General features: G+C 45.6%; 5 protein-coding genes, 2 long non-coding RNA genes and 1 other non-coding gene across 11 annotated transcripts in view; 7 read left to right on the top strand and 1 right to left on the bottom strand.

The window, feature by feature from the left end:
- ptpn1 (protein tyrosine phosphatase non-receptor type 1) overlaps positions 1–4189 on the top strand; it is a 16668-nt gene extending 12479 nt beyond the window's left edge. The window contains exons 9-10 of one of the 2 annotated variants that reach the window (XM_049016856.1): positions 1171–1337; positions 2213–4189. In XM_049016856.1, the coding sequence (XP_048872813.1) occupies positions 1171–1337; positions 2213–2450 (405 nt within the window). In that variant the 3' untranslated portion in view covers positions 2451–4189. Of the gene's footprint in view, positions 1–1170; positions 1338–2209 lie in introns of both variants that reach the window. The other variant, XM_049016855.1, reaches the window with a different exon arrangement.
- A 6866-nt stretch (positions 4190–11055) lies between these two features.
- On the top strand, positions 11056–17465 carry LOC125744364 (uncharacterized). Its single transcript, XR_007398354.1, has 2 exons — positions 11056–11429; positions 17010–17465. It is a non-coding gene; the product is annotated as an uncharacterized LOC125744364 (long non-coding RNA).
- A 5303-nt stretch (positions 17466–22768) lies between these two features.
- On the bottom strand, positions 22769–24405 carry cebpb (CCAAT enhancer binding protein beta). Its single transcript, XM_049016075.1, has one exon. It carries the CDS (start codon positions 24143–24145, stop codon positions 23285–23287), a length of 861 nt encoding a protein of 286 aa, XP_048872032.1. The 5' UTR covers positions 24146–24405; the 3' UTR covers positions 22769–23284.
- A 2369-nt stretch (positions 24406–26774) lies between these two features.
- On the top strand, positions 26775–38053 carry peds1 (plasmanylethanolamine desaturase 1). Its single transcript, XM_049016076.1, has 6 exons — positions 26775–26956; positions 30584–30703; positions 31793–31884; positions 32966–33110; positions 33214–33426; positions 33991–38053. Exons 1-6 carry the CDS (start codon positions 26818–26820, stop codon positions 34110–34112), a joined length of 831 nt encoding a protein of 276 aa, XP_048872033.1. The 5' UTR covers positions 26775–26817; the 3' UTR covers positions 34113–38053.
- Positions 38054–42163: 4110 nt separating this feature from the next.
- Positions 42164–47945, top strand: LOC125744363 (ubiquitin-conjugating enzyme E2 variant 1-like). The gene is made up of 4 exons (XM_049016077.1): positions 42164–42291; positions 44120–44268; positions 45936–46061; positions 47454–47945. Exons 1-4 carry the CDS (start codon positions 42234–42236, stop codon positions 47598–47600), a joined length of 480 nt encoding a protein of 159 aa, XP_048872034.1. The 5' UTR covers positions 42164–42233; the 3' UTR covers positions 47601–47945.
- LOC125745573 (U6atac minor spliceosomal RNA) lies at positions 45076–45198 on the top strand. Its single transcript, XR_007398710.1, has one exon. It is a non-coding gene; the product is annotated as a U6atac minor spliceosomal RNA (small nuclear RNA).
- A 2033-nt stretch (positions 47946–49978) lies between the features above and the next one.
- Positions 49979–57030, top strand: slc52a3 (solute carrier family 52 member 3). 3 transcript variants are annotated; one of them, XM_049016073.1, is made up of 4 exons: positions 49979–50138; positions 53085–54160; positions 54624–54747; positions 55233–57030. In XM_049016073.1, the coding sequence occupies exons 2-4, from the start codon at positions 53163–53165 to the stop codon at positions 55443–55445; spliced, it is 1335 nt and encodes a 444-aa protein (XP_048872030.1). In that variant the 5' UTR covers positions 49979–50138; positions 53085–53162; the 3' UTR covers positions 55446–57030. The 3 variants fall into 3 exon arrangements, with proteins under 3 accessions (XP_048872030.1, XP_048872031.1, XP_048872029.1); XM_049016074.1 differs by having other exon boundaries at positions 49979–50474; XM_049016072.1 differs by having other exon boundaries at positions 49979–54160.
- An 11839-nt stretch (positions 57031–68869) lies between these two features.
- LOC125744326 (uncharacterized) overlaps positions 68870–70099 on the top strand; it is a 4591-nt gene continuing 3361 nt past the window's right edge. The window contains exon 1 of the long non-coding RNA XR_007398334.1: positions 68870–68935. This is a non-coding gene — a long non-coding RNA (uncharacterized LOC125744326). The remainder of the gene's footprint in view (positions 68936–70099) is intronic.

Below are 70099 nucleotides of genomic sequence, written 5' to 3'. Positions count from 1 at the left end.
GATACGTATTTTATCTTTATTTGTGTGACAAAAGGAAAGTAAGAAATTGTTGACCAGTGATATCAGTCGGTTAACTGCAGGAATAAAGAATGCAGAACGTGTTGTTTACAGTTTAACTGAACTTGTTCATTATTGATTGATGGGTTGGTCTGTAAATCCAGAAGAATCAAAAGTATTAATGGCCACAGTTTAATATAATCCTAGAGGCGTGTTATAAGACTTACATTTCCTTAAAAATTAACTAACAAGCATCAGCAACCAGAACAGCTGCAAACAGCTTAAAATGCCTCTTCTCAAAAACGACTGGCTAGTGCTGTAACCCAAATTAGGCTTTTTCTTCCTATTAAAAAAAACTGATCACGTGTATAAAATGACATTCTATTGGTTGTTCATTTTTTGACTTGCCCAAAAACTGCTGAAATGAAGCGCTCTTCGGGACGATGCAAATCTCTCAGATCTAGTACGCCGGGCCTTCATAGAAATGTTTGGATTTCCTCAGTGGGATATAAAAATATCGTCATATGTCACCCGCTTCAGACAATTAGTCTCTGCTCGTAGTGGGCAGGGGTGGGTTTGCTGTTTCTGGGGTTCCACTCGAAGTCACTTTGGGGCCCCTCACCTGCTCTGTGTTATGACTGTTGGCCAACAGGGGGCCACGCAGATGTGTGACTTGAGTGGCCCTTAAAGAGGGCTGCTTTTTCAGACATCGTATCCCTTTAATGACCTAAACTGAGCTGTAAAGTCCTGGAAGTCTTTTTAAAATGCAGTGCTCTGTGCCCCCTGATTACCCACCACTGCTTCATAATCAGATTGATTGGGTGCAACCTGGATGACGTTTGCATTTTTTAACTAATGATGTGTAATGAATGTGTTCTGCTTGTCTGTATCGCTAATCGCTGTGTGTAACTATTTGTTTGAACCCCCTTGTCTTTCGCGTTACCTAATGTTCGCCTCTTTGGGGTTTATTTGTTTGTTATTGTTATTAGTGAGGTGCTGACGTTTCCATCCTGTACCCGATAAAATTTCAACAATTCTATTCTCCTCTCCACAATAAGGGAACCTCTGTCCTGGTTTCCATTTTCATATTCCTCTGTGTTCCTTTATGAAATTGCACTTCCCTGGACTGCTGTCTGTGTCCCTAAACTGATGTCCCTGTCCGATGTCTTAAAGGAGTCGTGGAAGTCGCTGTCAAATGAGGACGCCCCCCCAGCGTGCACACCCGGCCTGCCCAGATCGCCCCCACATGTCCGGAACGGCACCAATTCCTCCTTCTTCCCAGTAGAACTCATACACGATGGCTGTGTGCAGCAGCACAATGACGACAACCGAACGCACAGGTGAGCTCACTTACCCGCATGCTGGATTTCATCTGTCTGCTCGGGCTGAAGGCTGCTAGTGCTGTATTAATGGATGAAGGGCAAAGCTGGTAGCCAGTTAAGGATTGGCTCTGATTCAACCCAATTATATTCACCGCGCTCACTGGCGTCCCTTACTAGAGGTCGTTGCATAAAGCAACCAATGTTATTTCCTATGCTGTCATATTATTCAGGTAGCATTCCAGCTGTGGGTGCCTTCGGAAGTATTCAAATCAGACTCGAATAAAAAAGTTTAATGCAGTACCCCAGAAGAGCATCTGGTTTCTGTGTGCTGTATAGTGCATAACCAAAGCAGATCCTATCCCAGGCAGCATAGGCTGGGGGGGGATTGGATCCTACCCCAGACAGCATAGGCTGTGGGGATTGTATTCTATCCAAGGCAGCATAGGGTGCAAGGCACAGGTAGACCCTGGGTGGGATGCCAGTCTGTCTCAGGGCACACACATGCGTGCTCTCGAACTGAGCAAAAAGTCTTGTTCATTTTTTATTTAATATTTTAAAATATAGAAGATGCATTTGGTTTTTCTCACTGTCAGTCTCCTGGCTCTCCTCTCGAGATCCAGCAATTCCTTTGTGTCCTCTGAAGAGGATGCTGTTTTTTGCTGATATATCTCATACAGCATGTTCTTCCTGAAGAGGCCGGTTAGGGTTTTAAGAGGACGTCGCTTGTTGTGATGTTTTTGCCGTCCCAACATTTATGTCCAAAAAAAAATTCTGATGAAAAGACTTGTTTCTCTGGATCTGCGGAGGATAGGCAATGTAACGTAGGAATGTGGCTGCTGTCAGTCGGGCCTTTGTGCTGGATAATGACTGGGCGTGTATCGTCTCCCCAGTAGCCCCCCCCCGGAGCCGTTCGTGCGGCGGAGGCGTGGATCTGATGACAGCGTGCCGCCCCCGGTGCCCCCCCGCCCCAACCTGCCCGACGAGCCGGCGCCCAGTACCCCAAGGAACACGACGGCACCAGAGAAGCCTGACCACTCCCAGGGCTCCTGGACACCCCTTGTGGCCAAAGTGTGCCTGTGCGCCGTGGTCGCCATGGGAGCCTATATCTGCTATCGAACCTGGCTACACTGATTTGATTAGTTAGCGTGTAGCCGCAGTCTGCCCACCCCAGCATGTGGAACTCAGTAAGGTGCTGACGGGGGGGGCACTTTGTTTCCTTTTTTATTTTTTGAAATGCAAAGTTTTGGAAAAGGGTGGGGGGGGGGATTTAAGGGGCACCCCCCTCCCCCCAGTAGACTGCCCCCGTAGACTCAATAATAAGCTCAGGGGCCTCTTGTCAGGTACTGCATCCCACCAAGGAACCAAAACATTTTTGCATCGTTTCTCGGAAAAGGCAGCTGTGTGAATTTTCATATTATATATAAAATTCTGTGTAGGATTATATACATGATATGATGGGTGTACGTATGTAATATGATGCAGTGACCATAACCACACAGTTTACCGGGACACGTTCTTACATTCGTGCTTCTGCTTTTCTGGGCTCCCCCTGCTTCTCCGTTTTCCTATGCAGCCCCCCCGCTGTGTACATGGTGACCGTGCATCTCCCACCCTTCTGCACCATAGAATAAAAGTATGGAATTACAATAAGCAACCAAAAAAATGTATCAAAAAAGCCAAAAGCTATCAGACTTGTTTCTCCCCTCGGCTCCCCAGGTTCTGGTTGTATTTTACCTGGGATTAAGCTGAGACCTGAGACTGGCAAAGGAGAGAGCGCCCCCTCTTGGCAGCTTGTGCAGGCTGGGCCTGCTGTACAGTAGCCCAGATTTTTTTAAAATTATTTTTATTACTTTTCCTTCTCTTTCTTTTCATGCATACCGTCTGGGTGCTTAATGTTCTCCATTGATTGATATCGCTTCCACAGGTCTCTGCATAGGTGGTCTTGGATTCCTGCTTGGTCATTTAAATTAATTTTATTAAAACACATGTTATGGTGCCCTGTCATGTCTGCTGCACCGGGCAGGTTCTCTGACAGTATTTGTCCCCTCATGCCTATGCCAAAGCCACTGCCTGCCCCAGCTTCTGATGTCGCACTTGCACTTGGACTGTTTAAGTGGCTCCATCTAGTGGATGGGCAAGGGATAGCACTTCCTTTCTCAGGGCAGCCGATTTATTTCATACGTCAATGCTGTGGGCGGCACTCAAGTCATGTCAAGGAGTCTTTCAATTACATGGCATCACTTCACTTGCTGTTCTTTCCCCCCCCCCCCCCCCCCCGTGCTTTAGACAGCAATAAGAGCGTGTTGCATCTTTTTCACCATGCAAAGTACACCCTCCAGTCCGGATGCCCTGGGGAGGCCGGGCCAACAAAACCAGTACCAGTCACCAGCATAGTGGGGGACAAATGGGAGGGCGGGGGTTGGTCATTAACAATTGCCTGGCTGAGTAGTCTTTGCTGGCGACAGTGGTAGTCTGCCATTAAACATAGAAGTTTTATCCCATTGGGGCTTGGTTTGGTATCCTTGGATGGGCACTGTTGGCTAACTGGCCACAGGAGAAGGACGGTAGGCGTGTCCCTCTGTTTTCCTCCAATCAGGTTTTGCCATGCTGGGTTTTGGGAAGGTGAATTCTGGCTTGGGACAGCCCCAGCGGTTCGTCGCCTGTATCTGTCAAATTTCCAGTCCTCTTTATATATGCTCACTGACTTAAAATAATATTTTACCAGTATTATCAATTATCTTTTTAAAAAAATAATTAAAATGAAAAAGAATAGTGTTTTGTCACCTTTTTTTTTTCAGATCGGATACATTTTTAAGATTTTATTTTCAGACTGAACGCTAAATGTCACATTAATAAATGTTGTCACAGAACATGTTTGCTGTGTGCCTCATTGGCCGGACCTCATCTCTTGTATCTCTGTAAACCTTTATTGGCATCCTGCCCTTCAAGCTGCCTCTGTGGTTCAGTTCTGTCGTAATAATTGCCTGTGTGTCGCTGCCACCACCTTTTAAAATTTAACTAAAGTTCTTATGTGCTGCACGTATTTTTAGACATTCTGTTCAGTAAGATGAAAGTGCCCACACTCTCGGTTAATGGTTTATTACAATCTTTCTCAACCCAGTCCTCGGAGACATTCAGACGGTCCACATTTTTGCTCCCTCTCTGCTCCCAGCCAATCAAGAACACAGAATACCTGGTGCAGGTGTGTTGGGAGTGAGGAGGGAGCAAAAATGTGTCTGGGGGGGTCCTCAAGGGCTGGGTTGAGAAACACTGGTTTATTGCATTAGCAGAATTAAATGTCTTCGTATAGAAAGAAACGAAAAGAGCCATATTTCTGTCAGTGCGGTCAATCTGAAGTGGTTAATCATCTGACCTCTCTGGAGATGATGATTTGGTTTGCATGTCCAGTGGTTATCGTCATGCTTTGTGTAGTCAGATCAATCGGCTTACATAAGTACAAACATTTCAGCTAAACTCGTCTGATGTTTGGTTTGTGCTATATCATGTTTTGTCACCAGGGGGAGCAGTGTTTCTAGTTATGGTAATTTTTTTCCTGATACTACTGGACTTTTTCCAAAATGTGTGACCACTGTGCTCTGTGACAAATCACATTGTATTTTTTTTTTTCTCTAATTCATATTAACACTTATGGCACTGTTCACTTTTTATGATTAGTTGGATAATGATATATTTATCATGCTGAAGACGCATTTAAATCCATGGTGGGCAGAGTGATTTTTATCATTCCTCCAAGGACTGACACACTCTGCTTTCTCAATTGTCCATTGCTTTGGATAAATCCCTCCATTTAATAAATGAAATGTGAAATGGATGGATGGATGTAGATTTCCATAAGTTAAAGCCTGATATCCTGAGATGGAGGAGAATCCGCTTTATACTGCCTCTATCAGGGCTTCGGACGTGTCATTTCCTGTTTGCCAGAACAGTGACGGAGAGCTTTTGTCAGCTATTACGGATGGAGCTCAGGAGCACCACTCGCGTGGCATTGAACACGCTTCTGCTTGCTGTCAGCTGTGCTGCCACAGCTACCCTCTAACGTTGGTTTGTGTAGATTATCGCAAGAGTGTTCGGGCTGCTGGCATGTGATGTTGTTCCAGGCCGTACTTGGGGTTGTTGACACAGGCTTCTGTCAGGTTTGTAGGTGATGACTGTGTGCCACAGCCCCAAACACTACTCCCGACAGGCTTCTACAGGTCTGCTGATCTGACGGAAAGTAGCTTTTGATAGCTGAACTCGGAGTCTAGCGAAAAATCAACTCCTAACTCCCCTTTATTTTGATTTCAAGAATGACATTAAGTGTGTAAGGGGCTTTTAACATGTGAATTGTTTTTGTACTTTCTTTTTTAATTACTTTTATGAAGGCAGTCACCATTTTTTTTGGTGATTTTCGCTGCGGAATCCTTCATCTTTGACTTTGAGACGTCTCCGCTCTGACATGGGAACCTCAAGGGTCCACGTTAAGACCCCCACCCACACCCCCCCCCCCCCCCCCGGTAGCAGATAACTCTGCAAAGTCAGAGACCTCAGGAATTTTTTACATGTTCTACCCTAATCTCAAACGCCTGACCAGTGACTAATTGTCGAATAAGGTCATATGGCAAGAATGACGAGCGGGAAAAAAGAGGAATAACAAAGAAACATCAATGTGATTTGCCGCCGTCGTATCCGGATCTCGGGTTTTCCCTTGCGCTGTCCCTTGTTGGCGCTTTTAGTGCCGCCTCAGTCGTCACGGTGGAGGACCGGGCGCTGGGTGATTGCGAAAAGATGCTTTGGGACGTGGTTGATGATCGGGGGGGGCCGCCAAATTCCACATGATCAGAATCTCAGTCACGTTACGGTGAAGTTACAGGGAGGAAGGTCCGCAGTTTGACTCTGGAGTGGTGGGGGGCTCTTTAGAGCCCCTCCCTCGGAGTCGGGCTCAAGGAGCGGGGGGGGGGAGGGAGCGCGGACGTGTGTGGCACACAGGAATGAGGGTGAGTCAGAGCACTCCCGGCCATGCTGCAGCTGACGTCAACACACAGGATGGAACAGGCTACGCGGAGCCACACTAGGAAAAGTACAGCTAAGGAGTGGCCAGGGACAGGAAGTGGCCTTAAAGGGAAAGTGCTGACTGCTGACCCCCCCCTCCAAAAAAAAAAAACTCAAGTTGTGCTTCTGAGTCTGTACACAATTCACAATTTTTGCTGAAGATTCTAGGGAAACGTCACTATGATGTTTTAGAGCAAAGTCTGCTTGATGTGTACTTTTACGTTTTAACAACCAAATGGTTGTTTTGAAACAGCACTTACATTTATTTATTGCCTTTATTGAAAAAGCTTGGTTAAATAGTCCCTGTAATAACTGGGGCTTAAGGGCCTGAAAGTGAAGTCACTCCACTTACACAGGGATTTGAACCAGCAACTTCCTGATCAGACACAGCCCCATAACCCACTGAACTACCCACTGCCTTGTGTCCTTAGGCTGTCCTGGTGACCTTTGACCTCATCAGGTGTAGCCTCCTCTGCTATAGATATAGTTTTTGAACTTTTCCAAAGTAATTTCTGATAACGTAACGTATGGGAGCCACAGGTGGAAAGTTCAGGTCCAGGAAATATAAATCCAGACCAAGGTTTTGTTTCACCCAACCAGTTAAGTTGACTATGACTCTGATCTAGTAGGTTTAAACAAAACCTTAGTCTGGATTTGTACTTTCTGGACCTGAACTTTACTTTCCACCTCTGATTGGAGCCTGTGGTAGCACAGCATGTGTTACAGAAATTAATTTTCTTAAAGTCCAGTAGTAATGTTTGATGCAACCTTAACTGGAATGCCTGTTCTCTGTACCCTGTAGAAAATACATTCACTTCAATTGACCAATTTCTGTGCTACACAAAATGTTTACGTTCATGTTTTCATATGTTCATAATTCATGGAACTCGGTTGATATCGATAGTAAAGTGCCACGTATTTCTGGTGGTTTTAACTCGTCCTGAAAATGACAATCACCCCCACTCATATTGAAAATATTACGCAGCTGTCAATGAGTGCTTGTGGCTGATTTATCTGCAGTACTGTAAAAAGGTGTGCATTTAATTATTGCACGTTTAAATGTGATTCCTTTCTTCCAGATGTCTAAACGTTCTAAGAATCGGGTCTTTCTTGCGAAGTCATTTTCCAAACAGGATTCCAGTAAATTTAGCTTGTGGAATGTGATGTGAATGTGCCTGAATTTCCTAATGTCCTAATGTGCTTACTTTCGGTTTAAGGGAAGAAACAAGCGAAAACTGCATTCAGACATCCATCAATGAGACGACTCTGCTCTTATTCATTATTATTTCTTTAATGTTCATTCATGTTATTCTGTGTTCCTACAACCAAGGGCTAGTCGGGTACAAATGGCCAGTAAACTCATCCCCTGCTCTTCATTCTGTGAGCAAATCTCATGAAGGTTTTGTCCACAGTTCTCCTCCTCTGCTTCTATTCCCAGGGTCTCAACCAGAAATGCCCTCTACAGATACAGCCATAGTTGCTGATTTTTGCGATGTGCAGATTGCGCAACAAGCAAAGGCACCGCCATCGTTTCACGTGTCCCGGCTTCTTCCGGGAAATAAGAACTATCAAAAAAAAAAAATTTTTTAATGACCCCCACAGTTTCATTTTAAATGACTGGCCGTCGTGTATACACACAGCCTCTGTGCTAGTTTTCAGCCGCGCTGCCGACGGCCAATTCAGTGAAAGACCTCGGCCAGAGAGAGAACCTCGCTGTACAAAAACCCTTCAAAACACGTACGAGGGTTATTCATTGACTTGGAACTTCCCAGCTGTTCGCCAAGGGGATAAAGGTGCTGTTATGGGTGGGGTTACGCCTCCACTCTAACTATTAGTCCTACTTTTTTTTTTTTTTTTGCTTTAGTTCCTGGAGGCCTGTGTTTCTGGAAACTCCAGAAACGAAAACCATGTGGCGGGAAAAGCTTCCAAGGGCTGGCCTGCCTCACAGACAGCTGTGTATGTCCATGCCCCCCCCCCGCCCGTGTCAGCTGGGTAGCTGGAAGGACGGTCAGCCTCTCGCTCACACTATGAAAGACCTGCGACTGACACCAGTTATTTTTAATGCATTGTCCGCTGTCCTTCCCTTGGCAGAATATAAATAGATCCCCCTTAGCTTCATTAGATTGGCATTTATGCCTTTTTAAGTTTAAGTTTTAAGTTCTTTTTAAGTTTTTTCTGTCACATTTTGGCCAAAATAAGTTTAAAACATGATGACAGGCCAATGAACTACATAATAACACATAATTAATAAGGCATAATTAATACATAATGTGCAACTATTGCCGATATTCTCCTTAGTTTTTCATGAATGGCGAAATAGACTTTTCCAGACTGAATAAGTTGTGGATCTGCACTCCTTGGCAGATATTCGTTGTATGAGCTGTTTTGTTAATTTGTCGTAAGTTTGCATGCCTGTTACCTTGACCAGGTCTCTCTTGTAAAAGAGATTTTTAATCTCATTGCCACGTCCTGGTAAAATAAAGGTAAATAAATAAGTACCTGAGGTACACTATGCGTATTTTTTCCCCTCAAATTAAGTTAGTGTAGTAGAAGAGGGTATTTTAATTTGCTTATGGTATGAGAGTCCAAATTAAGGTATATGTTCTTTTCATGGAATTGATGAATTCATGATTTTCAGTAAATGGTGTGTCTGCACTTTAAGGTGGGTGTAGAACAGAAATTTGAGGAGACTGGGCTTGTTCAAGGGGGGGGGGGGAGAAAGCTGTGTGTGTTTTTTTTTTTTTTTTTTTTGCAAACTCATTTTCTTGGAAGTGTTTTGCTGAGGGTTTTACACTCATTCACATTACCACGGCCCTGCATTTCCTTAAGAATCATCTTCCGGACTCCCAGGGACTGCGTGGTGTTTCTGTGAGGCACTCTGCTGTCATGTGCCGCTCAACAGGTTAAGAAGCTTTGTCTGTAATCAGAAGGTTGCTAGTTTAAATAACCTAGTTGCCTGAGTAATTTCTCCGTTGGACCCCTGATTGATGCCTTTAATCGCTCTGACCCTCCTGTAGCAAAAAATGTATGTTTTCTTTTGAAGAAAAGCATCTGCTAAAAAAATGTGTCTGTTGTTATTAAACACCAGTGATGATATGAGCAGTTTTAAATCTCCACTTGAATATAAACGTGCTTGATTGTGAAAGCATCTCTTATTTAACTAGTAATGTCTAGTAATGTGATGGTGGATAGCTTTGCCGGTTAGAAAGCTTATGCTGAGAAGGTCGCTGGTTCAAATCTCATTCCTAACAGAGTGCTTTCCACTCCTGGCTTCTCTTACGCCCATTCCTCCAGGGACTGTCTGTGCATTCTCTGTTGTGAGTCACTTTGGAGAAAAGCATCTGATTAGTTAATATTAGTGTTGAAGGATCGCTAATTAACACACGCAAAAGATTTTCTGTAAAGCGTATTTCTCAACCCAGTGCTTGGGGACTCCCAGACGGTCCACATTTTTGCTCCCTCCCAGACGGTCCACATTTTTGCTCCCTCCCAGCTCCCAACACACCTGTACCAGGTATTCTGTGTTCTTAATTGTTGGGTTCAGGCATGCTGGGAAGGAGCAAAAATGTGGACTGTCTAAGGTTATTTTCTTATGTCTTTTTGCAGTCCCAGTCGTGTGAATATAAATCAGTATGAAACAGTTTTCAGCTGTAACCAGAGATCTTCAATCAATTTAGGCAACGATGTTGTTAGGAGAGAGAAGCCTGTGTGTAATTATGTTCGGTTCTCTTAAATACAATTTCGGCCCAAAATGCTATCCGACTTGTAGTTTGCTGTTGAGCAGTGTTTCTTAACCTGTACCGATGGATGAAGATCACCGAATGCCTCGTAAAGGTGCGCAAGGAACTGGGAGAGAGCAGAAATGAGGATTGTCTGGGGGGCCCCCAGAACTGCGTTGAGAAACATTGTTCTGTTACACATCTTGCATTTATTTCCTTATGACCTGGCCCTGGTCAGTCCGCTTTAGTTAAAGGGGGATTTTTGCTTCTCGTAAGGATGCTTCTTGCTGACAGGACTGCACTTTGCTGATATCTTCGTTGACCTCTTGGGTCCTCACGCCATGGCGACTGTTGCCATGACGTAGATCGATTTGATTTTTTTTCCTTCTGTGTTTGTTTTCCGAAGCCATCGTAACTGGACTGCTGACAACCCTGGGAGACTCTCTGTCATATCAGCCCATTCTGTGAGCAGAGGAGAACCTTCGATGTGTGAGTGTGCCACTTCCAATGCCTGCAGGCTTGGGGGTGGGTGGGGTAGTTTCCCCTATAAGGGCTAGCACTTCCTTCCGTATTCAATCCTTTCCGGTTGTTCGATGTGCCAACCTAGTCGTGGGGTCCTTGTGTAAACATCGCCCTCTCACCCATTTCCCATGAGGGTGGCATCTGGTCTGTGGTCGAACCTAAACCCTCCCTGCTGGTTGTTCTTCAGATCCTTTCAAAGCTTATTGTCCCTTGCTTGATTCTGTATTATTTTTTGTTTTTATTGCTGGTTAACTCCTCCCACATTTCATTATGGTTATTTATTCATCCAACTGTGTCGATGCACATATGCGACTCGCCGCCGCGAAATGAGTCTTAAGTCGCACTGGTAGAACTTCACCCGTAAGACTCATTTCGTGGTGATGGGTCACATATTTTTTTGAGAAAGCAGGGTCAGCCTGTCCATAGAAGAATGGGGGGGGGGGGTGGTTAAGTGCCTTGCTCAAAGGCCCAACTGTAATTGCCAACCCTGGCAGTCGTGCTGGCAATATTGTAATGGTAAATATGGCATCCCAGCCCGCTCAGCCACAGATAAGTGGCGTGCAGCCTCGCCTCGGTGGCGCCCGAATTGGCTGCCGCTCTCACGATTGTCACACCCGTCAAATGTCATTAATCAGAGAGGAGGTTTTTAATGTGTGTTTCTGATTGTTGTGTTGTCTTTTCCTTTTGGGTCCCTCACGTTGGACCTGTGACTCACTGGCGAGGCGTGACCCACATCGGACCAGAAACAACAAGCCACCTCAGGGAAGTGCCTCAGGCAGACCAGACACCGTTCCGGATTCCTGAGCCTGTTCGACGTCAGGTACATCACACCCACACAGGGCGCCTCCTTCATTCCCCTGAATTCCTTTTATGGCTTTGACTTCCTTGGCCTGTCCAGGGTGGTGGGAGAAAAGTCCTCCATAGCTTCAACTTTTGCCAAGCGCATCATGTCGATGCCTCGCTCAAAGGAATGATCTCCACTCTTGTGTCCTTGTCTTTGCAGCTAAAGAAACAATTTGGCAGTATTAAGCTTGTAATTCCAGATCCCTGCAAATATTTAGACATGATTACCTTGATAAATGGAGTAAAAACACATTATTACTGTTTATATCTGAGGTGGACTCTTTTATGACTAAGTTGCTCTGGTTTCTGGTAAACACAATTTTTCCTGTTTCTTTCCTTTTTTTGTTAGGACGTTTACTCCGCTGAGCGGTCTGTGAGACTTAACTCTTGGTGTGTATTGTAGTGATCATCAACAGCCAGATACCCCTCATTCAGTGCATTCGAAAACGACTCAAAACATAACTACAGAGCTTAGCCAGTTTTGTTTTTAGTTTCCTTTCTTCAGTTTGAATGCTGAGTTCCTACACTTGAACCAGGATTAAGGACTGCTTTGCAACTCGCACGTCTCCACAACAGAAAAGCATATTTCACAATCATCAAAATGCAACAGTTCAGAAACACAGTAATAAATGACTTAGGGCTTTATAAAATTATTCACCGCTAAAGTTATATTATTTAGTAAATTATGTGCTTTAATGATTCAACTCGTTCCAGTGTTTTTCCATAACCTTTAAAGTTTATGAACGTTTATTCATCTCAAGATAATGGCTTCAGGATGGGGATAGCATTGCTTAAATATCATTATCAGTGGTCCATAGTCAAGACGTTTGGCTTTGTGGCAAGTTTTTTGGTGGGGGAGGGAGGTGTATTGTTGCCTTTACCTGGTACTTTGCTGTTGTGAAACTGAGAAGTTTCTGTGCTGATGAAACATTAAATCTAAGGATGTGTGTAGGATGTGGTGAATGCAAGACCACAGTTGATGGTCTGTGCCAGCCCTTCAGCTCAGGTTTACGCCTTAACCCCACCCCCTCTGAGAGGCCGGCTTTTTAATCCAGCAACAATCAGGCTGGCGATGGAAGGGCAGCCCCCACCTTTCAGCGGAGATCCCATTAACCCTTAGTGTGGACGTAGTGCAGCGGCATTAGGTGAAAGTCTCTCCTTTAGATATTGTAAAGTTCTGCTTATTTTTGAATTCTTTAGTGCAATGTTTCCCAATCTGGTCCACGAGGACCCACAGCCAGTGCATGTTTTTGCTCCCTCTGGACTCCCTGCCAGACAGTGCACATTTTTGCTCCCTCCCTGATCCCCACTGGGATCCTAGAGGGAGCAGAAACATTCAGTGTCTGTGGGGCTCCAAGGATCGGATTGGAAAACACTGGGATAGTGAATTAAAAGATATTAAGATGCATTTCACTGACATCCTGAGCAGGAAGTACTCCTGAAATATGTTGCGTGGGATAGGCTGAAACCCTGACCAAGAAAGCAGTTAGAGGATGGATGGATGGATGGATGGATGGATGGATGGATGGATGGATTTGAACAATGTTTCTTTCTGAGTCACAGTGCCAGAGAGCAAACCTTTCTTTCTTTTAACCGGTCTAGATAAGTAATGATTAAAGTATGTCTAATTGAGAATGAGCTTATGGGTAATGCTGATGGATGTGCCCTGGGCTGGTATGTGGCCTGGCAGGTTAAGAAGCTTTGTTTGTGATCCGAATGTTGCTGGTTTTGTATCCCATGGTCCTCAGAGTCATTTCACTGGTGGGCCTTTCAGCCAGGCTTTTAACCCCCGATTGCTCTGGGGACTGTCTGACCCCGCTTTTTCAAATGCATGTCATTTTTGATAAAAGAGTCTGTTTAAATACTGTAACCATGTGTTAGTTTAACAGGCTGTCAGGCACATGTTGACCTGTCAAGACAAAAAATACCTTTGTTCTAAAAAGCAGTGTAGTTTCCTTTATGGGCAGCTGGGAGAAGGCAACCAAGACGCTGCTAGGCAAGATTGCTTCAGCTGAGTAGGGGCTCGTTTCATATCTCTTGTTATTTTCGCTTTTGGTTTCTCCCAAGTGACATGGGCTGAATGAGTTTCAGTGCCATTGGATCTTGGCACTTTTAAGCTGCTTTCTTGGTAGAGTAGATTTCAGTGGAAGTGAAGGTCATTTTGTCGGTAAACCGAGACCAAATTGATTGATGCAGCCAGAAGTATCTGAACCCACTCTACTTTCTGCAATATTAGGTTTGGTCCATCCCATTTTCATTTGTTTTATTAAATACAATTCTATAATACAATAATAAGTCATAAATAAAAAGCAAAATATCTGTTCTGTGAAGTATGGGATAACCAATGGTGGGTGCCATTTACTTTTGTCAGTTATGACTTATTTCACAGAAAATTGCTATTCCTTTTTTAAAAAGTGGAAGGGTGCCGATATATTTGGCCATGTCTGTATGTGCTGAGAGAGTCTGTGGGATCTGTAGATGTTGAATGATACTCGGTGTTAATTTGGGGGGGGGGATGGGCTCGGCATGCTAAGTGTTGATAAGATAATGCTGGTTGACACCATCTCTTCACGTTTAATCATCTGGTACGTGTGTCTCTTAGCGTGTGTCTGTACCATCGGTGTGACACGTATCCCCACCATTGTGAGCCAGACCCAGGATTTCCATTAGGGGGGGGGGCACTGGAGAGGAGCTAATAGGCTAATCTTTTTTTTTTAGCATCTTTGGATGACGTTTTTGTGTGGGGGGGCACAGGTGGACATTTGGGGGTAGGGGGGCTAGCCGCCCCCTCCCGCCATGGACTTTCATTCGGCAGCAGAGCAAAAGTCCAGAGGACCTTTCGATTTCACAAGACCGTTGCCACCATCGTCCCCACGCCGCCCAAAACCGCCCCGCTCCAAACCCGCTCCGCCTGGCTGGCCAGCACAGCACGGCACGTCAGCAGGCCCCGGCAGACCCGATGTGCTATTCGTCAGGGGGAGGCCAAAAAGCAGAAGTGGCTGGGTGTCGAAATCGTGTTCGGCCTCATGCCAGGTCAGTGCCGATCACTTACGGGACCTTGTCCGCTACAGCTTCCCGATAGGCCGGAGGCCCGTGCTTCCGCAAGCCGTGCCCTGCACACCATTGAGCACGAGCTCGCACGGACTGCCGTGCAGGAACGTCGGCCTTCCCCACCCTCCCGAACCATAAACGCCAGGCTCCGGGCTCGGCCTTTAGCCGTGAGGAGGCACTGAGGTACCAGTTTGCTTCTTGTCAGTCCCCAGCTTTATACGAATGACATGCTGTTGCATGACTTCCCTAAATGGGTGAATTTACACCTTTGTTATCAACACCATGGCCCTTTAATTTGGTCGTTAGCTAGTCTGTAAGTCGCACGACTTCCCGCGCCAGTGAATTTGCACCTTCTCACTATCGTTCTTCTGTCCAGTGCTTCCTGCCGACTGTGAGATGCTATCAAATAACAGCAAATTTCCAGCACCAGACACACCAAAACTCTACACACCTTTTGCCAGGCTGGAATGAACGAATCAAATAAATGCATCATTTTTATTTGTTATGTACGCAGACATGGTGCACATGTATGCAATGAAATGCTTTTTCCTGGAATTCTGCTCAAAAATGAAAGATCAAATACAAAGAAAGATAAAAACAATAAAATAAGCAAACAAAAATATAAAATATATGAGCATTCAACAAGCAATATATAAAAGTAATTGTATAAATGTCTTTTTTTTAAATAAGGCGGTTTAAGTCAAAAAGACGTAAAGTGAGGAAGTCTCAAACAGTGCACTGATGGTGTAAAGTGCGTATAGTATAAAGTGCGTATAGTATAAAGTGCTACGATATATATCAACTGATATGAAATGTGTTCACTTTCAGATTCACCGCAATGTAGGCCTAACCAAAAGAGATGCTAGGTTTGACTCACAGATCTCCTCTTCAGCCTTGGGTCCCTTTGTACGCTGAAACCATTACTAGATGCGCTAATATACTAGGAAGACATGGGAACAGATAAAAAGTGGCAAAGTAAATGACAGGGACACTCAGTTTCGATTCTGCAAAATATTTATTGGGTGTTTTCAAGAAAAGCTTTATGCAAATATCCACCACAAAAAAAAGAAGACCGATCAACAGTAAGTAAAATTTGCTATTTCACAAGATCACATCTTACGTAAAGTAACGGGGGTACTAGTGCTGGATTAGTGGAAGTCTTCAAATAGAATTAAAAGACTTTTAGATCCTCCTGTGCTCGTGGGCTAAACGAATGGCTTTTAGAGGTTAATTCGGTTGCGGGGAGTGATGACGCAACACGAGGTTTACTGACAAACTCTCCTTCACTAACAGTAAGTTTGTAAGGGAAAAGGGGGCTGGGTCTTTTGTCCCAGAACCTGCCAAGCTCTCCAGGGAGTGCGGGAAATCCCCAGTGCTGCACAAATGCGTGTCAATGAGTCGAGCAGCGTGAAATCCTAAACATTTTGACCCTTTGCGTCCCCGATGGGCTAATCGTTATGGAGACTTCAGCTGTTTTATTCACAGCGCGATGAAAACAAGCGCCGATCAACTACATGCATACCGACAGCGACTGTCATCGGTGACATTCATCATCGGCTGTGACTTATAAGTGTTCCGTGATTTGTGTTGTCTGCCTCCAGCGTAAAGGTTGATTAAACACGAGAAAATGCGTAGCCGCGCAGAGCCGCCGGAGTGACAACAGTGTCGTGTTACTTAAATACTTAAAAATATGACCATCTGTTAATAGAGGCGAAAACTTACAGGCGAATATCCACACATGTGCACCGTAAAAAAAATATCTGCGTGGCTATAAAGTTGTGAAAATAAGGTTTATTACTTTTTTGGTGTCGGGGGGGGAGGGGGGGTTGGGTGGGTGCTGAGGCTCTAAGTAACAGTTTGAAATTGCAGATCGCACAGGAAATGAGTACTATTGTGTAACTCGTGGCAGCTTTGATACCCACCATGGGAAGTGTTTTGAAATGTCTGTTTTCAAATCAGCAGCCTCTGCTTTTTATCCTTATTTGAAGTCCATCGTTTCACGAAACGTGGAACCTTTAAACAACAGATTTTGCTCGCAGCAAAAAAACAAAAAAAAAAACCCTGGGGTTATAAATGAAAACGTCACCTGTGAGAAATATGTCCAAATATGTGTTTTCTAATCATGTTCAGCTATGACATCTAAAACTGTTATGAAACTGATCTTTTGCCATTTGCAGAAGTACTGGTACCTTGGAATGCTTGTTTTCTCATATCCCATCTTGCTGTCCTTTGAGACACACACACACACACACAACTGAGAGTGAAGCTTGGGGTCTGAACGCAGTGTCAGGCCATTTAACTGACACTCCTGGAGCATTTTGGGGGTTAAGGGCCTTGCTCAAGGACCCAACGGACATGTAAATATGCTGTTGGGGAACTGAACTGATGACCTTCTGATGGCAGCCGCAGAGGCCTAACTGATTGTGCCACATGCCACTACTCATGATAAATGTTAGAATTTCTTGCCTAAAATCTTTTTTTTCTTTTTTCTTATTAATGGACTCAGTCTCTGAAGCCAACGGAAGGCTGTGTCCTCTTCAATCAGAGGCTTTGCCGACGCCAGGACATTAGATATGGTGATATGTGGCTGGCAGCTAACACCACAGGCCCAGACCGGACCCCAGGGAAGTCCGTTTGGTCACGTGATTGGCTTGCAGGATCATCAGTTAGCTACTTAGATTACATGAACACCCTTTGGGAAAATGAAATGGCAAATTCCTGAACTGATATTCTAAACTTATCGACTCTTTGCAATATTTGCATTATGTTTGCAGTGTATGACGTGTATATTATGCTATGTTTGCACATTTACTGTCATAATTGTAAAAATATTTATTGTCTTACTATAAGCCCCTTAACTTGTATTTGCGTTTTATGTATGTTTACTGGTCCCCAGAAGGACATGCAGGGTAAGATTTTCACAACATGGTGTAAACTGACAATAAACTCTGGTGTAATCGCTTGGCTGGCCCCTGTTGGCATCTTCAACAGTTACCCTCTTAGACGATACACACAGCTGCATTTCTTATTAAAAATAATTTTACACAAAAGGTACAAAAGCACGGGTTGTCCCACACTTTGTCTTTGGGTCTAATTAATTAATCTGACCAGCTTCTGAACAAGTAGCAGGAGGACATTACGCGGGAATAAGGTCTGTATGGGTTTCCAGAAGATGTTATTGACTTGCCAACACTTTCATTATTATTACTGTTGTTGTTATTGCTGTTGTTACTAGTAATAATAAAAATAATAATATAAATCGACTACATAAAAAAAAAAAGTAAAGTAAATCTCATAGGGCAAATACTACATGCGATTTCTGGAGTATATTCATTGCAGAATGTATATGTACTTCTTGGCGCTGTTTTACCCTGAAGAGTCCCGACAGATCAGTTTTGATTCTTGTTTCTGTCTGACTGTTTTGACTCCCTTTGCCTTGATGCGACTTCTTTTGATGAAGCCACAACGCGGATCCTTTGAACACGCAGCTCAGAATTTCCTAAACTGGGGGGCGATTCATGGAAAGGTGTAATTTTCCGCATTTGTTGCTTTGTCGTGCGTTTAGTGTTTTCGGTTCCTCCTGTTTATCTGTCACACGTTCACTTCAGGGCACGCTCGGAGGGGCTCAGTGTGATAAGTTACCGCGTTTATAATGGGCTTAACACGTTTTTCAATATAGACAGGAATGCGCGAGAGCCTTCGCTCATTTTGTTTCACAAATCCCTTAATTTAAGAATTTAATTTTAATCTCTGTTAACCACTCTTCTAAATAGAACTAAACGTCCAAGCTCTATCTCATAAATAAAATTTTAGTTGTTTTAAAAGCTAATGAATGCATTGCCCGGTTCTGTGTTACCTTATGAACACTAAGATCCACATTTTTACTGTGTTAACGAAGTCCAAATGCACACCTCCAAACTCACTGCCCTAAAATATTCACCATCTACGTGCTTAAATTTTAAGGTGGTCTTAATGCGTAATTCGACCTTAAGTAGCAGACGAACCCGCATTCATTATAACACAGTTTCACTGCTCGGCGTGCGAGCGAGAGCCCGGAGCTCTTTGCCCGATTTTACACAGTAACCCAGTGCTGAACCGTGCCCTAAAGTGACGTGGGAGGGTCCAAGCGGGTGTTGCAAGAAATTCTTCCCATGTTGTTACTCAGCAATTATTTTAAGGAATCAAAAGTATCTAGAAAGCGGCACTTCTTCAAAATTACGATATTGATATCGAATAAGTTATTCGGCATTTTTGTGTGTAATAGATGACGGAGAACAAGACTGTTTACAAATCTTTAATTCACGTAGCATTATGTAGACTTGTTACGAATGTACTTTTCATTGCAGGGTTAACTCCATTGCGACAAAAAAAAGAACATAATCTTTTTGATATGTTTGTTGTATAAAACTCGATCTGGGGGAGTTTGCTCATCTTTTATTCAGTTAGTCCTGCGAATTTGGGTAAGAACAATGGGAAATAATTGTGTAATCTAAGGAGACCAGATTCCCCCTTCCAATTATTATGACAAATACTGAGCTAATCCAGTCAGATCGTAGAAAACAAGTAGTATTGATCAAGTGGAATGTGAATGAGGTGGTCTTTGGGTCTCGTGGCCCCTGTGTGTCCGTGATCGGAAGCTCGGCAGTTTAAATCCAGTGGCCGTTGATGTCACCGCTGGGCCCTTGAGCAATGATCTTAACCCCAAATTGCTCCAGGGACTGTCTGACTCAGCTCTCTCACTCCTGTGTTGCTTTGGGTAGATGCATCTGCCAAATAAATAATTGTAAATTAATATTTAAAAGCCATCTTAATTTTAATTGATATCACTTATTTATTACAAAACAGCCACAACAAAAAAAGAAAACGTAAAATACTTGTATACATTCTTATTCAGTTTTACTTTAATATCATTTACAAATAAAAAAACAAAACGATATATAGGTGACCGCAACAACCAAGAATGTCCAGCCTTGTGACCTAGTACCTCATGATAAGCAGTTAGAGGATAGATGGATGGAAAGTTTTTATTGTGTTGCTGTGAAAGTAACTTAAGAACTATACAATTATTTTTAAAAATATCCATGTAAAAACTACTAAAAATAATTATTATTCTTCCAAGCTTTTTTTTTTTAAAAAAAAGCACAATCTGCTTGTTTATCATAATTTATCTTCTCAGTACTTAAGAACTTGGGTGTCTTTGTTCTTTGACTTGTGCGGCATTTCGGCATCTCTGGCTCAGTCTGTCTGGATATTTTTTTAGGAAGATGGACCATCCTCCTCTCTTTTTTCATACTTACACAGTTGTCATGCAGATATAACCTGTTTATTCCCTGATTCCTAATGCACGCACGCACTCTAAGCAGACTCAACAGGTGTGTCAAAAACACTGTTCTCTAAGCCAGTCTATCAATGCATACCTGACACACACCTTTCATAAGAAGCGGCACAGTACCTGCCCCTTTTGGGAGCGGGATTGTATCATGTCCCATTGTAAGCACACCCTTCCCTGCCAAAAGAGTCTCATGGCTACTTTATTTAATCACAAGACAAAGTGAAAAGAGGAAGAGGTGAGAATCAACCACCATCTCTTGGAAACCCAAAATACAGCTGCATGTGTTTTCCGGACACTTCCGGCAGCAAGGGTGCACCGTGTAGCACATCTAGGAACATTTATACGTGCTATCTTATGAAAGTAAAGTGAAAGGTGTTTTTGATGAGGTGTGACAGGGGTCTGTGTATCGCAGAATAAACATGTAACTTTGCCAGATCTGCCCTCCCATGACATAATGGTCCTCTGACATTTTATAGCTTTCCCACCAAAAACCATGGGTAAGCTTGTAGGTCTTTGATAGTCCAGACTATAATAGTATGATAGTTGACTATAACTGAGCATTTTTACTGCTCTTGCAGATACATTTGCTTAGGCCTTGACATATTGGCCTTTTTTTTTTGCATCTTCACAAGGCAGGTGATTTTTGGCTAGTTGCTTACCACACAACTTTTTGCTTTTGGTTTTAGCTGTAAATCCATATACAGTCATTTGAGAGAGAGAGAGAGAGAGAGAGAGAGCGAACACATTTGAATATCATCAATTAGTATATCACATTTAAGTTATATTCACAAAGTGCATGACAATATGTTGGTTACCCAGAGTGTAAATGCAAGACAGCTGCTTTACAGATACGTAAATGTACACCTTTTCCCTGAGTGAAATAATATCTCGCTTTAATGATTTTTTTATTATTTGCTTTAATATTGTCTTTCTATTTTTTTATATTAATTATTAACCGAGCTTGTTAATATTTGGATTTTGATTATATTGGTGTCAGTCTTTAACATTGCTACACTTTTTTCAAAAATATTATTATTTTGTATGTGTTATTATGCCAGACCTGAATACTATGTATACTATAATGTATAACAGCTGCAGGTGTGATTATATTTGTTTCTGCATTCATTTTCTTTATCAAAGTGATTAAAACACAGCTCGGTGCAGGAGCCAGAATCCCAGCATGTCATCTGTCGGACTTAATATGACTTAAGTGTGAATGTTGATTCATAACATCCAGGAAACTCAGACGAGAAGTTACTTCATTGGAAATAAACAACCACTTGTACAGAATACAGAATGAAATTCCACATCTAACAACTGAACCTAATCCACTTAGACATATCAGTTACAGGACTTGGGGCAGTAAAGTCTTCAAACATTTTTGAATTATTTTTTTTATGTTCTGGCTGTAATTGTACCTCTTTGCCTTATGCATGTTATAGCTTTAAGCATTTTTGAATTATTATACTCTGTGCTGGCTGTAATTGTACTTCTTTGCCTCATGCGTGTTACAGCTGACTTAGGTTAGGCTGATCTGACACCGACCCATCAGAACCCTTTTGCATTTTCTGGTGTTTGTAATCATTCTGCATTTGGCACATGCAGACAAGCATGACTGTGTTAAAGATAAGCAACTGCTACAGTAATAATGTGAATAGTCAATAATAATTTGTGTCATTCATGCAGGAATTATGGGCATTTATTGTAATGTTACCCGTGGTACCTACATCTGCACTGCCTGCTAATACTTACTTAATACCTGTATCCGTAAATAGATAAATTGCCGTTTTTGTATTTTCCAAGGTCAAAAGTTTGCTTACACATCTGATTGTTTTATTGATTTATTTTTTAACACATAAACTCCATCCATCCTTGTTCCCTGACTGCATGTTGAATGCAGGGTTGTGGTACACACCGTCTCAGACATCGTGCAAAACTGTTTGCTGATATTAAAATTAAAAGCAAACTTGATCATTACTATGGTCTTGCTAATCTAATGACCAGTCATTAAATTGGCTCGCCCGTTGGTTCGCATATATGTTTGCAAAACTGACATTCAGGATTGCGTTGGACCTAGTTCACGTGTAGGCCTGTCATGTCAGAAAAAAAAAATGCGGGAAAAACTGAGACAACAAGAATGCATGGAAGTCTATGGAATGCATATACCAAAATGAGGGATAATTAAAGCTATTTTTGTTTATTTATTTGTGTACATTTAAAATTAAACCTCTAGTATAATAAACTTGAATTGTCAGTATATAGTGTAAAAGAATCGGTCCTCTATATGTATTACGCAAAATTATACCACAAAAATAATTCTAATAACATATACCAATTTTCTCCGTGCAATTCTCTTGTAAATCCATATTTTGTGCGTGTAGTTGTGCCTTTGATGCTAGCGCAATCCTGCAATTAATATGCATGCCGTTGAAAATGAATCAAATATATTTATAAGCAGGTAGGGTACTGTTAGAGAGGAAAGAAAATGGATTTACACCGCCGTGTAACCTGGGGTAGTCAGTGCGGTGATTCCCTCTGAGTCTACACACAAGGAATGAGAATGTCAAATACGCGTTATCGAGTAGGTTGATTGATAGTAAGCAAAAATGCGATACAGGTTTTTTTTTTACTCCCAGTAAAAGCCCTTATTTTTTCTGTCAACAATCAAATCATGTTTATTATGTTATATTCACGTTATAGTGATCTCTATTTCAAATGGTCGCGCTGAGTACATCGACGCTACAAGGGTTAGCCTATGGGTTCTGATCATTCGAGTATCTTTGATGTTTAAGGAAGTATATTTATGTCGTATTACCAGTTAACGAAAGTTGGCACGACCACACCAGCCTCATTTCACATGTTTACAAATTAATAAAAAATGTATACCGAATGTCGACCGTTTAGAGTTTCCGTGAACAATGTAAAGACACGTGTTCTTCTTCATCAAAGTAAAAATATTTTTTATTCCGATAAAATATTTTATAACATTTTTAAAAATCGTACGCTTTACATCTTTAACAGATTACTTCATAGTATTGGCAATGCATTGAAAGTAGTTACATAGAGTTGCATCATACTCATGCAGTCCAATTCTTCCCATGACAACCATTTTAATGCAGGAGGGCGACAGTGGTATTTAAATAACATAATACTTGACATTGAGTCCGAAGGCGAACCGCGTACAAAAATAAAAAATACAGACATAAATAAAAATCACAGTGGCACGTCATCATTAAATGCACACACTGTTTTTTTTTTTTTTTTCTCTCGCAACTTCTTTTCAGTTGTAAACAGTAAATGCGTTGTTTTTTCCCCCACCTTTTAACCAACTTTTTACAGTAAATATCCCAGAGTTTAGCCATTGACTTTGAACCAGTTCACAGTTCCAGCCTGATCTGCAGGTTCTCAGTGTCCCCTCGCCAAAGCGGATCCGGGGGCGTGGGACGCCGCTAGCACTGTCCGGTGGCGGAGAGCAGGTTGCGCAGAGTGGCCAGCTCTCCGGACAGCTGCTCCACACGTTTCTGCAAACGGTGGTTCTCCGCCGTCAACTCCAGCACCTTGTTCTGCGTCTCGATGTTGCGCAGCTTGGCTTTGTCCCTGCTCTTCCTCACCGCCAGGTTATTCCTCTCCCGTCTTTGCCTGTACTCATCGCTGTCCTTATCCAGCCGCTTCTTCCCCTTGGTGGCCGAAGGCATTTTGCCGTTCTGCTGCGGGTTTCTTCCCTTCTCCTGCGGGGTAGGTGTCCCCGGCGGACTGGAGCAGGTGGAGGAGTCGGTAGAGATGTTGCCGAGGCTGCCGCTTGGATTGGACTGGTACTGCAGATACTGTCTCACCTCGTAGCCTGGGGACCCGTTGTCCATCCTGGAGTCTTCTTTATCCGGTCTGAAGCCGGCCTTTAGATAACCCAGAAGGTGCGGACTGAACACAGTGTCCACTCGGGTCTCCAGCAGTTCGGGGTAGCCCAGGATGCTCTGCTCTCTCGGGTTGGGGCAGCTTTCCTGCTCGTAGTTTCTGCAAACCTGCAAGGATGCCACCCGTTTGGCTTTGTTCTCTTCTGCGAGGAAATCGGCTAGAATATCCTCCCCACGCTGGTGGTGCAGGGCGTCGCTGTGTGATGCCTGCTGCTGATAGTGCAGGGTGGGATCCAGGTAGATGCTGAAGTCTATGGCTTTTTCGTGCTCCGCGATGCCCAGCTCCGTCATGGAGCCGTTGATCGGCTGCTTCCAGGCGCCGCTACTAACGTGACTGTTACTGCTCTTGCTACTGTGGAGAGCAAGACAATCCCCCTCGTAAAAACCGGCCACTTCCATGGATCTTAACACCCGCCGGATTGGGGGATCATCGGTTTCAGGGAGATAAAACTCCCCGTCGACCAACTTTTTTCTTTCTTTGATTTAAAATTAATCTTAAGGCAAATCCGTCCTGCTGCGCTTTGGTGCTGGCTGCCCACAATAAGTGAAAACGCTAGTAATAATTTAACTTAAATAGAGATCTCCGCTACAGATGCAGCCTTTAAGTTCAGCGCACTACGCGTTAAATGCTCAGGAATTCAGTTTTGACAGCCGACTTGGACTTTATATACAACAAATGCGGGCGTAGGGGGCGGTGCTCCGCCGTGGGTTGGGTTGCAGCAAGGCGCGTCTAACCAGTTAAGCTGCAAAAACGTGAAATACGTTCTTTGAAACGCTTAAAGTGATAATGACAGAAATCAGAGTCACTCTCATTGCAAGCAGCTAAATGTTCTCGTGTTTACTATATATGCCTTTCTATATCTTCAGACACGTGTATATACGATAAGTGTATTATAAACACGTGGTATAATTAGTGATACATTGTACACCGGGGTGAATACATTCTCTTAGAAACCGCCAACAAGTTTAAGCAGAAAACCATGACTTTTGATGCTTAGTTGGCTTTGAACTTTATAACAGGCCTACTATCCTATAATACCAGTAAATAAGCTTTTTATAAAGTACACTTATAAGTTACATTTCCTCCCAAATCTTTTAATAACTTAAATAATTATTTAAAGTAATTAGAATAAATCGAAGTAAAAAGGTAGTAGTGCATACAAATACATTAAAACACGTGAAATGTATGTATGAAGAACATTTAAACAGTGTTGTATGCTTTATTTTTCTGGTTATATTATATAGCCTATGGGGTTGTTTCGTGTTTTTAAGAATTATCTCGAAATGAACCATAAAATATGTAATGACACAATGCCTCCTCAATCAGGATTGTACACCATGTATAAAGCGTACAACCATTTTTCGAAGCAAAGACCTGAAATAGCCCCTATCTCATTCATCAGAAAATAACACTGACATCTAGTGGCACTTATTTTTACTGACTTGGTGTATGCATTTATGATTATTATTATTATTATTGTTATTATTATTATTATTAATAATAATGATATTAATATTATTATTATTATCATTGTCGTTGTTGCTGCTCGTGATGTAGTAGTTCCATTTAGTCTGAATTTATGTTTCCGACTTGTCTTTGCTACAAATGCTAAACGGCATTTCGCGACATTAATAAATCAGATAGGTTACAAATGAATAGAGCACTTTTTCTGGGCGATACAAGGTTAACTGTCATTCGTTTTAATAGCGGATATAATTTGTCTTGGGTGGTTAATGTTTATCCAGCATTTTTGCCTTTTATCACTTTTTACCAAACTTGCGACTGGAAATTACTTTAGTAAATTCCACATTTTCATCACGGAAGGAAAGAAGTCTACCTCTTCCTTCCCAAATGCCCAAAAATGACACCGAACATATATTAAAGTTTTAGTGCTGTTTCCGAGTAACAAGTTGCATACTAATTTTCTTCCTACAAAATAAAACAAATAGCCGATACTAAAAGAAGCTTACGAGTTAACATAATTTTACATTTTAAATACCCCCGCCCACTCAGGGCTAAGAACCAGGGGTAAATACTGGGTGTCACCTCACACCATGAAGGGTTTCGGTACAAATCTATAGACTTCGGTTTGCACCCCGTTGTGGTTTCCTTTTGCTTTTCTGGTTTCCTTGAACCACAGTCCGACGACCTACACGTTCCTATAAGTTCATCAAATTATTTTTTATGTTGGACCCCCCGCATTCGTTTCACGAACCTAAATTATCCTATAATCGATACTTTTTCCTTCATCATTTTCCTTGTTCATTTTAATTCTACAGGCGTCATATTGTCTAAGAATCCAATTTGTTATAGAACGCACAACAAAAACAACAGTAATAATAATAATAATAATAATAATAATAATGTAGTGTGATCACGCGGACGAACGCATGTTACGGGGGTGGGTGAACCTGCCAGTAAGCGCGATAGAGGCTGGGGCGTCACCCAGTCCAGGGAATATAAATTTGTTTAGAAAGTTGAATTCCAGAGTAAGTTTCTGTTTGGTTGGAATGTCAGTTATGGTCGTTTGTCAAGTAAGGTTAACTTTATGTACAAGGAATTAGCTACAGCTTTTAATTAATATTCCGTCGCATTATAACTTCTTTACTATATAAACACCCACACGTAGAAAGATTGACTGTACAGACATGCAACACGCCCCCGTCCAAGCTGAGGGAGGGGACACAAACTATTACATAGGAAATGCATTTTAAAAGCAGGAACGAAGATGTCTGACAAGATACTCCATGCTGTCATAGAGCGGTATGTGAAAGAAACGCCGCGAAGCCACAACTGGGAGTCGCACATCTCGTGAGTGATGTATTATCTTGAGGTCTGCCTCACTGTGATTGGTCGGGAAAGGGTGTGGACCAGAATTGCGGCCTGCCTCGACGCGATCCGATTGGATATATGGGCGTAAACCCACTTATCGCACGTCGCCAATTGGCCGATGCAGATAGCGAGGTTAACGCGACCGGGTCTCGGCCAATGGGGAGTGAGTGCTCTGAGGCGGGCGTAGTAGTAGGGCTGAAATTTTTGCGATCCTAGTGGGTCTAGAGTGCTGGGAAACATGGCGAGTGCGGAGAATGGAGAAGGGTGTATGCAAGGCACCGAACAGGAGCCCGAACCGAGCGGACCGGGCAGGGGCGATCACCGCTGGGGTCCGCAGCATGCCGGGGCTCGGGAGTTAGCGAACTTATATTCCCCAGGTGAGAGACAAGGAAGAGGTTACCTTTAACGTTTATTTTTGTGAACCTGGCATCCGTGCACGTCATCAAAGGTATTGGTATTGAGACGAGAGCAATCACCCGATAATGGGTGTAGAATAAAGCACCACGCCTTCCTGTGAAAATTAATTTCTAGTTTTATTTCATGGTTGTTGTGTCAGGCTTTATACCGTTATCCGATTTGTGTAAGATAGTGTGTGTGCCATATTGGATGATTTTGCCTTGTGGTAGACGCCTGTCCCCTCGGTCGCCGATCTGACGCTGTTCGGTCGGGTTTTGACGGCTTTTCGGATCTCATTATAGTGTCCAGGTGACGCCGGTTATGCGGCTTCATTTCGGCTGATGCGTAGCTGTCAGTTTAGGCCGAGCCTCCGCAAATAAGGATCCTTTCTGTGCTGTGAATGACAGGGGCAAGATCTACATTTTTAATCCCTATATGTTTGGCTACCTTTAACTTTTGCGTGAATGTTTCTTGCTTTTTCCCCGCGTTGAAGGCATATTTTCTAGTAAAATGAATTGAGAGGTGTCTATTGTATTTCAGCAGAAAACAAGTGCCTCGCTTAAGATCACAAACCAGTTTCTTTGAAAATGCATTTTTTTTTCTTTTTCAATCTCAGGCTTAAATGCTTTTCTGCCCTCGGTATCTGGAGCACGACAATTATGTATTCTAGGGTGTCTATGGCATTACTTTCAGACGTTTAATAGAGATTGTTTTTCTGCCAAGTCATAAACTCCGTTGAGGTGTTGTAAATTGATGGCATTTTTTGTTTCCTGTCCTACTGGGTCTCAGGTAGAACTTCAGATGAACACCTGAGCCTGAGTCTATATCCTTGTGCTTTTGCGTTCATTTCTATTGCTTGGTCATCCTGGACAGTTTTGGCCCTGAATGCGGTCAGCTGGATCGCTTTTTGGCTCATTTCACGTTCGATTCCAAGCTGAGCTGTCATGAGATCAGGGACAGAAAGTGCCAAGAACTTGGAGCTGGATCCATTTATAGGTTTCAGATTTTTAATGAGGCGATGAATAAATCCAGCCTGTTTCGACCATATATGACCATGACCCTGCTTGGCCTTTGAAGCACTGCCCAACATGCAGACCTGTACTGCAAACCTACCTCCCTCTGTACTTCCCTTTCCTAAGGTGATTTTGTGTTATATGTAATTACAGTAGCATGTTCCCTCATGCCTCAGTGGATGAAGCAGGATGCAGCGGTTGGTTGGTTTCTCTGTTGCCCTTAACCTTAAAAATGCTTTAAAAAAAAAACCTTCCACTTTTAAGCTGAAGGGCATTGCCTTTGGTCTGACCAGAGTTCTGCTGTTTCCGTACCCATCTGATACGCCGTATTAAATTGCCAAAAAAAGCAAAACAAATGCACAGTGCAAAAAAAGACACTGTACAATATATTTATGTAATCAATTTTTTACATTGAAGACTCCGGTGTTTTTCTTTTTTTTAAAAAAAAGATATTTATATTTGTGACTTGTGGCTTTTTTGCGCTGTCTGCACTGCGCTGTCTGCACTGCGCTGTCTGCACTGCGCTGTCTGCACTGCGCTGTCTGCACTGCGCTGCCATCCCACCATGCACCTGTCCCCTGTCTTTTAACTGTGGCATAAGAATTTCACCGTGTTCCTCTGAACACATGACAGTAAAACATGGAACTCGATTTAAAAACCATTCTACAAAGTACTAAAAAAGTCTGTGCTGTGATGATATTTATTTGAACCTGAAGTGAGGGTTCTAAGCTTTTTCTGAGGTATAAGGGCTTCGTCGAGTGATTCTTTAGCTGCCATGGAATCCTCTTGATTCATTACATGACAGTTAAAACTGCTGGCGCCCACACTTTCTGGGTGCTTGGCATCCCAAGGACGCAAGGAGAAGCTGCTCTCCTTAACGGGGGTAGTGTGTGGCCCTGTGGATTAGGACTCGGCGTCTGTGATTGGACGGTCACCAGTTCCAGTCCGGTGATCAGTAGAGTGATTTCATCATCGGGCCCTTGAGCGAGGCCCAATTGTATGATGCTTTGGATAAAGTCACCTGATAAATAAATAAATAAATAAATGTAATGTGAGTTGCATAGTTAAGTGTAGACAGCATGTTGCTTTGCTTGAAATCTGTACTGGTAACATGATCTTAATCATTAGTGGTGTCGGTAATCCGTGGGTGAAGAGGGTGGCCTTGGCGGAATTTGCCTTGGGCAGCTGTAACGTATCACACCTACTCTTCCTGGATTTACATGTACTTTACTGCCCTCTGTTTCAGTGCGCATATGGAGGTATACTGTCATTATGGTGGCACAACAGTGCCCCCCCCCCCCCCCCCTACCATTTTATGGTAGGGGCCAAAGGGCTGGAGGGATGTGGAGAGGTAGAACTGGTGGTAGTTGGCTTGAGCTGGGGGGGCAGCTAAGGCTACGGAGGCTTGTAGGGCCAGGTGTGAGGGTTTGCTAACAGCGTGTGTAAACAGGCTTGAGCGGTAGGGCATTTCCTCTTGTTCCTTGGACCGTGTAACTTGAAGGGCTCTGCCTGCCCACGCTAGCAGCCGGATATTTAATTGTCACATACATGAGGGTGGGTGCCGGCAGCTCAAAGTCAGAATGTTCCCATCAATAACTAAACTGAAAATAGTTTCAGCTCTGTTGGCTCGGCATTTAAGGAAGCGGACCCGTGGCCAAACACGTAGCGAAGGAATTTTCAGGAACTGCGTAAAGCCGTGTAAGTGGATAAGATGTAGGCTTGTGAAACCGACGGTAGCTGTGCTTGCAGTTGCTGTCACTCGAGGGCCGTGTCGGGTAAGTAGTGTTTGACGGCGTGCCCTAAATCTGCCCAACAGGAGTTTGGAAGCCTCGTCACGATCTGGTCTTATTAAGGCTGCCGTTAAAATTAACAAGCAGAAGTCATTTGTTGCCATCACCTATTTTTTTTTCGTTAAATGAAACTAAACGGATATGCTGTGTAAGATTTACCTGAAGCATCCATGTAAAAACTGTCCATCCCATATGAAGATTAGGCAACAACGACAGACAAGACTCCAGGGATTGCATGGCTCTCCTAATCCATGAGGCATTGTTCTTCGCCACGCGTTGAAAGCGCCATTGTGCTGATCGCTCGAGAACTGTTCAGGGCCCCGCCCACCATTTTATGCGAACAGAGCAGTCTTTGTCATCCATAGGGATTGCAAACAGGTGAAAACTGCACTTTCTAGCCTTCGGAAGAACTCGAATGATTTATTGCTGGCCTGGCTAGTGTTCACTGATTGTTGAATGTGAGGAAGCCCACAAACAGGCAAGATGGGGCGAAGAAGGCAACAAGGTTACCCGACATTTAGTTAATTAGTTTTTGTTGGTGACCTCGTGCACTCAGGCTTGTAAGTAGAGAGCAAATCAACTTTCCCTCTGTTTTTCACCATGGAGTATTGTTGTGAGATTTGATATTTCCATTTTAACTTTTTTTTTTGGGAAGTGTTTTCTCTTTGGGATCTGGGACTTCATTACTGGAACCTGGCACATTATTTTCATGTTTTTGTGAATGATTTCTGCCACTTTCAGTTCTGAGTGAATGTGCTGATGCAGATACAGAAGACTGAGCAGAAACTTCTTTCCCCGACTCTAGGAAAAAGGTGCCAGGAATGGATCAGTGTCGTTCTCTGCTTTTCTCTCATGGCCTTTAACTTCTGCTACCTTATTGCCAACTTCCACCTGGGTCACGCCTGGTACATTCTGTTTGGCATCGGTGAGTACTAGGACTGTGTGTTTGTGTGTGTGGGAGGAGAGAGAACCATACATACATACACACACACACACACACACACACACACACACACACATACACACACAATCAGATTGTAGAGGAGTTGGGTCCAAGCAACTAGAGGTGATCGGACTAGCGAATCAGATGTCTTGGACTCACCTCTTCTGCAATCTGATTGGTTCAGAGAGAGAACCAATCATTTTCTTTCTGCCCTCAGGGCATTTTTGTGTAAGTAAAACTCCCACAAGAGTCTGTCTTTTCATCCAAAATTTACAGCCACTCCCTCTCCACACTTGTAAATGGAGCACAAAGAAACTCAAGAACATGCAAACCCCACACATGGAGCCATGGTGGAGGTTCAAAATCCTTGTCCCAGAGGTGTGAGCCAACAGTGCTAACCACTTCGCTACCAAGTCTTTTGTCTTTAATATAAATCTGGTAACAGACTGGAGACGACATGCTGCTGCTGTGTTTGAAACTCCGTGTACATATTTGAAGTCGTCAATGCACATGTTGTATGTCGTCCACAAAATTGGCAGCCTTTCATTTGATCGATCAAAAATACCAATTGAGTAACTGAGACTGTAAATTGTCCAATTTACATCTGCTGCTGATACATCAGAGTATATCTCTGAGAAATGTGTTTGGCTGGTTCTGTGTGTGTTTGAGAGTTCTGCAGGTTCTGTTTATTTCCACTGCTTATGAACGTTTGACCTTTGTCCCTGCGTGTGATGCATGTCTATATATGGTGTGTGTGTGTATGTATGTATATATCATTTATATTGCAATATAATCGATTTATAAAATAATATAATCGTCTGGTTGGATGGTTGTTTCATGTTCTAAATGGACTTGGTCAGCATTGGCAGAAGGCAGGTTTATTATTTTTAATTCTCCCCTTCATGCAGACCCTTAAGTGTCCAGTTCCTCTTTAACATTTCCCAGAGCTCCATGGTGGTGTTCAGGTGCTTCTCTGTGGTCGTTGTGGTCTCGTCTGCAGTCTTTTATCTTTCCCCTGGAGACCTTTGATGTAGATGCCTCTTGTTCTCGTTCTCCTTCGCCCCTCTTCAGTGGCCGGGATCCTGACGGCCGACTTCGCCTCAGGGCTGGTGCATTGGGGAGCCGACACTTGGGGCTCAGTGGACCTGCCCGTTTTTGGAAAGGTGACACCTCCGTCCTGCCCCCTCCAACTCCCTCTGTTAGTATTTGTACTTCCTTGACGAACAGTCCGTCCATCTCCCTGACAATGTCGTATGCATAACAGAGCAGCTCTCTGCACAGTAATCACATTACACTCAGATAAACTGATGCCACTGAAGGTCACCTTGACTGGTTGAAGGCTTTCTTGAGTAACTTAGAATCTGAAACAACCTTGCAAAATGAGATCAGGGCTTTAAGGAGGTTATGACTTTGAATAGGATATAGAGTCAGCACCACCGATGGGGGGGGGGCACACCATTGCTACCTTCCCTCCCCTCCTTCAGTCGTCAACCAACAAAGACCACTGACAGAATTTGATCTATGGATGACATCCTAGTAACACCAGTGGTGCCCCCCCCCAGGTAAACCTTGGGCCCAGCAGGGGGGGATAAATGACATTTTACTTTTACTCAAGAATATGGGGCCACTTGCCACCAGCCTAAAGAATGAAGTTATTTCCGTTACTGTGCGTTTGTAGGTCTAGGGCGCTGCACGGTAGACAAACGTCACATGATTTATTTTTATTTAGCCTAGTCTTTGCGGTTGACACAATGATGTAGGTTTAGTTTACGTGCGTAGCATAGCAATTACAGAATATCACAAAGCTATTCCTGAGTTATCCGGAAGCATTGTACACGAACATGTGTACCCATGCCATAAAAATGAATTTTACTTACTTTTACTTGTTCTTACCTGCCACAATAAACCCCACCACAACCAACAATTACTCTATAAATTGTAGCCATGGCCGCTTTCCTACTGCAGGCATCATTTCTCTTTTGATCTGAGGATAATTCATTCATTCAATCATGTGAAATAGCCAGAGAAAAACAAAGATGTAAAGGGACTAAACGACGTAGGGAATCCTGTGATCAGAGACATAATCCGTCGTTCCCACTTCTCACCCTCGGAGGGATGCTTTCGCAGTAGCCGGTTTCACGATCCGTTTGTTCGCCCGGTTTGTCGTCTTCCCGATTTTGTGCCGCTCTCTCACTCGCCACTTCCTGCATTAGCTTGATCTCGGTATGTGTTCCCCCTCACCAGGCTTTCATCAGGCCGTTCAGGGAGCACCACATCGACCCCACTGCTATCACCCGGCACGACTTCATCGAAACCAATGGAGACAATTGCATGTTGACTATTGTCCCGTTGGCCAACATGGCCTACAATTTCCTCACAATGTCCCCTGGTGAGTTGCCTTTGTCGAGGCTGCGACTGTGAGGTTTAGGGGCGTCTTTGTCCTCGTAACGTGATAAACTCATCAAACGCGTCAACCCCATTGTCCTCCACAGTTGATCTCTACCACAGTTACCCTTTGAATTGCTACGTCTTCGCCCTGGCCATCTTCGTCACACTGACCAACCAGATCCACAAGTGGTCACACACGTATATGGGCCTGCCGTTCTGGGTCACCTTCCTGCAAGAGTGCCACATTATCTTGCCGCGCAAGCACCATCGCATCCACCACGTATCGCCGCACGAGACCTACTTCTGCATCACTACAGGTTGGTGCCCCTTTGAGTTCTGGTGTTAACTGGTGGTCCTGCCTGAATTTCCAGAACACTGGGGATATGGTGTCTTTATTGAGTTTAAACTTTCACAACGTAATTTTCCTTCTATAATTATTCCATTTTAACCGGTTGTCAAAACAGTAATGATAAGGGTAATACCTCATTGATTCCTTGGGGAAATTCTCCTTTCCTCTACCCCGTCTTGCACTCCATGACACACAGACACGTACGTAGGTGAGAGCAAGCTTGGCAGCAAACGGCAGCCACCCTCAGCATTGCCTATAGACCTGGGGGCTAAGGGCCTCACTCAAGGGCCCACAGACGTGACTGCGCCGTCAAGGCCGGGCCGATCCGGTGGCCTTCCGATCACAGACACAGAGGCTCCGCCCACTGAGCCAGACACTGAAAGAAGAAACAATCTCGCTGATGAGCTGCCGTCTGTCAGCTAAATTCCTTCAGCACGTTCTCCCACTGTACGAAGCTTAAGGTGCGAGTCTTGTAGGATGAAAGCATCGCTTAATCGAATAAATGCTGTCGTCTTCTGCTTTTTCTCCCCAGGCTGGCTGAACTATCCCCTGGAGAAGCTGGGATTCTGGCGTACCCTGGAAGACCTGATCCAGAGTGTGACGGGAGAGAAGCCCAGGTCAGATGACATGAAGTGGGCTCAGAAAGTGAAGTAATCTAGGCATCTCCTGTGCGATCCTACCTCGGAATCACCTGCCTCCACCTCCCCTCACCGCCACCTTGCCACCCCCTCTGCTGCTTGCCCCTCTGCCCGCCACCCTCTCCAGACTTGGGCTTCACCAGCTGTGATCCAAGTAGCGGCGGTGCATTGAAAGTCCCGGCGTGAAGAATTCTGTCTGTTCCCTTGGCTCTCCCAGAGCCTCCCATCATGACGGGACGTGTTCCGAAGCGGGAAGCGAGACGGGAGGAGGGGGTCCGCTTTGCTTGGACGAGGCGTCACATTCGCCGAAAAGAACTTACCCCTTAATCTGTTTTGCTTTGGATATCGGTCTCCTCTCTCCTTCCCTGTCCAATTTCCTGAGCTGGTACTAGTGTCCAATGAGAAGAAAAGTAGCCATGACCCGGGAGTGGTAGCCAAACATGGATCGTCTTCTGCCTACTGTACGACTGCAAGGTCAACTTAACATCTATACTTTATAGAAAAAAATACACACAAAAACGATACTTGAAGAACAAATACACGCCTTTCAAAGTAATCCCAGAGCTGCTTTATTTTTATTTTTTAAATCATCATACTGTTATTGTTTTTTTTTTTGTTTTTTTTTTGAAGAGAATACGAAAATTAACATCCAAAAGACTGGCTGTGACCTCAGCTGCCTCACTCCTCTCTCATCAGTGTCACTTGCGATGTTTCTCCGATCTGAGTCCCCCCCCCCTCCCCCCCCCCCCCATCCGACACACCTCGGGAGTTCCTGGACAGGGAGCCAGGCACCGTCTCGACGCTTGAGGCTCTTTGGAAGGAGCCTTGCGCTTCGCAGATGATGTGTTCTGTCCCCTGTGTCTTCGCATAGAAGGAATGCCTTTCCTTACCAACACCAGGCTCCCTGGGATTCCTGCCCAGTTCACTTTGGGACCAGGGGGCGCTGGCCTTATTTCTGCTGCCCCATTTTTTTTTGCTCCCCCAATATAATCCTTATTAAAGTGTTTTGGCCACATGGCTCTGTCTACTTCTAGTCCTGTCTGTCTGCCCTTAAGGCTCACGGTGGATCTCCAGCTGTTCCTCTGAATTTGGTGGTGCTCTAAAACCCAGCAAGGGGGTGCTGTCCTGGCCCAAGTCATGTGCTCTGTGCCGGATTTATGGGGTGGCCTCGGACTGGCTAGCTGTCTGTCTTTGGGGTCTGTGGAATGTCTGTGGAATGTCTAAACTTATGTAATGAGTAAATGAACATCTGTTAGGATAGGTAGCTAGGTTTTAAATTGTGATAGAAAGGAATATTGTGTTTTATTGTTAAAATGCGGCATAATTTGAAACACAGCAACCTTAAGACATGCATAAACATACAGAAGTTAAGGAAAATTACATGTAATATACATGGAAACATGCAAACCCCAACCCGACTTGGCTAAACACCCAGGCTGATGCTCGCCATCACAAACCTTCCCATTAGGAAAAAATCCCTGTTTGGGACCCAAACGTTACAAATAAATGAAGGAAGTGATTAATTTTTTTTTTTTGAGTGTGTCTGTGTGTGCATTTGTTAGTATGTTTGTAATGTCATTTGTTTTTCCCAAAACTCAATAATGGGATAAAGATATTAGGTAATAAAGAAAGTTAAACTTTGTTCTCGACCCAATGCTAAAGACTGTAAATTAAGCTGCATGGGTCCTTATTATTATTATTACATGAAAAATGTAACTAATATGTTTTTTTTATTAATAAGATGTACATAGCTTAGCTATTGTACCGTTAGCCATATTTAGGAGGTAGAGCCCTCATTAGTTGAATGAGTAATGGCTGTTTGACTGATGGATGCTTTTGTGTGACCAAAGCTCCAGAATGACCTGAATTGGACTCACGCTCCCCAATACTGCCAACACACTTGGTCAGCAGTTGAGACCAATGTAGAGGTGCCAGTTTATTAGCCAATAGATGTTTCTCCTGCTAGTTTGTTGGCCAAAATAAGGTGTTTGATACAATGTGTTGGGCATTCCTGATTGGCTTCAGATGCGTTCGGCGTAAGCTTTCTGGGAAAAGTCAAATCAGGGTCCCGTTTTTATTGAAAATGTCGAAAAGCGTGTAGATTCTTGGGTTTGTGTAGGAGTCGGCACTGAGACGAAGGATGCTTTCTGACAAATAAATTGAGCAGTGCAAGTATTACCAGCCAAGCCCCACTGCTGTACAGAGATGGAGCATTAGTGTTTCTCCTCAAAGGGCAAGTAAAAGCTGAAACGTCGTACCATGCTTCTCGCAGGCGTGCTGTCGGGTAATCGCTTGCATTAGCTAGGAAGTAGGTCCGGCTTTGTGGATAAAATTCAAATCTTTGCACTTACCAAAGAAACCAGTGGCTACAATCTTGTTAGGTTTTATATGCTTCCCTCACCATTAATGCATTCAGGTCAAATGGGATATTAATAGTTTCCCCGGATACTGGAATGTAAATAATTGCTCTGTAGTTTTGTGTTTTCTTTTGAATTGCCCATATTTTAGAAAACTTAAATCCAACTGATGTTTAAAATAATGTGTCTTGAATTGGGAAGCACATAACTTTTTCCATATTAGTGGGAATTTGCCTAAATGTTTTAATTTAGTCTAGGATAGCTCTCCCACTGAGTGTTAAGCCAACACCACAAATCGAGGGTGCTAAGATGTGCCATGGGAAGGACTTTGAACAACACATTTTCTGAATCAAGATTGGATTTGTTTTATCACTCCAGGCTTCTGCCATTTATATTTTTAACTGTTACATACTTCTCAAAGCCAAGACTGTATCTGACAGCACAAAATGCGGACATAGATCGTGATGTTTAACCAGAGCAAACTTATTGTAACAGTAACCATCTGTAGGTTGGTCATCTCTTTGATTGTTATGAGTGTACGGTTGTGGTGGGACAGTTGGTCTAACTTATATGTGTTGCTCTAATAAGACTGAAGCAGTGAAAGTCCCTTACCGTTGTCCCGCCTTACTGATTGGTCCCTGGACAGCTCTCCGCTAACATTCTAAGCAAGTCCTGACTGCTTAGGTGTATCCTCTGCTGAGCTGAAGCTGCGGGCATTGATAGATCATACCGATCACAGCGATCTCCATACCGCAATGTTTGCTGCTGACGAATAGCAGACGCATGCTTCCTTAGCTGGTGCCATCTGTGCTGGTTGATCTGCCGACACGAGGGAACTGTACAGTTACTCGCCACGGCTCGCTCGATTTTAATATTATAGGCTCATCGTGGCAGAAATTTGTCTAAATGTGGATGTTTGATCACTCCAAATACATGGAAAGAGTCAACTTAGGCTACAGAGCTGGTACTTGATGTGGGGGAGGAAGGAAGAGTGATGACTGACCGTGGAAGTATGTTTGTTTTTGAAGGTCTTTGAAGGTAAATCTTATGGAATGAGATTATGTTTTCAGTATTTACTGCAAACATATATATATATATATATAATATATATAATATAGTGTAATCAATATAACTCCCTGATCACTGATCTTTTGATGGTAAGACCTTTATTTGGTCGTATATGATTGGGTGTGATTGCAGTGGTTTTCACTATGAATGTATATTTCAGAGTGAATTAATAAAAATAACAGAATCACAAGGAAGAAATGTACCTCACAACCTAATCTTTGAAATATAACATTAACCTTTTGGGTAATTTTTTTTGTTTTTAAAATATTATTCTCATAATTAATTTGAAAACGTTACAGGCTGAAATTTTACCTTGGGATTATTTGAAATGCGTGGACTCTTCCACTGGATATAAAGCATTTCTGCAGGAGTGTTTGTGGGGTTTTTGGTGACGTGTGCAGCGATGGCTAAATATTGTAAATATCAGAAATAATACCTTGATGCCTTTTCGTTTTCTTACAGTTGGGAGACTGTAATGTTACAATGTACATAATATATTTATAAGGAAACTAAATAAACAACTTGCATACTACTAGTCTGTTTTTTTTCTTCTCATTTTAGTCAGTGTCAGCTAGCCTAGTTGACAAAAATGGCTGGTATGTATAAGCCAAATGTGTGTAGATATATAAACAAGAAGGTGAATTTTTACAGATGTATAGCGTGAAATAGGAGCAGTGTTTCACTCAGTGGATCAGGATGATGTGCCTGCGATTGGAAGGTTGCCGGTTTAAACCCCAATGTCGGCAGAGTGATGTCACCGTTGGGCCCCTGAGCGAGGCCCTTAACCCCCAATTGCTCGAGGGACTGCCTGACCCTGCTTTCTCTGAAATGCACATCCCTATGGATTAAAATGTCTGCTAAATATGTAAAATATAGCTGGGAATATGGTTTTCACCTCATTGTTGAGCCAGCTCGTCTTACGCAGGGAAATTAAAATTTTTCCTGGGAGAAATGCTTTGCATGAAAGTGACTCCTGCCAGTTCTCACGACAGCGAGCTTAATGACAGCCGTGTTTGAGAGGCACTGGAGCGACACGAGGCATAAGTGTCATGTTAATAGTTCACGGTTTCAGGCGTGATGCCAGCCGCTCGCGCAGCACTAGTGATCGTCCTGATCCTGGCCTGCGTGTAGAGAGGAAGCCATGCATCACATTCGATGTCCCAAGCTACAAGTAGTAATAATAATACACTTGGTTGCCATTCGGTGCCATGGTAACAGCATCACCTAAACAAAGCAATTCTGGCATGCTGAAAAGCATTAAGGAGGAAAGGGTTATTAAAAAAACTGACATCATATTCTACAGCTTCAGGAATTAAACCTGATCTTTAAGAGGTAAGATAATGCTTCATTGATAATCAGATTTATCCAAATTAGATTTCCTTTTATACGCTATTCATCATTAAAGATTAGCATGAATGCATCATGAAATTAAATGTTAAAATTCTGAAATTTAAAAAGCTTAAACATGGTTACTGTTCCATGTTAGTTTGAGAACTCATTAAATATGAAACCTCTGTTCCTCTTCAGCATCAACAATCAAATCGCCTGCATAATGGTTAAAGATGCTGCCTCTTCTGTGTGTGGAGTTTGTACGGCGGTTGGGTTTCACTCCCTCGGGTCAGAGACATGCGGTTAAGGTGACAGGCACCTCCAGCTTGCCCACAGTGTGCATGTATGAGCTGTACACCGGAACAGCAATGCCTAAGGCTCCATGCTATGGAGCCCAACCATGGAAATATGAGGCAACACTGCTTTACACAGTCACACTGCCCATTATGCTGTAACGTGGATAAAGATATATCATTACTGAGGTCATCTGTGTTATCAGAGTTGGGTAATTCACATCCAGAGAGTCAAAGTCCAGACTGGGATTTCGTTTCAACCAACCAGTTCAGCTTGAAGAGTCACAGTCACAGAGTATTCTTAACTGGTTGGTTGAAACAAAATCCCGGTCTGGACTTTTACTCTCTGGACCTGAGTGACCCAACTCTGGTCATTATATGCCACTTAACTGTTGCAATTCAATGCAGCACTTTTCCATTTTTTTTTTATCATAATGAATTTGCTAAGAAGTATTAATAATAAAACTTACATATTGCATTATTATTGTTATTATAGAGCAACTACTACTACTAATAATGATGATGACGACAACAACAAGAACAATAACTAATATTATTAATAATTAATACTAATAATAATCCATCCATCCATTTTCCAAACCGCTTATCCTACTGGGTCGCGGGGGGTCCGGAGCCTATCCCGGAAGCAATGGGCACGAGGCAGGGAACAACCCAGAATGGGGGGCCAGCCCATTGCAGGGCACACTCACACACCATTCACTCACACATGCACACCTATGGGCAATTTAGCAACTCCAATTAGCCTCAGCATGTTTTTGGACTGTGGGGGGAAACCGGAGTACCTGGAGGAAACCCCACGACGACATGGGGAGAACATGCAAACTGCACACACATGTGACCCAGGCGGAGACTCGAACCTGGGCCACAGAGGTGTGAGGCGACAGTGCTAACCACTGCACCACCATGCCGCCCCTTTCAATGCAGCACTTTTCCATTTTTTTTTTATCATAATGAATTTGCTAAGAAGTATTAATAATAAAACTTACATATTGCATTATTATTGTTATTATAGAGCAACTACTACTACTAATAATGATGATGACGACAACAACAAGAACAATAACTAATATTATTAATAATTAATACTAATAATAATCCATCCATCCATTTTCCAAACCGCTTATCCTACTGGGTCGCGGGGGGTCCGGAGCCTATCCCGGAAGCAATGGGCACGAGGCAGGGAACAACCCAGAATGGGGGGCCAGCCCATTGCAGGGCACACTCACACACCATTCACTCACACATGCACACCTATGGGCAATTTAGCAACTCCAATTAGCCTCAGCATGTTTTTGGACTGTGGGGGGAAACCGGAGTACCTGGAGGAAACCCCACGACGACATGGGGAGACTCGAACTCGGGTCCCAGAGGTGTGAGGCAACAGTGCTAATCACTGCACCACCATGCCTCCCCGACAATAACAATAATAATAATAATCATAACCATAATCATAATCATTTATTAGTATTATTATTATTAGTATTATTATTATTATTGACTGTCAGGTGAAACCAATCACACACACTAGGCAACAGAGATTTACGATGTCACTGAGGACTGGGTTGGGAGACTCTGGACTAGTTAAGGACACTTTTAGTCAGGTGAACACAATATTTATCACTCAGGAAATGGACAATAAAGAAAAAATGGCATGGCTTTCATAGACAGGAAGGACTTTGGAACAAATGTAACTGGATACAATGCCGTGAATGAATAGTTGATACCAGTTCGATTTCATGGATACCCCATCAAAATGACATTTATATGGGCTTATGCACAAACAACAATAAAGAAACTAATGCTTTATGAGCTGGTCCAGGTGGACATGAACAATATGTTGCGGGAGACTGGAGGCTAGAATGTGAAAGTCAGAAACGAGGATGTGGGAAATTCAGCCTGGAAAGTGGAGCTTTGTATGAGCAATTAATCACTTTCTATAAACACGCCGGCCTCTTCAGTGCCAATACATTCTTCAAGAACCCAGATCAATACACCTGAGCATCACACAAATCAAATACACTGCATTATCAGTGGCAAATGACAAAAGAGCTGCATTCCAACAGCGGTGAGGAGGAGGCAGGTGCACTGATTACAGAGCTTTACCCACCTCAGGGGAGAGAACCCGAGAGCAGCCGTGCGCCGCGTGACACCTCAGCATCTCACTAGTCCGAACGGAACGGTGTGGGTTTTTACCAGTGGCTGGAGTGCCAGCACACAAACAGAGATAACATGACCCAATTTGTGGTATAGAACGTGAACTACTTATGAAACCTGGAGAACTGTCTTCAGAGAAAATATCAGAAACCATTTTGAGATGCTGGTCCTACTTGACATAGAATCAGTGGAATGGTGGATAGAATTCAAAGTAAGATTCTGAAAAAAAATGAGAGGCAAAGAGATCAAATTGGATGACAAAGAGCAGAAATGGGCAAGATTAACAGAAAAGTCAAAATCAGAGAAGATGAAGACCTCTTAAAAGTATTATGAAGAAAATTCCAGAAAGCTGCATCGAAAGACTAAATGTTGTATTACAATAGCGTGTGAAATGTCACTGAATAAGGAAATAACCTCAGTATTTCCTGTAAGTCTTTATGAATGTGAAAGCTAGACAAAGGAGAAGTGGGATCAGCCGACACCTTTGAACTCTGCTGCTTCGTATAAATACCATCAAACCGCAAGAAAAGCAAACAAGAGCATTTCTGGTAAAAATCAAAACAGAATTTTCACTCAAAGCACATGTCATCTTGCTTTGGACATATTAGGCCTACTGTGCAGAAAACCATGCTTAAAAGTTGAGGGTAAAAGAGAAAGAGACCAACCAACAACAGGATGGATGGTCAGTCATCATAACAATGAATATGCCTTTGCAAAGCCTGAAAAACCAGACAGAAGACAGGACAATCTGGAGGAATGCTGTTTATCTGGTCATCAGGAATGTATAAGAACACTGTTATTGTTAATTCCCCCGCTAGCACTACTGCTGCTGTAGTGACTGTAACTGTGAATACTAGGAGCACGCAGCAGGGTTAACAGGCTCGGTTAGTGCACGCCGCGGGGCCGTGCCCGGGCATGGGAGCGTGCGCGTTCCCGCTACAGAGCGACAAGATGGCGGTCGCCGCCGGATCAGGTAAACCTAAGTCCCACTAACAAAAGATAATTACACATCACGGCGCGGTGAGACTAGAGCATCTTTTGGCTCCCTTTCGTGTAGGATCCGAGACGGCAACTTCCCTTTTCGACCCCCGGTGCGGCTACGGCGAAGGCGGGGGGCGTTTGCCGTGTTTTTTTCCGGCGCATATCTTGACAGCGTCCAGGGTTCGGACGCTGTTTGATAGCCCTGGGCTTTGTGCCGCGGCGTAGTTGAACGGTCGGCGATGCGGGAAATCGCGTCTGTGCATCCTTTCAGATGCTTTTCCAGTTAGCCTGACTCGTTATCTCGGCGTATCGATGGCCCGCGCCGCGTCATCCGTGTGCAGTATTATGGACGCCGTGCCAGCCTGCAGAACCGGCTCCCCCTAACCCTACGGTTTGGTGATCTGAGACTGGGACTAAGTGCCCGGGTATAACCGGATCCCCGAAATTAGAAATCGCCCAGTCTGCAATCAAAGGCTCCACTCGGATGATCCCTGATCGCAGCCTCCAGGTCTGGCCTGCCGGGATCCCGGATCCCTGTTTTCGTCCCCCTGGGTCTGGCTGATCAGGGCTGCGTTAACAGAGCAATCATCAGTGAGGCTGATTTTAGGTATATGCGCGGATCGTTATAAATATCGGCGATCAGCTACGATAAAGCAGCCCGTGTCTAATATGCGGCCGCCTGTCCGCTTGCATGTTATGCGCTGCGTGCAGGGCCGGTCTATAGGCGGCCGCCTAGGGCGCAAAACTTCTGAGGGGGCGCCGACTTGCTAGCTAATTTCACTTTGCCTCGGACTGTGGGGCGCCATCGTCGATTTTGGCCTAGGGCGCCACATTGGCTTTGACCGGCAGTGGCTGCGTGTTTTTGTTATATTTACAGCCGCATACATTACAACACTTCCTTTATTCATTTACACTTTCTAATAAGTTCAGTTGCAGGGTTTTCAGATCCGTCACCTGTATCATAAGGTGCCCAATATTTTAAGTGTGCCAATATTTTAAGTAGCCAGAATGGAGTGTAAACTACAATGTATAAACCCCCTTCAGCTGGTGTTTTTGTCATTTCACAATGTGTGTATATGGTCAGTGAATAATCAAATGCAATAAGCAATAATATTTTAAGTGCTTTGTGTCAGTACCTACCTCAGAAAATGTTGTCTCTTTGCTATTTGTACTAGTTTATCCTTTATGGGAAGTATATAAAAGCATTTTCTTTACAGTTTATATGTTTTGTGCCAGTATTTCTCAAAACAGTCCTCGCGGTACCCCAGATGGTCCACATTTTTGCTTCCTCCCAGCTCTCAGGGAATTGGGAGGGAACAGAAATGCGAGCCGTCTGGGGTCTCCAAGGATTGATTTGAGAAATACTGCTGTATAATATCTCTTTTGCAGAGGATGAATAAGTTACTCCCTTGTCTTCTGTGTTTGAGATACATTAATATTTCTAACATGATAGTGCTACCGCTGTCAGGAAAATAAGTTGTATGTTTTTGTGCAAAACCATGTGGATGTTGTTAAGGTACTGCTGTATTTAGTAAATATTATTCTGTGCAGTAATTAGTGTACCTGCCAGAAGGCACTGAGATTAACGCTCTTTGAACCAAACTCACTGAACCCTGAACAGCAATACTCTCCTGCTCTGTGGCGACTCTCGCTCCCACTCATCCATGAACATTTGTGATCCCTTTAGATGTGGGCCCTGTAGCCCCCCTCCTTAGAAGCAGATGTCTCTTGTCCTTGGTGCTTTGGGGGGGGGGGTCAGGGTGGCACAGATAGGGACGCCGCCCAAAACACCCTCTACATGTTTTCTCGTGTGTCTGCAGGCGTGAAGGTTCCTCGTAACTTTCGGCTGCTGGAGGAGTTGGAGGAGGGTCAGAAGGGGGTGGGAGATGGAACGGTGAGCTGGGGGCTCGAGGATGACGAGGACATGACCCTCACACGCTGGAGAGGGATGATCATAGGGCCCCCCAGGGTGAGTCTCTTACTGTGTTTTATTACCGTAACAGAGGTGATGTCCACATGCCGCCAGGCGCTTCCCCCCCTGGGTGCCCTGCTGCTGCGATAGATGGATGTACAGATCAAGTCAAGTGAGCTTTACTGTCATACCATGTATACACAGGTATACATTAGCGCTTCCTGGACCACAGCACAGCATACAATAGCACTGGGGGGGGGATCACAATACTAAACGTTCAAAAACACAGGGCAGTTAGAAGAAGGGGGCTAGACACATGGGTTCATATACATGCTGCGATGTGTGTTAGCAATAAGCGGTATAGCGGCAGCCTATCACAATGGAATAAACAGATAATAATAATTGATATATTTACATATAGTAATATTCTTTATTTATAATAACAGCAGCTTAACTGAATGGGATAAACCGATGAACGATAATTTATATATACTATTAATTATATACAACCAGGGATTGACATAACTGGTACGCATTCACCTTTAAAAGTGATCGATTGTTGTAACAGCGCGAATGCGTACCTGTTTTATGTACATTTGCACCGACATGAGAAGAAATTGTCTGGCCACGTATCTCTTTTAAAGGTGAATGCGTACTTGCGTACCAGTTATGTCAATCCCTGTATATAATAATTATTATTATATAACAGAAGCCTAAAAGAGAGGGATAATCAGATGGATGGTGTTCCGTTTAGCTAGAGTAATATGCCTAATTGCTACACTGGTATGGTCACAGATCTGGAAAGGCCTCATTGAGCTTACCTCCATGTTAGTACTCTGCCTCTGTATAAATGTATGTATAAGTTTGTTGTATGACAGGAGAGGAGGTTAGCGCCTTCCTCGACAGGGACGCCAGGGGTCCTGCTGGCCTTCCGCCCACATGTGGTTAAGTCGTTGCTGCCTACTTGGGATCTCACATCAGTATTTTGGGTAGTGAGTGACTCTCTAGGTTTGGGGCCTGTGCAAGTGTCCAGAAGATCACTGAGATCCTGTGGCCGTCTGCGTTATGTCACCATGAGGTCCGCGAGTGCGACCCCTGACTCCTACTGGGGCCGACCCAGTGCTCAGACCCCAGGCTTTGCCCTTTCCTGTGTGTCTCATAGAAGGGTAGGGTGGGATATGTGAAAATCAAAACCAAATTCCTATATTCTTGTACATATGCTTGTACAAATGGCAAATAACATGCATGTTATCCATTACTGTCTTCTCACTTAAATATTCAATTTTAGATTTTTTATTAAGGACAAATATTGTTTCTGTATTTCTCCATGCTTTGTGTTTTTGCATTCTGCTCAGTTTTCTGGTTGTAGAGAAGTTTCTAGGGTACGTTCGCCTCGCTTTCTGTCTGGGATCTCTGTGCGTTTCCTTCCCAGAAGACGGCGGGGATCATGCATTTCACGGGTCGGAGCGTGCGGAGACGAGGTGACAGGCTCTCTGAGAGCTGAGCGAGGCGTTTGCCGCTCTGCTCTTCAGTCATTCTGTTCTGCAGGGCAGGAGCGATTGTTCACCACGCTCTGCTGTCTTCTTTATGCTGTGGGCACGTCTCCACTGAGATGGCCCCCCCCTGCCCTTGCCTTCTCGCCGGTTCCCGTCGCCTGTGACTCGGTCGGCGATAGGCCTGTGTTCCCTGGGTGACACAGTTTGTCTGTGCTCTTCTACTCCCAGACCATCTATGAGAACAGGATGTACAGCCTACAGGTGGAGTGTGGCCCCAGGTACCCAGAGACTCCTCCCTTCGTCAGATTTGTGACGAAGATCAACTTGAACGGCGTGCATACCTCGAACGGCGTGGTGAGTGTCCTCCGAGCAGCGCTGAGGTCATCGCCTGCTATCCCCCTGCAATGGGGCTCCCCCCCCCATAATCTCCGTAATGCGGAGTTTTTGCAGAGTGCTCATTCACAATCTGCTGGCTTTTTGGCTGCTCTCGGAAGGATGCGTGTACTTAATCCTTTTCCCCACCAAATTCTTATTTCAGACACTGTTCATTACCCCATGGAACTAATCCAGTATTTTATAAAATATATATTAGTGCTCCTGTCCTGTGCGTCTCTATCCGTCTGGCCATCCCTCTGTCCGTCTTCCTAACTGTGCTGTCCTGTCTCTCTGTCCGTCTGTCATCCGTCTGCCTACCTGTGCTGCACTGTCCTGTCCTGTGCTGTCTTGCCAGTTTTGTGTATACGGTAGCGTTACTTTTTCTGGTTAATTGTAATAGCAAAATACAGTGTACGGAATTTCCTTAGTGACAGGAAATGTTTCAGATTCCATACAGCCATACAGTTTTTTACTCAAAAACTTAAAGGGACAGTTCACCCCAAAACTGCAAAAAGATATTTTACATGCAGCGACTGTTTTTTTTTCTACCAAACTCTATACACCAATGATATTATCGCATTCTGTTCTGTAGAAGAAAACAGTTCCTAAATTAAACTTAACTCACTACAAATTCTGTCAACTATCTTCAGTAACTGGGTCATGATTTCTAGTAAGAGACATTGCTGTTGGACTTTTTAAATGTATTCTGGCACTTTAATCACCACAGAAAGGATGCCATTCACTCCCATTATATTCGAAAGAAGCCCGACATTTCTACGGCTCCGCAACTAGGCAACTCCCAGTACAACAACCGAGATGGATAGATAACACTAACACAGATATTTTTTTTCGGTTTTAGGGTGAACCCCTAGGGTAACCCTGTACAATATTAAAACATAAAACATAGCAAGGCAGTGCATGTAAATGTTTGCCTTTGAAAACTGTGTGAAAGCATCCTTAGATTATGGTATTTTGTGAATTTTGTTTTCCTAATTTACAGCACGGTTTAATTTTAAATGCCTGTTGGTGCAGGGCAGATGTTGTGTGGTTTATTTATCTTGGTCACGACTCACCCTGTCTGCAGTCAAACGGCCCTCCCCCACATCAGGCCTGTTTGTGCTGTACAGTGTCTGTGGGGATGGATGTGCAGAGCTGATGTGCATGAGGGGTACTGAGGATGCTGGGACAGGTCATGTGATTGTGCAGTTGTCCCGGCTCGCACTAGGGGCAGTGAGGATTGGGGCGTTTTGTCATTTAATGGTCTGTCGATGGGCGGGTCAGTGATGGAGGTGTGGTAGCTCGGCTTGTGGCTTTGGCACGGGGGGTTTCCTGCATGGGGGGGTCGCTGATGGTGCTCTGGCCTGCCCCCAGGTGGACACGCGGGCGGTGTCGGCCCTGGCCAAATGGCAGAACTCGTACAGCATCCGCGTCGTGCTGCAGGAGCTGCGACGACTCATGATGTGCAAGGAGAACATGAAGCTGCCGCAGCCCCCAGAGGGACAGATCTACAGCAACTAGACCCCCCCCCCCCCCTTCACCGCTCCGCTGCTTTTCTCTCTGTCCCTCCCCATCCATCTCTCCAGCATTCACTCCATCCAGCCCCGCGACCTCAGCGGCACACACCGGCAGCAATGCCCCCCCGCACAGCTGCAGGCCTCTTACCTCGGAGACTGTAGGAGCCCCCTCCCCCCTCCACCCCCCCCCATCTCTGGAGCTCCCTCTGGACCTCAGAGACCATGAAGACGACGGCTACGGCCCAGACCTGACCATTCGAATACTGTACATCTTACTAATCTTTTTTTATTATTATTATTTGTTATAAATGCAGATTGTACAATAACATAAATAATCTTATTGAGTGCACTGCTGAGTGTGAAGTATTATTCTTTCTAGCCCGGGGGGAGAGTGTTCACTGATGGAATTACTTTTAGATTAAGAATTAAGGAGCAGACTAGAGTTTCCCAGTCTGGTCCTTGGGGACCCAGAGATAGTCCACATTTTTGCTCCCTACCAGATGCTGGGAGGAATTAAAAATGTGCAGGGAGCTCAGAGGGAGCAAAAACATGCAACAACTTTGGGTCCCTGAGGACCGCATTGGGAAACTCTGGTCTACTCCTTAGTCCTTGGTCCAGACTGGGTGATGAGTGCCGGAGGTTGGCTAGGATGAAAATGAACAGCAAATCAAAACGAGTGCCAGTCTGCTGATGCTTCACCTGTCCTGGTTAGAGCATCTCTTAGGTTAAACAGCGGTAACGGGGTTGTTCGATGTCTTCAGGCGACTGATTGTGCCTCTTGCTTTCTTTAGTGTTGATCAAATGTTGGCATTTTGTACCTTGAAGCTATTTTGTATCTGATAATATTTGAGACATACTGCTTTGGAAAAAAATTTATTTTGGGACGGCGTATTTAACAATTGCTATTTTTGCTTGCATTGTGTGTACCCAGTTATACCTTGGGGTCATTTTATTTATGAGTGTTCCGCTACTGGGTGGTGGAACCCCGTCCGGTCCTGTAGGCCGGTGGAGTGTTCCGCTACTGGGTGGTGGAACCCGAACCCCGTCCGGTTCTGAAGGGTGGTGGAGTGTTCCGCTATGGTTGGTGGAACCCCGTCCGGTTCTGAAGGGCGGTGGGCAGTTCTGGTGCTGTGAGGTGGCACTGATATCCATGTGATCTGGAGCAGATCGGGGCCTGTGAGTCACATTCGCCACTGTTTCGTGGCATTTTAGAATAATGGTCGGCACAGTGAGTTTGTTTAGCGCTGCGTTTTTGTGTAGTTTATCGTGTCACATTTCACCTTGTTTCTTTCGGACTGTTAACTAGGCTGTTGGCCCAGATGGCAAGTAAACTGTCTCGGGTTTTAATCCACACAGCTTGCGGTGTGACTTCCTTTCTGTTTGTCGACCTCAGTCATACAGTCCCTCGTGATGTTGTGTGTTTTGTGAGGAACATTTGTCATAGCTGCTGCTGCAGGGGTCTGAGCAAACCCCCCCCATTTTGGTGAGTTGGTAGCTCCCAAGGGAGGGCACAGTTGTATGGAAACCACGTATGTCATGCGGCCCGCCTGCCTGCTATCGGTAACTGCCCCGCAATGGCAGATTGAACCTTCACCCAGTAACACCGCCTGCTCCTCGGTGAGCACGGGACTGTATCGCCTGTAGCTGCTGGTCTTGTGTAACCGGCAGCGCTGCTCAAACATGACTGATCAGCTGACTCAGCCCTTTCCTGTCTCTGCCCTGCCTTTCCTTTGGTTAACCAAAAGTCTCGCGCATCATTACGGCTACGTATGCTTCTCCTTTCCGTGTTTCCTATAGACTTTTAAGGTGCTTATTAGCTTGTAATCAACCCACTATCATGGCTGTCAACATTCAACATTGAGGGTTTTCATTCTATCATAAAGTCGCTCCAGATGAGGTGAGGGTCAGCAGGTCTGTCCCTAGGGGAGGTGAACCTTTCCAGGTAGGTCCGGGCCGCTCTGCACCCCTGCCTCTGAATCCACGATTGTGGCCACACCCAGACCCATCAGGGTTACTGTTTGACAAATGAGTCACAGTATCATTTTGTACTTGGGCTGTAGGATACAATCTGTACCGTTAGCCTTGAGCAAAAGTGGCTCGCGGACGTTCCTGCTCTTCGTGACGGATATGGACGCTTGTTGTTTTTATCCCCCGACCTCGTGCGAGAACACACTCCTTCCACTGTCCTGACCTCAATTGCCGTCACGCCGCGACTGATGTGATCTGATCATGCGTTTTCACAAAGGGGCCGTTTTAAACTAGCTATCGACCTTGAAGGGCCACGTACACATTCCCTTGCCTCTTATTGAAGAGTGGGGGGAGGGGAGGATAAGACTCACCACCCCCCCCCCCCACCCCCCCTCTGGCCGGAATGCGTGGTACGGCTGAAGTTCAGGCCGTCCCTCAGTGGGGAGGTTCTCACTGCCAGGGTGGACTCTGGACCAGAGAGTACAGGACAGTCTATTCATTGGCAGGTCCAGAACACAGGTGACAAAACGGAGGGTCTCTCTCACTCATGGACAGCCGGGGTTGCCACATGTCGGTGAGTACGGGGACGGTCATTGCGGGCAGGAGGGTGGCTCTCCGCTCCAGCCACGTGATGGTTCAGATCAGCAGATTTTGGAAACGTCATACCTTGCTGCATGACGCAGCACGTGTGGTAGATTGCAGTCATTTCAGCTCATTCCGACACCAAAATAAGCTGATCATGGTGAAAGTCATGGTACAGTACATTACACTGCTGGATCCCAGTCCCCTGGGCTTTTGCATACAGCTGAGCTCCCAGCTAAATATATCTGACTGAGCTGATGACTGCATTCAGACCACAACCTGCCGTTATTATTCATGACTTTTCAAACTTTGTGCCAGCAAGTTTAAGGTGAGTGACTGGCAATGGTTGCAAATTCACTGTGCTCAATGAGATGTTAAACAGATTTATGGCAAATTCTCCCAGAATGCCTTACCTTATAACCACAAACAGGGGAGAAATCTGCAAAAGCTGAGCCAAATTAATTAATTGGAGAGAATAAATAGGCTATAAAACCTCTGTAAATTTCATCTTTCTTGGGTAGTATTAAAATGCAGAATAATTGTTCAGATACTAAATTGCCTGTAGGAGTGCATGTGAGAGTGAATGGTGTGTGAGTGTGCCCTGCGATGGGCTGGCCCCCCGTTCTGGGTTGTTCCCTGCCTCGTGCCCATAGCTTCCGGTTTGGAAAATGGATGTATAATTGTTCAGTTTTCCCATTCTGATTCTTTGGTTAAATACATAATATTTTCGCTACATGATTACTTGCACAAGTAGTGTTTAAATAATGCCTTAGAGTCAGCACTACCTACAGAAATGTAAACCATGCCTAAATATCAGAAGCAGCATCTAGGTCATTGTGACATTTAAGATCATAAACTTTCAGGCTTCTGCATTTACAGTCATGGTTTGGTTTTAGTCTCTCTGCTGTATGTTGAGTTTGACAGGCATCCAGTCAGACACACTTCTTTTATCGTACTGTATCCTTCACTGTGGACGCTGAGTGGTTGGGCTCAGGGTCACCCGGACCTACCTAAGCGCGTGTGGTACATATGAAGTACCTAGTAGCTCCAGAGCTGCCTTCAGGTCCAATTCAGACCTGAAGCAGGCTGTGGAGAAGCAGCTCCAACGCGACAGAGGTATCAAAACTAATTTATTCCTTTATTTGTCTTCATAATAAATCCCTGAAACAATATTCCACATACCTGGGCTTTTGGTCAACAGAGAGGAGCCAGAACAGTTCAAGTAATCCTGCTGCTCATCTACCTTTGCTAACAGTTTAACTCCAGTAAACCGCAGCCTGGAGAAACCTTTTCTCAAATGCAGTTTAGCACTATATGCTATGAATTGTAAGCTTCCTATTTAATGCTGAATTGAAAACCAATAGTAGTTAAGATGGGATCCAAACTCAGCTGGTCAACGTGCTTTTTGTTATGGATCAACCTAGGTCTGTGAACTGATAGTATCAATCCTCTGAAAATGTAGTAAGGATGGGCATTTCAGACAGAATTACTAGCTGAATTGTTGTTATTCAACAAATGAACCCTTATTTTATTAACCCTGTCCTGCCCCACGTCAACCACACACAGAGAAAAACATATATACTGCATAAATATCAAAATATGTCTTTCCATAAAAGAGATATTGCTCATCGCTGTAAAAGTATAACGTAGAATACTAAAAGTAGCTTGAATAAATTAAACAAACCGAACATGTAGCTCAAGTACAGTAACATACAGAAACGTTTAATGTTCTGATGCCTTAGGCACTTATTGTGAATGGTAATTTCTTTATTTTTAAAACAAATCTAACCATGCTTCTCTGTCTTAGAAAGCACTCAAAAACAAAAAAGGGCTCAATGATACTGGGGAAAATTCACAGAGATCTGAAAAGTGATAAATATCGCAATAGGACTTTTTAGTGGAAAGGGAAGCCAGTAGTTCAGTCACAATTTGGTGAAGTCTAACAACTAAATTATGAGACATGAATGATCAAATACATTGGTAGGGGCAGCAGCGTGTGGCTCAGTGGGCTAAGCCTGTGTCCTTGTAATCAGAAGGTCTCAGGTTCGAACCCAGCCTCAGCACGTCTGCAGGTCCTTGAGCAAGACCCTTAACCCCCAGCTCCCTGGGCGCCGCTATGGGTGGCTGCCCTTCGCGGTCAACTTACTCCACAAAGAGCAAGTTGAGGGAGGCATAAAGATAATTTCCTACAGGGGATCAATAAAGTATCAATTAGTGAAGCCACGAGTTCTTCCAACACACAAAGCAGTGCAGACAAATCACTTACTTTTCCTCAATATTATTTCTATGGAATCCCAAATACAGCAGAAGATGAAGAGCTATTGGTCTCAAGTACTTGTTCATATTTTTCTACTCCTCACTTGTTTTTGTTAAATTTCTCACAAATGTGCCACGTTGTCCATGAATGAGCAAGGATGAAAAGGATTATGATTGGCTCAGAGATCATATCAGAACTGCAAAGCTGTTTTGTTTCCTATGATAGATTATGATCAACAAAATGTATTTTCTTAACCCAGATGACTACCGCAGCCCTTGTGATGTAACAACTGCACGTGCGTAGCAAGCTGATCGATATTAACATTGCACCTCCTTTGAAATTAAACCTTTCTCATTTCTGCAAAACATTCAAAGTAATCCTGACGCTGAGATTAAGTTAAACTGAAGAGGTAGCAAAAATCTGGTAGCATACAAAAAGAGAGCTGAGAGGGAGCAAAAACAAACTGTCTGAGGGTCCCCGAACTATAATCTTGGTTAATATATAACATTTGGATAACTTTGGTTAATGGATCTGTGTTAATTTATTCTGAATATTAGCCTGAATGGGGACATCCTCTATTTCCAGCTGCGAGAGCAGTTAGCATTGTCTGAATAAAATACCTGCCACCGGTGGACTGTTATTTGTCTTCATTCCATGTGTCTACCTGTGCTGTTCTTTTAGGAAACGGTGACGGATGCCTTTTAGGGAAGCTGTTTGCGTGAGATATTAGTGAGGGTTCAGCAGCTTAATCGCTCAACCATGGTCCTGCTGATCCACCTGCTTGCCTGCACCTTCGGACTGGGTTCCTGGGTTGCCATCAACGGCTTGTGGGTGGAGCTACCGCTCATCGTCAACAGGCTGCCTGAGGGCTGGGACCTGCCATCCTATCTGACCGTCATCATCCAGCTGGCCAACGTGGGCCCCCTGCTGGTCACTCTCATGCACAAGTTCTGTCCTGGGAGCCTGAAGGAGCGACTCGTTATTTACGTCATTCTGGCCGTCGGAGTCGCGGCTTGCTTCCTGCTCCCCGCCTTCTGGACGAAGACCACGGTGATGCTCGGCTCGCCACACAGTACCGCCTTCCTCGTCATCACCTTCTTCCTGTCCCTGGTGGACTGCACCTCCTCGGTCACCTTCCTGCCTTTCATGATGCAGCTGCCGGCCAAGTACGTTACCACTTACTTCATTGGTGAGGGTCTTAGTGGCTTTGTGCCAGGGCTGGTGGCCCTCGCGCAGGGCGTGGGCATCGCCAAGTGCGTCAACGTCACCCTCTCCCCCAACAACACAGCCTCGAACACAAGCACCATCCAGACCCAGTACCTCCCTCCCAACTTCTCCACGGAGATCTTCTTCTTCTTCCTCGCTGCCATGATGGTCCTCAGCTTGGTCGCCTTTGTCCTCCTTAACCGGGTTCCAAGAACATGTGAACTTTCCAGAGAGAATCTTGCGGCCGAATCGGTGCTCTCTGTATCCGATGGCCTGAATAGCCCTGAGGTGCTGACAGCCCCAAGCAATGGTGTCCCTGCTGAACCAGGCCAGTCCTGGCTCTTGCTTCAGAAGCCGGGATACTCTGGGCACCAGTTTGCCTTCATTTACTTCCTGGTGATCTGGGCGAATGGGCTGACCAATGGCGTGCTGCCGTCAGTGCAGACGTACTCCTGCATGCCCTATGGGAACGTGGCCTATCACCTCTCTGCAGCCCTTGCAGCTATGGCCAACCCTGTAGCTTGTGTCATTGCCATGTTTCGCCCTAAAAGGTAAGATGTTTTTCATCCATACTTGCTTGTCCTATGCAGGGTCATGGGGATCTGAAGCCTATCCCAGAAGCTATGAACACAAGGTAAGGAATAATCCAGGATGGGGTGCCAACCCATCAGAGGCTACACTCACACACTATTTGGCAATGCAAATTCACCTTTTTTTATTCTTGGACTGTGAGGGGAAGTCAGTGAAAACCCCACAATGGAATGCGGAGAGAGCTGAGATAGAGACTGGAACCCTGAGGCAAAGCACTACCCACTGCACCACCGTATCACCACTACATATTTAATTCTCATCTTAAAAAAATATGGGATGGATGGATGGATTGATTCCCTGACTCATGTCCTGGGATAAGCTCCAGGCTCACAGCATTATGCAGGATTGAGAAGTTATTCACATGCTGTAAGTTTTGGGGTATCTTAGTGCCCTGACTACGCTGCTCCCTGTGCTGGACTCCAGGTCCCTGGTGTTCCTGGGCCTCCTGTGTCTACTGGGGACGGCCTTTGGTACAAACAACATGGCCATGGCTGCCCTCAGCCCCTGCCCCCCGCTCCAGGGCTCTGCGGCAGGAGAAGCCCTTATCGTGAGTGCATCATCCACACTTCCCAGTGCAAATGTTGCCTTGGGTCATCTGGGGCCACGGACATCCCACTGCTTTCAGATATTCTGAGAGTCTCCCACAAATCGACAGCAACTCCATGACACTCTCAAATGATGGTCATTCCACTATTCGGCAGCAGTAAAATCTGCTGGCAAGAGTTTAATCAAATATTTAAGTCAGAATAGTCTACAAATATTACCTGAGTCTAGAACTTAATTTTCCAATTGATTGCAAACGCTGGAGTTGTACAACGGAAAGTAGTAGAATATGAAAACAATAATAACTATGCTACCTATTTTTAGACGAACAGTCATAGGTCGTTGTACAGTGCATCAAAACTGCAGGTGTGTAGCGAAATATATGGACGGTTGCTTAACTTTTTGTACTTTGCTTACCTGAGATATTACCGATGCAGCTGTCTATTCATTGTTTTGCCTAATCTGTCTGTTTCACTCGGCACCCCGCAGGTGTTATCCTGGGTCCTCTTCGTGGGGGCGCTGTCCTACGTGAAGGTGATGCTGGGGGTGATTCTGCGCGATCACAGCCACAGCGCCCTCGTTTGGTGCGGGGCGGCAGTGCAGACCGGCTCATTGCTGGGTGCGCTCACCATGTTCCCGCTGGTCAATGTGTACCACGTGTTCCGCGCCGGGGATTTCTGCAGCATCAAGTGTCCCCCGTGAAGCCCATAAAAAAAACCCTGCAAGCATATTATGGGAGAAAGTTGTTGAAGTAACCACGGGCAATATTTATTGATTTTTTTTGTATCTCTTGCGTCTCTATCACCTTTCATCGATAATATAAGCAATGTCTGTTGGACCATATACCCGTAATTTTAGTTTTAAGCACCATCGCCACAGACAAACCTTATCGAGAAGCCGAGAGTAAACACTGCCTGAGGGTGACTTTTTCAGCTAAATATTCATTTTATAATATACAATCTGTTAATGTTTTAATTTTATGTACATTAACATTTAATATATGACTGTGAAACACTGTTTTTTATTCTGACGGCATGGTTTGTCTCAGAACCCTAAGCTGTTTGCGCTGAGAATTTGTAACGAATTTATGCGTCGTTCGTGTTGGTTGTTATTTCGACAAGCTAGCACTAGAGGGGGCGCCAGACCAAAGAAAACGCCAACGTCTGAACATCCACACATCGAGCTCCTGTAATGTGCCTTAGTGCCTTCTCAGTTCACTGACCTTCAAAATGAATTTAGTCGAGCAAAGCAAGAGGCGAGGAACTGAGCTTTTCCTGCTCGGGGTAATTTAACTCCAGTAATTGTATGACCGCGTTTGTTTTTTGGCTCCAGGATGAAGAATTTACTGGCCTAATCTTAAATTGCATGATAGAAAGATAATGTGAATAATATTCATTTTTATCGCAAATGTTCTGTCTGCCCATGCTAATATGTTAAATGCCTGTGAACAGTGGATATGTTAAATGCTAGTTATTTAATTCACTCGCTGGCGGTTAATGAATCAAATTCATTGTGACCCAACTAGCTCTGTGACCTAATGAAACCGTGTTTTCCTGCTCTAACTAATCTTATCGCGGTTTGGGGCTCTGATAGTCACCGCGGTTGTACGTGACTTTGTTGAATTCTTTGTTGGCGTTGCTTGGGAAAGTCGGGAATGGGTTGCATTGCATGGCGAACTTTGATTGCAGTTCCTGCAGAACCGCCATGTGACCCTGACGCTGCCTCGCAGTCTCTTTGTGTGGGAGCGTGGGTGTGTTTTTTTTTCCCTCCACCTCCATGCCACCCCGCTCCGTTTCCGCGTCGGCGGGTTGGGGGCGCCTCGGCGTAGCCAGTGGGGGCCGCACGCATATGGCCGCGCCTCCTGGCGGAACCGGACGGTGCCAGGGTTCCATGGGAAAGGGACTGTCCCCTCTCCAGTCCACAGCTGTCGCCTGCCCGCTCCCCCTCGCCTCGGACAGGCCAGGGGCAGGGCTGGGGTGGGGTTGTGGGGAGGTGAGGGCGCTAGGTCAGTCAAATACAAAGGAGGTGTCACGGCCCCAGGTTTGTGTTTGGAAACACTAATTAATCAAAGGCAGAAGGAGGTTCTGTCAGCTGCTGGATGGGGATGTGGTCACCAGAGAGCGCCCCCTGGATCTCCCCCTGCCTCCTGGATGTCCTTCTGGTTCTGAGGTCATTTGAGGAGCGTAGGATAGATGGAACCGCCCCAGCTGCTACCAAGAATGCAAAAGGCCATCAGGGGAGGGGGCTGCATTCTTATTAACCCCCTTACATGCAGACTGGGGGGGGGGGGGGGGGGTTCATCAGTTCAGGCGGGGGAGCACCTGTTACCCTGCAGCGCCTTTCCAAATAAAACTGTCCGGCAGCTTCTGAAATGTGACACAAAGACTCTGGGCCAGTTTTTACACCTGGGGCATTTCAGAATGAGCTCCATGGGGAACAGCGAGGACGCTTCACGAAATTCCGGCTCGGTGCTCCGTGTCCTGCTGCTCGATAGGCACACAGTCTTGCCTTTCTCATCCGCCGGGCTCCTGTTCCCGAATGAGCGGGATTCATGACCGAGCAAACGAGATTCGACTGTGAGATCCAACATAAAAGAATTTACTGGGGAGTGAATAGCGGTGGAGATTAATGATTGTAATCAGTATCATCTGACAGCAGCCTTTCTCCTTGGCCGTGAAAATACAAACTGTGTTCTTTTGTTGTTTATTTTTAACGTCTTATATTGTATCTAAGTTTGTTTATGTCCTGCGATGGTCTTTGATGGCTACCCCATTGTTGTCATACAAAGTGTGCATGTTGCTATAATTTTATCTGTGCCAGGAAGTGACAAGAGATGAACAGAGAGGATGCAAAAGTGATAAGTCCAGAAGTCTCCGGATATCACCCCGAGTACGGGAACGAACGGGGGGAAGAAACACCCGAATACCCGAACAAAACGACGGCTGGAATAATTAGCTCCATTCCGTAATTGGAGCACACCGGTCCGCATTGAAATGCAAAGCACCGGTTTGAGAGCTCGCCTCTCCTCCAATTTGTCAGATGGCCACTGCTCCTCCAGCTGGCCAGGAGGGGCCGTCACCACCTGGACACTCCCCCCCTACCCCCCACCCCACCCCCCTGCTCCTATGAGATCCTGCCACCGCCGCTCCGGTGCAGAGCTGGCCTGCAGTGCTGGGGAGAGGCCCATCTGCTCAGAGAAGGGGGGGGAACGGGGTAGGGGGAGGGCACCTCCGGGACACGGGCCCCTCCCGGCTGGGGCCCCGCTTGGCCAAATGAGCAATCTGGGGTGGCTGCTGTCAATCGAAACAAGATTAGCCTCATTTAACTGCCGTCCTGTGATAGAGAAGCCGCCCAGTCGTCACTCCTTCCTGGGTGTCCAGAGACTCACTCATCTCTAATCAATAATGCAGCCGTTCAGACGGAAGTAGTACATTGTTTTAGTCTATAATAAAATGCTTTACGGTTTCTGAGTGTTATTCTTTTCTTAATCATATCTACGATGTCTGTTTATCTAATGAAGGTAATCTGCTTTACCTGTATCCAGGACTGGAGATTAGTCATTTAAATGAATGGGAAGTACAAAGACTGAACACTAGCTTGCTGGATAGTTAAAAAAAAAAACTTGCACGTTGGACATTTGCTGAACTAGCAATTCCTGTTGGCTATTAGCAAAACTTCTGAAGTTCCACCCCTGCTTGTATCGTGTTTTTGTGCTTAGGCCAACGTGTAGATAGTAAGTAGGGCGTTTGCCAACTCGAACCAAAAAGCGGTGAGCAGAAAAATGCGCACAGAAGTTAACTGAAGTCAGTGAAATGGACGTAAACGTCCGTCTGGAGTGCTGAGCCAAACGTCACTTTTCAGAACTCGCTGGATGGTGGTGAAGTCCGAAATGTACCGGTGTAGTTCTGGCTGCACTGGCGGTCCACGGTTATGTAGAAGGTGCCAGATGTGTTTACTTACAGGTTTAAGTCACTAAGGTGTCCCGGTGCCCACGCCGGGGTGGCGGTGGGGGGGTGGGGGTCCCTGCAAGTAACATGTGTCACCGGCAGCTCGCCATCCGCCAGGCGCCTCTGATAACCGCCGCACCATGTGAAGTCCGGCTCTGATTTGAAATCGCTGTAGGTCAACACATACGAGCTTTAATGAACTGCTGCCGAGCCACCCCCCCCCAGGGGGAAATCAGTGCACGAACGTGGATGTTTCCTGCCTCTCATTGTCACAGGGGTCAGCGAGGTCAGCAAACACCGCCCCCCCCCACCATCCACTGGGAACTCTTTGTTATGCTGCTTTACAGTACCACATATGCGAAGGCCAATTATATAGGGGGGGGGGGGGCAAGTGTGCTATGCCCACGCACACTAATTACTACAGTTGCACGGCGGTGTGGTGGTCCATACGTGCTTGTCGGGCCCAGCAGTGGGGGTGGTAGGGGTCTGATGGGGGTGGCCCTCACTGCAGGGGCCTGGCTCTCGGGGTGTGAGGCCCCTCTCAGGGCTGCCGGCTGGGGTCTCAGGTTCTGATGGAAATATATTCCTCAGTAATTAAGATCCCCTTCGTCACTAGCCCCTGGATGAGCTTTTTGTTTACCCATGAACAGCTGCGAGACTCTCAAAGCCGTGATGCCTTTGTTATCTTGTCAGTGAGTCTTTTTTCGTGGGAGGGGGGACTCACTCCGTAGGCATAAGAATGGGACGTGGCGCGCCCCACCCTCTTCGCCCTGCCCGACCCCAACCGGTCCTTGAGTTGACCACAGTCGCTGCCCCCCTGTTGAACACCCCCAAGTGACACTGAGAAATCAGGACCCCCCCCCGGGGGCGTCCAGCTAGAAGCCAGTAGCGCTGTGAGACGAAGAGACATGAGTGGCTGGGGAGCGAAAGTGCGTGGAAAGGAATGGCTCACAGCGATCGCTAGGACTTGGCTGTGATTTCCAGCAGGTTCTGTGCTCTGTCTCTCTGACTGTGAAGTCTGGAGTAATTAGTCCCAGGAACGGGAGATGGGCGGATGGCGGCCACGGTAAAGAAACGATCTTTTGGGGCATATCAGTGACACATGAGCCCAGCAGGAAGTCATGTGGGCATCCAAGCATGTGCAGTTGAACAAGGGGGAACGGGGCGGCTTCTATGGGACGGCCGCAAGCGTTTGCTCCCTGATAAAAACACCGTTCCCGTCCCCCCCAGTGCGACTGCCTTCAGAGGAATCCTTTCTCTTTTCATCAGGGTACCATCCTGGCCCAGTAATTGGCACAGTTTGATTCATTCTAGGTTGTGGGTTTGAACGTGTAGCTTCTCCCTGCGTTTCCTTCCGGAGCCCAAAACAAGCAGAGAGGTGACCTGGTACCCCTGAATCATCTCACGCTCTGCGATGGATTAGCATCGTGTGCAGTGTGTCCCCCGCCTTGTTTCCTTTGCTTCCTGGGACAGGCTCCAGGCCTTTTGCGGTTTACGAACGCATATGTTTTTAAGGTCTTGGTAACTGATAGTTATTCGTGTGCTGAAGGTGATGCATTGGTTGTTCGCAGATCACATGAGTTGTTCTCATAGCTGCATGGTTGCTAGACCAACCGAGGTCAGAGGTCAGCCGGAAGGGCTGCCAAAGCCAAATTACCCTTTGGTTGGGACTTTATTATTCCACAGTTTAAGAGCAGGCATTTGTACAGCCGAGTGAATGAGGTCAGGAAGCCCTGCGCTTCTTAATACTGCCTCCTGCTGGCCGGGGAGCCGTGCACACTTTGTATGACATGGGTACCATGGTGAGTGAGGCTGGTACATCATGGCATCAGCAAGAAACCAGAGACTGGGAGGGACCGAATGGTAGTAAGGTTAGCGAGAGGGCAGTGCTAATCCTACCCAATGCTCTGTTGGTGCATGGGATTGGCGGCAAAACCAGCAGATTCACCCCTGCCCCAGCACATCCTAATCTCCGAACCCTCCACCCTGGAGCACATGGTCGCTGCACAGTCAGGTGTAACTGAACCACAGTGTGCCCACAAATACACAACGCTGCTCTAAGCGCCGCCTCTCCCTGAGTTGGTTTTCCCACCCGGCCAGGCAGGCACAGCTGCTGGAGGCAAGGTGGTGGGATTGGGGGTGGGGTGATGGGGGGGGGGGGTTTGGGGTCCTGGGTCTTTTGTGTGGGGTGCCAGTCAAGTGGAAAATGGTCCCTCTCCAGCAAGAGGCCACTTTAGAGAGCCATCATCCTTTCAAGAGGCCTTATAGCCCCTGACAGGCTCGATGTTAACCAGGGAAGGATGAGGATGGGACAGGACCAGGGCGTGTTTACTGGCGGGGGGGGTGGGGGGAGGCAGCGGCCTGCTGGACTGGGACCAGCAACGCTCTGGTACTCTGTTGAGGATAACATCAAATGGCCCCAATGTGTTTCCCTTCACCTGCAAGCATTTGGGGGTGTGCACCTCGGATGTGGGAGGACATCCCCATACCTGTAGGGGGCGCTGTGTGATGCCATAAGCTCCTGGGATCATGAAGCTATCACAAAGAAAAGCCCAAGCGAGATTTCATTCAGCTCGTACAATATGCATAATCTCAAACGGGAGGTGGGTTGGGGGTGGCACACGTATGTACAGTGAAGTAGGCCTACTCTAAATTCTGTGGGGGGTGGGGTGGAGCCATGGGTCTGGAATATAGTCAGACAACAGGGTGGGAAACAGTGTTTGGACTGTACATAGTGTTTGGGACTGTACAGTGTTTGGTACTGTACACAGTGAATGGGACTGTATAGTGTTTCTGACTAGACCGTGGGACTGTACAGTGTTTGGTACTGTGTACAGTGTATGGGACTGTATAGTGTTTCTGACTAGACCGTGGGACTGTACAGTGTTTGGTACTGTGTACAGTGTATGGGATTGTACAGTGTTTCTGACTGTAGACTGTGGAACTGTACAGTGTTTGGTACTGTATACAGTGAATGGGACTGTACAGTGTTTCTGATTGTACACAGTGGGATTGTACAGTGTATGGACCAAATGCAGTGATTGAGACAGTACACGCTGTTTAGGGCTGTACAGTGTTTGGACTGTAGACAGTATTTGGAAATGTACACAGTCCTTGGGACTGCACAGTGTTTGGGACTGTATAGTGTCTTCAGTGGGTAAACGGCAGGGACTCGGGCTCACCCACAAAGTTCCTCGCCCAGCCCTGCTCTGCTAGTCACATGCTAATGCTGACCTTTCACGCTCTTGTGCTACAAATGCAGTTCCCCTAGTGCTTTATGCCAAACATCACTCGCTGCCATGTTTGGGCCAGGAGGGTGAATGATCATTCACTGGCTGCTTGAGGGCCATTTTCCTGGATGGTGTGGAAGGCTAATCTGTCCATTCATCCATCCATGCATCCATCCATCCTCCAGCCACTTATTCAGGTCAAAATTATTGGGGTGAGACCTGCAGCTTATACCAGACTGCACATGACACAACGACACAGGGATACACCCTGGATGGGATGTAGGTCCATTGTAGGGAACATACTCTCTCTCTCTCCCTCTCTCTCTCTCTCTCTCACACACACACACACACACACAAACACACACACACACACACACACACACAGTACAGGTACCTAAGAGATGCAGCAGGAACTTGCAGTCACTGCAGGAATCCTGTGTGACTAGGGGACAGTGGCAAACTCCCACAAGAGTTTACTGAAAAATATGTTTATACGTATGTGAATATTACACATAACCTTTCTAATTCAACAAACATAGGAGATTAGTCACAGAGACATATTTTTATAATGGCTGCTCTGAAATACTTAAGGCACATCGGCCTTTATAGAAATTCAGCTGGTGTTTTCATAGCCTACCCATGTGTACGGTAAACCCCTACCAATGATTCAAGATTCTTTATTGACCACATGCAACAGGTGCAGTAGAACGCTAAGTAATTCAGCCTCGCTCGGTTACTAAACACATCACAAAACAATACAGATGGTAAACAATACAGGACATACAAAATAATGCAGATGGTCCAAGACAGTACAGAACGATGCAAAAACGAGACAATATGTTGGTAATGCTAATACTAATACAGTGACCTCATGAATCAAGGACACGCCCATAATTGGGGCATGTGCAGACATGTCCAGGCCAATCAGGCAAGTCGCAGCCAGATTTGGCTCTGCCTCTGGCCTCCCAGCATGCCCACATGTTTCAGTGTGCCTGCGATGCTTGTGTGTCCGTGCGTGTCTGTGCGCGTCTGTGCCTGTCCGTGCGCGTGTTCCTGACGGGCATGCGAGCCGGTCCTGCCCCACATCCCCACGCCAGCGCCGCCGGTTCACGTTTCCTCCGGTCCAGTAACTGGCGTCTTAATTGGCAGGTAATTAAAACGCTGCTTAAATTTGCCCAGACCTTAATTAGCACAAACAAGCGGTATTAGGGCGGCCGCTGGAGGATCGTTACTGGGCCCCACTTCTGATGGGGGGGGGGGGAGACATAAATAATCCTGCTTTATTATCACAGAGGACAAACCCCGAGGACCATGTCTGTGGAGAGGGCGGCTAGGGGGAGCCTAGTGGAGCCGCTTTGCGCTAACGGCTACGTGTTTATCTTTCCTGACAGAATCATAGTCACTTCAGGAAATGTTACTGCATGGTCCTGAATCCCAAAGCAGGTCTGCGGGGTCTGTTTGACACGAGCCCCCGAATCCGCAAGCCGCTGGCGTCTTTTGCCAGCTAGCCGATGGCGCTACGCTTCCCCAGAGGGTTACAAATTAGCCTGCCAATTGCATGGTGTAGATCTCTGCACAGGCCTGAAGTGTCTGCCTAAACCTGGCCCAGGTCGTGACATTCAGGCCCGACCTAGCCCAAGCATAAATATTAGCGGAACTTCTCAGCTTAAGTCTGACTTAAAACCGATGGCAGCTTTCACAGTGTGATGTTGCGTTGGCTCAAACACGCTAACTCATACACACAATGAACACGTGGACTCGCTGTCTTACACGCAAATGTGACGTTTCAATAATATAACTAGGCAGTTAGCGTTACCAGATAGAATTGCTTACACAAATCAAGATTTTCCCCAACTGTCCGTAACTCTCAAAAGCTCACCCTATGCAATTTTATTCTTTATTTCCATGACAGGTATTTGCTAGCTATCAACATACGCTGACACTTGTGTGATGTATTTGCACCTCCTATGTTATATGCATTAGCACAACAAATGAATGCCATGATGCTACAGTGAGGCCGATACCGACCCAAACCCATCCACTGCATAAAAAAGTGGGTGGAGCCCAAATCTGCCATTGTGCCCCATTGGGCTTGCAGACCTGATGTGCAGAGTGTCATTTTCCACTGGATATTTGTTACTTGGGGGGGGGGGGGCAGGTGTGCAGGTGAGAGGGCATGGGGTCTGCAGTGGGGGCCCCACCTCTGGAATTAGCATTTTCCCGCTGAGTCCAATAACTTAGGTGATTGGGGCAGGAGAGTATGGCTAGTCACAATTCACAGATCCCACAATTTATTGGTTGGGGGGGGGTGGTTGTTGTTGTAATGGCAATGAAGAAAGTGCCCATTTGGATGCAGGCCGAGGGGCCGGCGTGTTCGGGCATGTTCAGGGAAACACAGCTGACCTTCAGAACCTTAACCTCTTTCTCAAAGTTTCACATGTGGTTCCGGTCTTTTTTTAATGCATGTCACCAAAAATTCATTTTTATGGTGGTGCTGAGTTTCGTGCCGTACATGTGTCGCTCTGCGAGCCAGGGGACGCCTTAACGGACGGAGCGTGTTAATGGAATTGTACCGTCAGACCGAATTTACTGCTTGCTGCTGCCATTATGGAACATTACAATGAGGAGAGAAAATGGCGGCATGTTACGCACTATGCTGTCGTGCTGCATTATGAAGATATATTACCGTTCTGTGACGGTAATTTACGATTTGATATCGATAACCTTGTGATTTAAATATTATTGAAAGTGCATTGTGGGAATTTGAGGTCCCCTCTGATGATCCATGTGTGAAATTTCAAAGCTTCTGCTAATCATCTGCTGCAATGGATCATCACAGTATGTGTGGACACTAAGAAGGAAAGTTAATAAGTTAATGACTTGTACTCAGACCCTCTGACGTGGTTATTCGGGAGACTTAAACACGGTTTTGCCTGTTACAGGGCAATTTGTGGCTTAGTGGATTTGGATGCTATACCTTTGGTCAGAAGGCTGCTGGTTCTAATCCCTGCATAAGCAAAGTGGTGTTACCATTGGGTCCCTGAGCAAGGCCCTTAACTGCTAATTACTCCAGGGACTGGCTGATCCTGCTTTCTCAAAATATATCATTGCTTTGAGTAAAAGTGTCTGATAATAAATTGAATGCAAATTTAATATGAGAAGTGACTGGTTCTGCATCAAAAGAAACAGGTTTTGCGTGTTAAAGATGGGGTAGCTGGAGGATGCAGTGCCTCATTGGGACCTGTCGCATTTTGTCTGCGTGTTTATTTACTGCGTTCCTGCCCCCACAGGACCCCTGGCCGCCTCCTTCTGGCAGGCATGCCGAGTCCCCAGGCATCCCGCCGACAGCCCTTGGTTTTATTTCGGCGTTTACACTAATTGACTTGAGCGAGCGACAGGGAGGTCCTCTGGTGCACACGTTTTGGGGAAAAATGTCATATGCTAAAGTCGACCTTCTCGCCGGCGCCCTCCAGAGCTAGCTAATCATAATAACACACGGGCCTCTCTGAGAGGGCTGCTGGCACCGTGAGGCTCTTGTGCATTAAACCTCACAGAGATCAGGACAATTTGGGAGTGCGTTGTTGGGTCGGGGGGGGGCTGAAAGGGCTGGGGGGTGGGGCATTTGGATGTACTCAGAAGAGGCGTGCTGTCAGGGAAGCTGCCAGCCCCTGCCCCCCCAAGACAGTCCTGACCGGCAGGCAGGCGAATGGCAGTGGAAAGCTCCTCGTTGTCTTAACCGGATGAATAATTCATCCCCCCTGGCCCCAGCATCTGGGCTAGTGCGAGTGCATCAACGGCACGGCCCCGCGTGGCCTGGTGGAGGAGGGGCCGCCGCGTCCAGGGCCTGACTCAGCACGCCTGGCTCTGTACCCCGGCTCTCCGGCAGTGCCCTTGGCTCCCGCTCTGGAGTCCTTCCACCTGACCGGCCTCTCGCACCTCACCTGGCTGCGCTCCCCGCCCCGCGCTTTCCGGAAGGGGGGCGGGGGCACTCCCGCCGCACGCTGGCAGGCCGTCCGTTCTGCCTGCAGGGGCTGGCAGGCCGTGCTGAGACTCCCGTGTCACGCCGTGGCTCCGGGGTGCTTCCTCAAGCCAGTGCGAAGTGACCCAGATCATCTTAATGAGGGGGACGTGGGAGGCCTCGCGCCCGGACTCCGCAGTGCCCTTTCCCTGGGCTGGACCGCTCTCTCCCAGTGCCTCTCCATCTCCCCCACACGCCCACTGTGACAGGGAGGGGTCATCCGTGCCAGGCCAGACACTCCCAATTCCCCAAAAATGCCCCACATGCCCATTCCCCCTGACGACCCCCACCTTCAGTTTCTTAAAGGCACAGGCGCATATATTTTTATAAACACCGTAGTGATGGACTGCAGTGCACTTGTCAAGTGCTTTAGGGCAATGTGATAGCACCTTGAAAATGGTGCATCAGTGGCGATTCTGGGATTTGTATAAGATGGGGGCATACATGGGGCCATAGTTCATATAGTGGAGCCAACCAAAAATATAGTTTGAATCTGTGAGTGACACGGCCGAGGGCAGTTTGGGGGCCAATCAGCTTGCAGCTGAGGCGAGTGTGACTATGGCCCGGTCGCTGTATGCACCCCCGGCAATGTAATAATGATACTGAATAATAATTACTCTCGTTGATAACAACAACAACAATAATAATAATAGTAATAAAAATGCTGCCCCTCAGCCTGTTGTAACCTCAGTGGACCAGTTTCTTTATTACGTCATATGACCTGTAGAGCTCCTCCCCCGCCCCCCCTAATTTAGTACTAATGGGCTTCCGGCTCCACTGTGTCCCCAACCACTGCGATGAAAGGAACTCAAAAAAGTGGCCCGAACAGCGGTGGAACGTAAAGGTGTTTCTTAACAGCCAACTGTCGTAGCCGGGATAGACTTCCAGTAACCCGCAATGCAGTTTTGAAGCATAGGGAGCAGCCAAAGGTCCGACACTAATAAATTACCATTTAAAGAAGTCATTTTCACTATGTGTGAAATATATTTCATTATTTTCATATACAGGGTACATAGCCAATCCCTACGGGCCATCCAGCTATCCGAAAGATTTTCTGATTCTTGCGTCCTCATGTTTTTTAAAGTCTACATTTCAGTGCTTCAGTGAAGCATGTGTTGAGAAAAAAACAATGCATTAATTCTCGTTACTTTTTCACTTTGTTGACAATCTAGCTTGCCAATGCCTTTGCTAATCCTTTGCTGTGGAAAATGGAGAATCTATCACCAACTGATTGATCGGGCTGTTTGGCTAAATGGGACGAGTCTGAAACTGAGACTGTCTGCCCAGATCATTTTCAGACAGGCAGCGGTGTACATACCTGTGTTAAGGGATGAACACACAACGTAACATGTTTTTTTTTTTTTGTTGTAGTCCAACATGCAACATTTTAACTAGCCAGCAAGCTAGTGTTCAGTGTTTTTTGTCCTCACCCTTCGTCTAGGCAAGTCTGGGTACTTAATTTCTAGCCCAGAAACCCGAAGTCGAAAAGGCGGGAAAAGGTCTGTTATCGATTCCTGCGGTGGTCACGCGATACGAATAGGACGGACGTGATCGTCTGAAGCCAGCTTCCACTCTACAGCGTCCCATCGACGTATTATCACCACCAAAGAGATGAGGAGGGGAAGGCGAGCTGGCTCTCGGGCAGGGAGAAGAGCCGCCGATTCAGCATAACAGCTTGCCGTCAGTAGCTGTGATTACCGCGATTGCTGATAAGAACCACCACAGGCATGGCTCCAGCGCCGGCCCCATCGATCGCGTCCCAATCAACCGTGTGTTTTTATTTTTTTCTTATAGGAGAGTAATAATCAGGCCTCTTTTTAAATTTATTTATTTTCCCTTCTCCCGGGAGATTCCGCACGACAAATTCCTGGTGATTTTACGTGGGAAGCAGAGCTGTGGCCTCGGAAAAAAAAACAAAGAAAGTGGATGAAAATTACAGGACACAAAATTATGATAAATGTATGCAAATGCCTTGCAGCTCCTCTTTGCTGCCCGCCCAACCCCTCTCACTCCAGCAGGGGGCATTTGAGGACGCTGATGATGGACGGTCCAGCGTTCAGGTCCCTTGGCCTCTCCAGGCCCAATTTCAATTCCTACCACAGCCCACAGGCAGGGGCGATTCTAGGATTTTTTACGCTGGGGGCATAAAGGGGCTGACCTTATCATTAGCCAATGATATGTTTTGAATCAGTGAGTGACAGAGGAAGAGGGATGCTGGTGACCAATCAGCTTTCTGTTGCCTGTGGCCCCGCCCCTGTATGCACCCCTTCATAAATTCCAGTGTCCGCTTACTGCTACTGCAACCATATCAAAGAAGCACCACAAAGCCAACCATAGCAACCCGCAATTAATGACCGTAGCTGTGTTACAAAGGGGTAGCGCTCATATGCGAGACACCTGTACGTGAGCCTGAGACATCCTCTGAATCTCATCCCCAGGGTCATTTATCACCTGGCTCAGGTTTTAAAGTAGGATAAGAAAAAGACATACTTTACTATGGCAGATTTGGAATTTGGAAGGTGGGCCGTGTCACAGTGCAGGAAGCCCGCGACAGTGCTGCGGGACTCTGTGCTCTCGATTCAGTCTTCCACCGGACCTCCTCTCTGGTGAGAATAATTTTTCAGGTCAAACGCAGAACTATTTTTAATTCCAGCGGATGAGCGGGGAGAGCGAGCGAGCGAGCGACATTCACCGGCACGCTCTGACTGAGCACGCCTCCGGGGAGCGCCGTAGAGCCGCCTCGCGTGAGGAACTGAAGAGGACGGCTGGTGTCTCCTCGGCAATGGAGATCTGAAAATGTCATAACAAACGTTATCATCCGCCAGCAGCCCTACCCCCCCCCCCCCCCATGTCGATTTTCCTGGGTTTTGCAGTGGGGGGAGCTAAATTCTCAGGGGAGGGTAATAAGTCCCATGTCTTATACCATGGACAGCCTACGGTCAGGGCACGGTGTCCTTTCACAAGATGAGGGTCACCTTTAACTGGTACATTATCCAGGTCTGTAAACTGAGATTTTTCCTCATACTACAGCAACTGGGGGGGGGGGGGGAATTCTCCCAGAAAGGGAAGCATTCGAGGGAAGGTCGTCTGTGAATATACGATCTGGTCGAGTAAGGTGATAGCAGCAGCCACCGTGGTTGTCTCGACTTGCTGACTAAACAACATTGGGTCCGACGAGGTGTCAGATGATCCCTGAGGGAGATGACATCATGGCTTCTGCAGCACCATGATTGGTGCTTCTGTCATGCTGGCATTCAGCCTCAGATGATTATTTCTGTGTGTTATACCTTTGCTCTGCATGTATGTTGGCTCTGCGTGGTCTCCCTGTCTTCCTTAGCCGTTCTTCTGGGGGTGCTGTGTGGCTGTCTGGGTTAGGATGCTTTGTCTGTGATTAGCAGGTCGCCACTTCAGATCTTAGGGTCAGCATAATGATGTCACCAGTGGGCTCTTGGGCAAGCAGCAGTTCAGACCTGACCCTCCTTTCTCAAATGTGCAATGCTTTGGATAAATAAATGCAAAATATCTCCTCCTATAAGCCAAAAACATCTGTTTGGGTAAACATAGTTTCCCTAAATAGTGTGTGTGTTGATTATGTTTATATTACATTGTGGAGACCAAATGTTTCCTACCATGTAATAAAAACATGCTATTTTTTCAGGTCCTCACAGAGATCTGTGAATGCAGTCAAAAAAAGTTAAAAAGTTTCATATTTCATTTGGTTACTTATGGTTAAAGTTATGGTGTCTGTACTGTGCTGGACTGGCATCCCATCCGAGGTGTTCTGTACTTTCTGGAAGAGGTCTGAGGCTCGCTGAGACCCTGTACTGCATACACAATTGGAGGTACTGTGATCTCAAGAATTAGTTCAGGTTCACCCAATTACGCAGCTGGGCGTTTTTCCTAAAACGACACTCTGAGGCAGATCAATGGGGTCAGGAGTCAATGGCCCTGTCCGAGAAATCAAACATGATTCGCCATGGACCCTTGGGGTCAACAGGACCCGAACCAGAATCCAAACAAGAGACTTCGGAGGGGCATATGTCCACCGTTTGCCGGCAATGCTGCCTGGGGGTCTGCTCCGGGAATCTGTGGGGGGGGGGGGGGGGGTGGGCTGATGAGAAGTCTCAATTTTCACCTTATTTGTTTGTTTTTTGTCTCCGG

Source organism: Brienomyrus brachyistius, chromosome 6 (genome assembly GCF_023856365.1).
Source record: "Brienomyrus brachyistius isolate T26 chromosome 6, BBRACH_0.4, whole genome shotgun sequence".
Classification (NCBI taxonomy): Eukaryota; Metazoa; Chordata; class Actinopteri; order Osteoglossiformes; family Mormyridae; genus Brienomyrus; species Brienomyrus brachyistius.
Note: the sequence above shows the minus strand (reverse complement) of the source record. Positions and strands in the feature narration are given on the sequence as shown.

Excerpts from the sequence above, each read along its gene's own strand:
- slc52a3 (XM_049016073.1), top strand. The coding sequence starts at position 53,163 with ATGGTCCTGCTGATCCACCTGCTTGCCTGCACCTTCGGACTGGGTTCC. Across the intron at positions 54,161-54,623 it reads GCCATGTTTCGCCCTAAAAG|GTCCCTGGTGTTCCTGGGCC; the intron begins GTAAGATGTTTT and ends GCTGGACTCCAG. Across the intron at positions 54,748-55,232 it reads CGGCAGGAGAAGCCCTTATC|GTGTTATCCTGGGTCCTCTT; the intron begins GTGAGTGCATCA and ends GGCACCCCGCAG.
- LOC125744363 (XM_049016077.1), top strand. The coding sequence starts at position 42,234 with ATGGGAGCGTGCGCGTTCCCGCTACAGAGCGACAAGATGGCGGTCGCC. Across the intron at positions 42,292-44,119 it reads GGCGGTCGCCGCCGGATCAG|GCGTGAAGGTTCCTCGTAAC; the intron begins GTAAACCTAAGT and ends GTGTGTCTGCAG. Across the intron at positions 44,269-45,935 it reads TGATCATAGGGCCCCCCAGG|ACCATCTATGAGAACAGGAT; the intron begins GTGAGTCTCTTA and ends TTCTACTCCCAG.
- peds1 (XM_049016076.1), top strand. The coding sequence starts at position 26,818 with ATGGCGAGTGCGGAGAATGGAGAAGGGTGTATGCAAGGCACCGAACAG. Across the intron at positions 31,885-32,965 it reads ACCTGCCCGTTTTTGGAAAG|GCTTTCATCAGGCCGTTCAG; the intron begins GTGACACCTCCG and ends CCCCCTCACCAG. Across the intron at positions 33,111-33,213 it reads TTTCCTCACAATGTCCCCTG|TTGATCTCTACCACAGTTAC; the intron begins GTGAGTTGCCTT and ends TGTCCTCCACAG.
- cebpb (XM_049016075.1), bottom strand. The coding sequence starts at position 24,145 with ATGGAAGTGGCCGGTTTTTACGAGGGGGATTGTCTTGCTCTCCACAGT.